This window comes from Carcharodon carcharias, chromosome 4 (assembly GCF_017639515.1).
Source record: "Carcharodon carcharias isolate sCarCar2 chromosome 4, sCarCar2.pri, whole genome shotgun sequence".
NCBI classification, from domain to species: Eukaryota; Metazoa; Chordata; class Chondrichthyes; order Lamniformes; family Lamnidae; genus Carcharodon; species Carcharodon carcharias.
In genome coordinates this window covers 194,759,197-194,831,115 of record NC_054470.1, presented here as the reverse complement: position 1 = coordinate 194,831,115, position 71,919 = coordinate 194,759,197, and the positions used below count along the sequence as shown (strand labels likewise).

Sequence of the window (71,919 nt, the reverse complement as noted above, 5' to 3'; positions counted from 1 at the left end):
TCATGAACTCTCTCCTCCATCCCCACCCCCTTTCCGTTTCTTCCTCCTCCTTTTTGATTTTTCCAATAATTAATATAGATTTTTCTTTTCCCACCTATTTCCATTATTTTAAAATGTATTTCCACCCAGTGTTTATCTCTACATTTAAGTATTCCTTCACCCCACCCCCACTAGAGCTATCTGTACCTTGCTTGTCCTGCTTTCTACCCTTAATTAGCACATTCCTTTAGATAATATCACCACCTTCAACACCTCTTTGTCCTTTTGTCTGTGACATCTTTTGGTTATCTCCACCTATCACTGGCTTCTTGTCCCAACAACACCCACCCCCCCACCTTTAACCAGCTTATATTTCACCCCTTTCCTATTTTTACTTAGTTCTGTTGAAGGGTCATGAGGACTCGAAACATTAACTGTGTTCTTCTCTGCCGATGCTGCCAGACCTGCTGAGTTTTTCCAGGTATTTCTGCTTTTGTTTTGGATTTCCAGCATCCGCAGTTTTTTTCCTTTTATAATTAGGAAAGGATTGTTTTTGTATATTTACAGCTGACTAACACACAAAGAAATCAAGATAAAAATCAAATACTGTGAATGCTGGAAATCTGAAACAAAAACAGAAAATGCTGGAAAAACCCCAGCAGGTCTGACAGTATCTGTGGAGAGAGAAACAGAGTTAACATTTCGATTCCGTATGAAAGGGTCATATGAATTCGAAACATTAACTCTGTTTCGCTCTCCACAGATAATATCAGACCAGTTGAGTTTTTCCAGCATTTTCTGTTTTTGTTAAAGAAATCAAGACTTGCGTTCCTCCAGCCCCTTTTATGTCTTCAGCACAGCCCAAAGTGCTTTACAGCCAATAAAATGCTTTCAAAGTGTAGTCACTGTTGTAAGGTAACAAACGAGGCAGCTGATTTGTGCACAGCAAGATCTCAAAAACAGCTTTGTGATAATGGTCATATAATCTGTTTGTTGGTTGAGGAATACATACATATCAGTCAGAAACCCCCCGCTCTTCCATGAAATATAGTGACAGTGAGATTCTTTATGCATCCGCCTGTGAGAGCAGATGGGGCCGCATTCAAACGGTGCCATTTCCAACAGTGCAGCAGTCCCTCAGTGCTGACCCTCTGACAGTGCAGCACTCACTCAGTACTGACCCTCTGACAGTGCAGCACTCCCTCAGTACTGACCCACTGACAGTGCAGCACTCCCTCAGTAAAGACCCTCCGACAGTGCAGCACTCCCTCAGTGCTGACCCTCTGACAGTGCAGCACTCCCTCAGTACTGATCCTCCGACAGTGCAGCACTCCCTCAGTACTGACCCCCCGACAGTGCAGCACTCCCTCAGTACTGACCCTCTGACAGTGCAGCTCTCCCTCAGTACTGACCCTTTGACAGTGCAGCCTCCCTCAGTACTGATCCTCCGACAGTGCAGCACTCCCTCAGTACTGACCCTCCAACAGTGCAACACTCCCTCAGTGCTGACCCTCTGACAGTGCAGCACTCCCTCAGTACTGACCCTCCAACAGTGCAGCACTCCCTCAGTACTGACCCTCCAACAGTGCAACACTCCCTCAGTGCTGACCCTCTGACAGTGCAGCTCTCCCTCAGTACTAACCCTCCGACAGTGCAGCACTCCCTCAGTACTGACCCTCTGACAGTGCAGCACTCAGTACTGACACTCTGACAGTGCAGCATTCCCTCAGTACTGACCTTCCGACAGTGCAGCACTCCCTCAGTACTGACCCTCCGACAGTGCAGCACTCCCTCAGTACTGACCCTCCGACAGTGCAGCACTCCCTCAGTACTGACCCTCCGACAGTGCAGCTCTCCCTCAGTACTAACCCTCCGACAGTGCGGCACTCCCTCAGTACTGACCCTCCGACAGTGCGACACTCCCTCAGTACTGACCCTCCGACAGTGCGGCATTCCCTCAGTACTGACCCTCCGACAGTGCAGCACTCCCTCAGTGCTGACCCTCCAACAGTGCAGCACTCCCTCAGTACTGACCCTCCAACAGTGCAGCACTCCCTCAGTACTGACCCTCCAACAGTGCAACACTCACTCAGTAATGACCCTCTGACAGTGCAGCACTCCCTCAGTACTGACTCTCCAACAGTGCAGCACTCCCTCAGTACCGACTCTCCAAGAGTGCAACACCCCCTCAGTGCTGACCCTCCAACAGTGCAGCACTCCCTCAGTACTGACCCTCCGACAGTGCAGCTCTCCCTCAGTACTAACCCTCCGACAGTGCGGCACTCCCTCAGTACTGACCCTCCGACAGTGCGACACTCCCTTAGTACTGACCCTCCGACAGTGCGGCATTCCCTCAGTACTGAAGCTCTGACAGTGTAGCACTCTCTCAGTGCTGACCCTCCAACAGTGCAGCACTTCCTCAGTACTGACCCTCTGACAGTGCAGCACTTCCTCAGTACTGATCCTCCGACAGTGCAGCACTCCCTCAGAACTGACCCCCCGACAGTGCAGCACTCCCTCAGTGCTGACCCTCCAACAGAGCAGCACTCCCTCAGTGCTGACCCTCTGACAGTGCAGCACTTCTTCAGTACTGACCCTCTGACAGTGCAGCACTCCCTCAGTACTGACTCTCCAACAGTGCAGCACTCCCTCAGTACCGACTCTCCAAGAGTGCAACACCCCCTCAGTGCTGACCCTCCAACAGTGCAGCACTCCCTCAGTACCGACTCTCCAAGAGTGCAACACCCCCTCAGTGCTGACCCTCCAACAGTGCAGCACTCCCTCAGTACCGACTCTCCAAGAGTGCAACACCCCCTCAGTGCTGACCCTCCAACAGTGCAGCACTCCCTCAGTGCTGACCCTCCAGCAGTGCAGCACTCCCTCAGTACTGACTCTCCAACAGTGCAACACTCCCTCAGTACTGACCCTCTGACAGTGCAGTACCACCTCAGTACTGACTCTCCAACAGTGCAACATTCCCTCAGTACTGACCCTCTAACAGTGCAGCACTCCCTCAGTGCTGACCCTCTGACAGTGCAGCACTTCTTCAGTACTGACCCTCTGACAGTGCAGCACTCACTCAGTACTGACCCTCTGACAGTGCAGCACTCCCTCAGTACTGACCCTCTGACAGTGCAGCACTTCTTCAGTACTGACTCTCTGACAGTGCAGCACTCACTCAGTACTGACCCTCTGACAGTGCAGCACTCCCTCAGTACTGACCCTCTGACAGTGCAGCACTCCCTCAGTACTGACCCTCTGACAGTGCAGCACTCCCTCAGTACTGACCCTCTGACAGTGCAGCACTTCTTCAGTACTGACCCTCCGACAGTGCAGCACTCACTCAGTACTGACCCTCCGACAGTGCAGCACTCCCTCAGTACTGACCCTCCGACAGTGCAGCACTCCCTCAGTACTGACCCTCCGACAGTGCAGCACTCCCTCAGTACTGACCCTTTGACAGTGCAGCACTCCCTCAGTACTGACCCTCTGACAGTGCAGCACTCCCTCAGTACTGACCCGCCGACAGTGCAGCAATCCCTCAGTACTGATCCTCCGACAGTGCAGCACTCCCTCAGTACTGATCCTCCGACAGTGCAGCACTCCCTCATTACTGACCCTCTGACAGTGCAGCATTCCCTCAGTACTGACCCTTTGACAGTGCAGCACTCCCTCAGTACTGCACTGGGAATTTCAACCTTGATTTTGTTCTCAAGTCTCTGGAGTGGGACTTGTACAAATGACCTTCTGACTCAAAGGCAGAAATGCCACTCGCTAAGCCATGGCTTTTTTGGTGCCACTGTCTCTGAGTCAGTGTGCAGCACTGTCAGAGGTGCTGTCTTTTGGAGATGTTAAATTGAGGCCCTGCCTGCTTTCTCTGGACAAAAAAAAAATTCCAAGACACTACTTTGAAAAGAGTAGAGAAGTTCTCCCTGCTGTCCTGGCCAATATCTATCCTTCAATCCACATTACAAAACCCGCGTATCTGGTCATTATCACTTGCTGTTTGTGAGGCCTCGCTTCATGAAAATTGGCCGCTGTGTTCATTGTGTCGCAACAGTGAGTGGACTTTAAAAATACTTCATTGTCAGTAAAGCACTTTGGAATGTCTAATTAATCAGCTGAACACTCAACAATCCCAGTATGCCAGAGTCCAGTCTTTCCACCTCCGAGGGCCCATCCCAGAGTCTATTCCATGGATCGCTCTTTGTGTGAAGAATATCTGATTCTAAATTTGTCTTCCTCATCTGAACGTCATTCGGTTTAATTAGGATTTCAAATCAACGATTGAATGAGGCAGCACAACTGGAGCCTATTCAGCCCGTCGGGCATGTGCCCGCTCTTTGAAAGAGCTATCCAACAAGAGTCCCAATGCCCCTGCTCTTTCCCCATAGCCCTGGAAATTGTTTCTTTTTCCAGTATCTATCCAATTCCTCTTTGGAGGCTGCAGTTAAATTTGTAATGACCAGCCAATTAGGTAGCACATTCCAAATCCTAACTAATTGGGTAAGACCTTTTCCTCACGTTGCTTTTGCCAATCACCTTAAATCTATGTCTTCTGGTTATCAATGCTTCAGCTAATGGCAACAGTTTCACTTTTTTTCCACTTCCTAAATCCTTCAAGATTTTGAACACCTCAATCAAACCTCTTCTTAACTGTCTAAGAAGGGGGAAATCTAGAGCCAGGGGTCACCGTTGAAAATTAAGGGGCCTCCCATTTAAGACTTAGATGAGGGGAATTTTTTTTTCTCTCAGAGGGTTGTTAGTCTTTGGAATTCTCTTTCCCAGAGTGCAAGGAACAGGTTCCTCTGGATGAATGTATGATGCTTCTAGCAAGCGTAAAGAAGTCATATTATGAGCTTGACTGATTATTGTAAATCAGTTGTTAGTGTAGCTATTAGCACACTCAGGATTGTTCAGCAAGTGCTGCCCAATTGTAGAATCACAACTAACAGTAGACCTTTTTTTGGATGTTGTGTGTGTGTGGGCTGCTTGAGCACAGTCTGTACTCTGTCTATTATGAACAGCCAAAAAGGAGCATACTGTTTGATTCGATCAACCCGTTGGGACCTTTGTACCTGACATTACACCGGCACTGAGATTTATACACGATGCTTCTCACTTGTGTATTGGTAGAACATCTTTTTGGACTAATGGCAGCATCCTGTTGGTGGCAACTACCATTGGCATCACCACTGCATAGTGGCAGCGTGAACCGGGTAGCATAAGGTCTCGTTCAAATTTTTTAGGTATTTTGCCTTCCCAGGGTAATTCGATGCTGACTGTGCACTTTTCAGGTCTGAACATAGGCAGCCTTTGACCCATTTAAGATTTTTCACGATACACAGCGAACAAGCTAGCCATTGTCCCACAGGATAGCTGATATAACTTACCAACCAATCAGTACCCTTCTCTCCTGTAGCATAAAATGTGGTGATTATTTGAAACTTGGCATTCCTGTTGAGTGCTCTGTAAAAAGCTTTGGCAACATTTTCAGCAATAATCAGCTCGGATCTTATTTAATGGCGGAGCTATCTTGATGGGCTGAATGGTCCACCCCCTGCTTCCAGTTCTTATGATCTTATGACCTCCTCAGCTTGAAGGAGAACAACCCCATCTTCTCCAGTCTATCCGTGCAACTGTCTAATCCCTCACTGCTGGGATCATTCCAGTAGGGAAAACAACATAAAAACGGATGAAGTAGCTCAGATCCCAGCGAATAGGGAAATACAAAGGACAGCAAAGGCCAGGAAAGCAGATGGCAGGGAGCTACAGAACTGGAGCACGCAACAAAAGCTGCAACCAATGTGGGAATCAATACAAGAAGGTTTACAACAATATTAGGAGCAGATGGTGGGCCCCCCCGAAGGTCAGCAGTGTGATACTTTAATAGAAATGGGAAAATAATAGACATGGTGTATAATTATTTTGGAATGTGCTGCCTGGCTTTAAGACAGGAAGCAGAGAGTGCAAATAAAGGGTGATTCAGGGTGAGGTGTTCCAATAGCTTCAGTGCTGGGACCTCTACTGCCCACAACTTATATTTTAATAATTTGGGCTTTGGAATAAAGAATACAGTTTCTAAATTTGCAGATGACACCAATCTGGAGGGAAATAGTCAATTAAATTACAGGAGAACATTAATAAACTTGCAGAAGGGGTAAATAATTGGCAAACGAAGATCAACACATAAATGTGAAGTAGTATTTTATTCATTCACGGGATGTGGGCTTCGTTGGCTGGGCCAGCATTTATTGCCCATCCCTAGTTGCCCTCGAGAAGGTGGTGGTGAGCTGCCTTCTTGAGCCGCTGCAGTCCATGTGGTGTAGGTACACCCACAGTGCTGTTAGGGAGGGAGTTCCAGGATTTTGACCCAGCGACAGTGAAGGAACGGTGATATGTTTCCAAGTCAGGATGGTGAGTGACTTGGAGGGGAACTTCCAGGCGGTGGTGTTCCCATCTATCTGCTGCCCTTGTCCTTCTAGATGGTAGTGGCTGTGGGTTTGAAATATGCTGTCTAAGGAGCCTTGGTGTGTTGCCGCAGTGCAGCTTGTAGATGGTACACACTGCTGCTACTGTAGAGGGTGCGAACAGTTAAGATTGTGGGTGGGATGCCAATCAAGTGGGCTGTTTTGTCCTGGATGGTGTCAAATTTCTTGAGTGTTGTGGGAGCTGCACTCATCCAGGCAAGTGGGGAATATTCCATCACACTCCTGACTTGTGCCTTGTAGATGGTGGACAGGCTTTGGGGAGTCAGAAGGTGAGTTACTTGCCACAGGATTCCCAGCCTCTGACCTGCTCTTGTAGCCACAGTATTTATATGGCTGGTCCAGTTCAGTTTCTGGCCAATGGTAACCCTCAGGATGTTGATAGTGGGGGATTCAGTGATGGTAATGTCACACATACACCCACACCCACAATCACACACATGCACTTGCACACACATGCACACACACGCACTCACACACACATGCACATGCACGCAACGCACTTGCGCGCACATGCACACACACACACATGCATGCACACGCACATACACGCACATACATGCACACACACACGCACATGCACTTGCACACACATGCACATGCATGCGCACGCACATACACGCACATGCATGCACACACACGCACATGCACGCGCACGCACACACATGCATACACATGCACATGCATGCACACACACTCACACGCACATGCACTTGCACACACATGCACACGCACGCGCACGCACACACATGCACACGCATGCACATGCATGCCCACACACTCACATGCACACACATGCACATGCATGCGCACACGCACACACACACACATGCACACACACACACGCACATGCACACACACACACACACACACGCATATGCACACACACGCACACACACGCACACACACGCACACACACACACACGCATATGCACACACACACACACACACGCATATGCACACACACGCACACACACGCACACACACGCTAGCAGTCAAGGGTTGGTCCCATTTCACATTACAATCTATTATTGGTGCATTGTGTGAAGCCAGGCATTAGGAGCTCACTGGGGGCAGAGTGGGAAGCAGATTTTCCAGAGGAAAGGCGGAATGTGGGTGCCCTTAATCCTGACAACGTCTGTGATGCCAATAAACATTGTGGGAAGAATTTTTTGCTTGTTGTGCGGACACCCCTAACCCGGTCCAGTGAGAACTAATGCATGATGATGTTGGGGGAGCGACACGATGTTGGGCGCGCTGCTTTGGTCAGTGGTCGTGTGCGAGAGTTGGCAGTGCGCCCGCCGACAGTGAAGAGGCCCATCAAGGCCCTTAACACTGCAGTTAGCGGGGGTTTATCATTGCCTGTCCAACCTTATGGTCGGCGGGTGGGCAAATCGGCCAGGCAGCCTTTGCCTTTTTGAAGAAACCTCATCCAGGGGTGGGGTGGGGTTTCCGACATTAATTTAAAAGAAAAGATAAAAATGTTTGGACAGAATTTTCAGCATCCGCATGTTTAGGTGACTCATTGTGATGCGTGGATATTTTTTTCCGGCATTTTTCGATCTTTATTTATGGTGATTGGAATCTTCAGCTCCCTGAGGCAGCTCTCTGCCTACGGAGAGCTCTCTGTCAGTGCTTCCCCCACCCCCCCCCACCCCACCCCACCAACACCCTACCCCACGCTCTCCTCCCACCCCCTGAGCGTTTCAAAACACCTTTTTTTTTGATTTGTTCATGGGATGTGGGCTTCGCTGGCTGAGCCAGCATTTATTGCCCATCCCTAGATACCCTTGTTCAGAGGGTATTTAAGAGCCGACCACATTGCTGCGGGTCTGGAGTTATGTGTAGGCCAGACCGGGTAAGGATGGCAGGTTTCCTTCCCCAAAGGAACCAGATGGGTTTTTTTGACGACAATCGGCAATAGTTTCATGGTCATCGTCAGACTTTTAATTCCAGGTTTTTATTGAATTCAAATTCCACCATCTGCTGGTGGTGGGATTCGAACCCAGGTCCCCCAGAGAATTACCCTGGGTCTCTGGATTACGAGCCCAGTGACAATACCACTGCGCTATTGCTTCTCTGTTAATTGGCCGGCCAGTGTGAACTCACGGTCAGGGCCTGTTTCCTGGCCGCTCACAGGCCAGCCCACCGCTCCCTCGCGCCAAACTCCAAACCCTGCCCCACACCTCGAGCAGTCATGAATGCTGGCGAGCAAACCCCTCCACTTGCTCTGAGGGTGTGGGTTAGGCCTATCTCCGTCAGACAATTCCTTGCTATCTCTCTGTAGTAATCATGGATTGACTGAGCGTGTGTTGTACCTTTAAGAATAATACTTGTTAAGAAAAATCACATGATCTGTAGTGACCTATAGGAGGGTAACGGCAGTGGGTAGCGATGTTTTGTTCGGCGGGCACACGCCAGAGTCGGCTGCGTGCCTGCCGATATGTAAATGGCCTATTAAGGCCGTTAAGAAAGTAATTGAAGTGATGATTAACGCTGCCCATCTAACCTTAAGGTAGGTGGGCAAGTGAAAAGGCCAAGCGGCTTTCGCATTTTTTAGGAAGCCTCATCCCATGAATGGATGGGTGAGGTTTCCTGAAGCTTTTATTAAAGAAATTTTTCAAATTTCATGAGTATAAAAACATGTCCCATTTCATGTGACACTGTGAGGACGCACATTTAAATAATTTTTTAAACCTTCTATTTAATAATTCCAAAAGACCTTCAATCTGCCTGAGGGGAATCTCCCTCCTGCACCCCTCCCCCCACCGCACAGGTAGCGCTGAGCTCTACTGCTCACGTCTTACACTGGGCGGACCTTAATTGGCCCGCCCAGGTTAAATGGCCACGTGGAGCTGACTGCCACCTACCCCCCCTCCCCGCTAAGCCTGCCTGCCGGCCGCCTGAAAAATTCAGGCCAATGTTTCCAGCCAAGAAGGGTCTGCAGATGAACTCCATCATCAATAGTAGCAACTCAACCACGCTTATAACAAACTGGTGATGAGGATGGGATAGGATTGAATAGACGATATCAAGCTAGAATGAAATTGGCACTGTGCCTCACCGAGTGTTTGCAAGTAGCAAGCTCCATAAGAATTGATGAAGTAATTCCCTCTCAAAATGCTGCAATTTGGGTGAATTGATCCTTTTCAACCGGTCACAGGTGAGTGGTCTCATTATATAGAACGCCTCACATTCTTTTTTCAAGCGTGCGAGATTAAGGGGGAAGAGAAGAGGCGAGCGATTCTCTTGAGTACCTTCGGAAGCAAAACCTATGGTTTTGTTCGAAGTTTGATGGCATCCAGTGCTTCAGATTTGAAGAATTTTGATGAATTGGTGGACCTCAGTCACCAATTCCAAAACCCTCAGTCACGATGCGAAGGTTCAGGTTTAATTTGCGAAATAGAGCCCCAGGTGAGACAATTGAATGCTATGTGGCAAATTTGAAGCAGCTAATGGAGCATTGTAAGTTCGGCATGACTCTAAACGACATCCTCAGAGATTGTTTAGTGTGCGGTCTGAATGAGGACTCTATTTAGAAAAGATTATTGTCCGAAGTGAATCTGGATTCCAAGAAGGTGCTGGAGATAGCGCTGACCATGGAAAGCACAGTAAGAGATTCAGAAGCCATACAGGGTGGGCAAAATGGGGCCGTCCTCCACATCGGGTGGGAAACCCAAGCAGAAAAGGGTGGGAAAATGCAAGACTCTGCCAAGAACCAGGAAACAGTCCCCGCTCGCTGAAGAATAAAGAAAAATAACTTAGCAGCGAAATCAAACAATAATTTTAATAGAGGTGGAAACAATCAGTCTTTCAGCGATTGACAGTTTAAAAAATTTGAATGCTACTGTTGTCACAGAATTGGACATATGATGAGGCCATGCAAGGAAAGATTCAAGCAGGCTTGTAAACAAAAGAAGAAACCCAATGAAATCTACAATGTAGAAGAGCCTGAAACAACAAATTCAGACATTTACTCGTTGTTTAATCTGAAAGTTGGAAAGGCAGAACCAATATTTGTCACAGTGAAAGTAAGTGACAAACCTGTTAGAGTGGAAGTGGACACGGGAACTTCCACTACAGTAATTGAGGAACAGACCTTCAGATATTTGAATAATGGTGAACATCAATTAAGTTTAGAAGGAACAGCTGCCAAACTCAAAACATACATGGGTGAGGACATTCAGGTAAAAGGCATCAGCAGAGTAGCTGTCTATTATGGAAGCCAATTGGCAAAGCTACCAGTGTTGATATTGAGAGGCAGAGGACCAAGCCTTCTAGGGTGAAATTGGCTAAGGGAAATCAGCCTTGATTGGCCACTGAGATTCCAAAAGGAAGCTGGAAGCATTCCTGTTTTGAAAAAGGAGTGTGTAAGGACTCAGCAACCTGAAGAAATTCAGGCAGTCTTAAGCCAAAACCTGGAAGAACAGCAGAAGGAACACTAAGAGACCCTGCTTGATGACAGAGTTTGAGACGAGATGAGCAACTTTCACAGGGAAAAAGAAAACCTGTTGAAAGACCTTCACACACTACAAGATTCCCTCAGGTCAGAGTTTGTACCTCTGGAAAAATATGAAGAGAAACAGAAAGAATTCAGCACCTCTCTGAACAAACAGAAGGATGAGTTGGCAGAGAAGATACAACAATGTTTAATTTTCCAGGAGGCAACAAACAAATACAAAAACGATACAGAAGAGCTGAAGAATCAGCTAAATGAAGCCAAAGAGACCTTGGAAACAAAAGTCGCAGAATTATCCGAGAAGCAGACAGCTAATGAAATTTTGGGAGTCTCAGTCACTGAGCTCAGACAAGTTAAACTTGCATCTGACAGAAATCTGGCCAATAGTGAAGTCAAAATAAGGCCAAGATTAACGTCTGTGCTAGAGAGAAGGAGGCACTAAGAAAGAAGACACAGAAATACTAATAGGGCTTTAATTCTGGCAGCGTACATATACACTTTCTTACATGGGCCTGGCAATCAAATCGCAAACGCCGATGCGCTCAGTCATTTGCCTTTACAAAAATGATGAGCTTGTCCCAGTTCCACAGGAGCTTGTTTTACTGTTAACTTTCTTAGATTCCTTGCTGGTATGTCACAGGTATGTGCTCGACAGATCAGGGACTGGACAAGTCAGGGCCCAGTCCTACCTCAAGTATGAGAACAAGTGCTACAGGTTTAGTTACAGGAGCCCGTATCTGATGAAATGAAACCATGCTTCAATAGAAGACATGAAATAACCAGCCAGGATGACATCTTATTGTGGGGGCACTAGTGACAGTTCCTCCAAAGGGAAGGGAGCCACTTCTAATTGAGCTACTGAGTGTGCATCCAGGTGGTTACCAAGTAAAATAAGTGCGGTGTCTGGACCTCTATCTTACCACATGGAGGTGGAAGACTGGAGACATGTGGACCATTTAAAGAAGAGAGAGACAAATCGCCCCTCAGGTGGATTTGGAAAGATCCCCCAGCACCATTTGAAGGAGAGTTCTCCCCGGTGTCTTGGAACAATTTTTAATCCTTCAACCAACTTCATTAAAACGGATTCATCTGGGGCAGAGTTTTCTGGTTAGAATGTAGGGGTCGATGATCTCCGATGTGCACCTGTCATTAATTAACGGGCCAGTTAAGGCCCTTGAGCCACTAACAGATGGCGATTTTTCAGCGCCCGTGTGATCTTCAGATCGTCACACAGGCAGGTGGGTAGGCCACATTTTTAAAAACATCATCCACAGGTGGGATAAGAGGGGTGAGTGGGGTCGCGAGTGGTCTTTTGGCAGGCATTTAAACTTTAAAGTTACTGCTACTTGCCTGTGTGAGCAGGATAACTTAAAATCCCTTCCCAGCTGCTAGGACAGGAGTGATAGGCTTCAGGTCAGGACTCTGGAGTAAACATCATTTTTGGGGCCTTGCAGCCTTCAGGAAGCCTTCCCTTAGCCTGGGAATGGGAGTTCTGCTCTACACTGGAGGCACCTCCTTTGAGGAGTGAGGAGGGTCTAGAAAGGGGAGGAGATCATGAGTCCATATTCAGCCTCCAGGGGAGCCACCTTTGGGAGGCCAGGCGCAGACACAAGGGGTGCAGGGCCAAGAGCTAGTCCAAGGTGGAAAGGGTCACAGAAGTTGCCACTATCCTGCTGCCAGGGTTTACAGGCAGCAAAGCAGCTACCTCAATATGTCTGAGGTACAATGCCAAAGGAGGCTCCATCTCTCAAGGGAGCACAGCACAGCCCCGCCGCACCCCCCGCCTCCCGCCCCCCCCACTTTTCCCACATTCTGCCTCCATCACGTTGGCCACCCACATGATTTAACCTTGCAAAGCAAGGAGTCACAGGCACGTGGAACGCCAAGGGCAGCAGATGGATGGGTGCCCTACCACCTGGGACCCCCCACCCCAGCACGTCAGCAGCCTGACTTTGACATGTTTCGGAGTTCCAGCCCTGTGCCTAGGGGCAGGTCCTCGAGGTACTGCAGGGTGTCAGTCTACCACATGCAGCGGGTGCAGAACCCAGCTCAGCGCAAGCCCTGTCAGGGTGACCTCGGCACGGGCAATAAATGCTGGCCCACCCAGCGAAGGTCACAGGTCGTGAATGATTCAACGCAGTCGCTACATTCAGAGTTGGGGATGGTGGGTGGCCAGGGAGGTGAAGCTGGGTAAAGTGATCAGTGCCAACACGGTACTCGCCCTTCCTGAGCTCTCAAGGGGGCGTTGAAACGATTGGGGCACTGAAACCCAGGAGCGTCACACCACATCGTCCGAACTCTCCATCTCTGCCACCTCCTCCCAGGCAACTTTAGTCATGAGGGAGGGGGAGGGGGGTGGGGGGTGGGTCCTTGCCCTCCCATCCCTGAGAACGAGGATCTCACGCTGTGCTGCCAACTACCTCGAGGAGCGCAGCAAGGCACTGGTCTGGGAAGCGAGGGGCACAGTGCCCTGCTGACCTGCACCCCCCCCGTCCCGGCTTGGCCTGCTCACCAGCAGCACTCTGGGGAGCTCTTGTGCTGGCCATGGTTGACAGCCTTTGCAAGGCTCTTTGAACATGCCGCCCTGTCGCCACTGGACCCGGCGGTCATTGTAGTCCCACGTCAATTGGCCTGCCCATGTAAAATGGCGGCGTGGAGCAGGTCGCGGGAAGCGGTCATCTCCTTGCCTGCCCAATCCCGTTCCCCAACTGCCCGCCCGACAGGGAGAAAATTCTTCCCCCTGGTTGTTATCGCGTTATGGCTTTTGGGATCTTGCTGTGTGCAAAGTGGCTGCTGTGCTCCCTACCTCACAGCAGGGATGAATCTTCAAAAGCATTTCATTGGCTGCAAAGCACTTCAGGGCGCCTTGATGTTGCGAAAGGCGCTATATAAATGCAAGTCTATGCGCAGAAATCTTGTGGTTCCATTCTGATTACTCCCTTGCTTTTCGAAGTAATCTTACTTTGGCCGGCAGGGTCTAGACTCTGCCCCTTACCTGGGGCAAGGAGACCTTGCCAGACAGGGTGGTGTGATTTATTCAGTGTGCCAGCTGTTATGAGAGGGTGCCCGCTGGGTTATATATCCCGTTAGATTTGTCAATCCTGTGTCTCCGCCGCACTGTTTAAACCTCTCTCTCATCTGATTCTTCCGGCACTTTGTACAATTGTTTGAGGTGATTGTGAGGTTGTTTTATGTTTGGCTTTTACATGGGTGATGTATCTTTGTGATCAGCCAGTATTGGCAGCATGCCAAACTGCTGGCGGGCAGAATATTGTGCACCTGATTAGAGTAGGTGTTTAGAATGTTGATCCCCTGGAACATACAGTCATTGAACTCAATCCTCTGTTCTGCTATTCAAAACAAAACAAGGCAGACCCACAGATAGAGAGAGAAAAATGTCAATTTGCTTCTTATTGGCCGCTTTTCCGAACACCAGGACTTCTTTTATTCATTCACGGAATGTGGGTGTCGCTGGCTGGGCCAGCATTTATTGCCCATCCCTAACTGCCCTTGAGAAGGTGGTGGTGAGCTGCCTTCTTGAACCGCTGCAGTCCATGTGGTGTAGGTACACCCACAGTGCTGTTAGGGAGGGAGTTCCAGGATTTTGACCCAGTGACAGTGAAGGAACGGCGATATATTTCTAAGTCAGGATGGTGAGTGACTTGGAGGGGAACTTCCAGGTGGTGGTGTTCACATCTATCTGCTGTCCTTGTCCTCTAGATGGTAGTGGTCGTGGGTTTGGAAGGTGCTGCCTAAGGAGCCTTGGTGAATTCCTGCAGTGCATCTTGTAGATGCACTGCTGCTACTGTGCGTCGGTGGTGGAGGGAGTGAATGTTTGTGGATGTGATTCCAATCAAGCGGGGCTGCTTTGTCCTGGACGGTGTCAAACTTCTTGAGTGATGTGGGAGCTGCACTCATCCAGGCAAGTGGGGAGTATTCCATCACACCCCTGACTTGTGCCTTGTAGATGGTGGACATGCTTTGGGGAGTCAGGAGGTGAGTTACTCATCGCACGATTCCCAGCCTCTGACCTGCGCTTGCAGCCATAGTATTTATATGGCTGGTCCAGTTTGGTTTCAGGTGAATGGTAACCCCCAGGATGTTGATGGTGGGGGATTCACTGATGGTAATGCCATTGAACGTCAAGGAGCGATGGTTGGATATCCTCTTGTTGGAGATGGTCATTGCCTGACACTTCTGTAGCGTGAATGTTACTTGCCACTTGTCAGCCCAAGCCCGGATATTGTCCAGGTCTTGCTGCATTTGGACATGGACTGCTTCAGTATCTGAGGAGTAGCAAATGGTGCTGAACATTGTGCAAACATCAGCGAACATCCCCACTTCTGACCTTATGATGGAAGGAAGGTCATTGATGAAGCAGCTGAAGATGGTTGGGCCGAGGACACTACCCTGAAGAACTCCTGCAGTGATGTCCTGGAGCTGAGATGAATGACCTCAAACAACCACAACCATCTTCCTTTGTGCTCAATATGACTCTAACTGGTGGAGAGTTTTCCCCCTGATTCCCATTGACTCCAGTTTTGCTAGGGCTCCTTGATGCCACACTTGGTCAAATGCTGCCTTGATGTTAAGGGCAGTCACTCTCACCTCACCTCAGGAGCTCAGCTCTTTTGTCCATGTTTGAACCAAGGCTGTAATGAGGTCAGAAGCTGAGTGGCCCTGGCGGAACCTAAACCGGGCATCAGTGAGCACATTATTGCTAAGCAAGTGTCGTTTGATAGCACTGTTGATGACCTTTTCCATTACTTTACTGATGATGTAAAGTAGACTGATGGGGTGGTAATTGGCCGGGTTGGATTTGTCCTGCTTTTTGTGTACAGGACATACCTGGGCAATTTTCCACATAGCCGGGTAGATGCCAGTGTTGTTGCTGTACTGGAACAGCTTGACTAGGGGCGCGGCAAGTTCTGGAGCACAAGTCTTCAGTACTATTGCTGGAAAATTATCAGGGCCCATCCAGCGCCTTCAGCTGTTTCTTGATATCACGCGGAGTGAATCGAATTTGCAGGAGGCTGCATCTGTGAGGCTGGGGAGCTCCAGAGGAGGCTGAGATGAATCATCCACGTGGCACTATGAGCTGAAGATTGTTGTGAATGCTTCAGCCTTATCTCTTGCACAGGTGCACTAGGCTCTCCCATCATTGAGGATGGGGATATTTGTGGAGCGTCCTCCTCCAGTGAGTTGTTTAATTGTCCAACACCATTCATGACTGGATGTGGCAGGACTGCAGAGCTTAGATCTGATCCATTCGTTGTGGGATTGCTTAGCTGTTTCTATCGCTTGCTGATTTTGCTGTTTGGCATGCAAGTAGTCCTGTGTTATAGCTTCACCAGGTTGACCCCTCATTTTTAGGTATGCCTGGTGCTGCTCCTGGCATGCCCTCCTGCACTCTTCATTGAACCTGGCTCTGTGGTAATGGTAGAGTGGGGGATATGCCGGGCCATGAGGTTACAGATTGTGTTTGAGTACAATTCTGCTGCTGCTGATGGCCCACAGCGCCTCATGGATGCCCAGTCTTGAGTTGTGAGATCTGTTTGATATCTATCCCATTGAATGTGGTGGTAGTGCCACACAACATGATGGAGGGTATCCTCAATGTGAAGGAAGGACTTCGTCTCCACAAGGACTGTGCAGTGGTCACTCCTACTGATACTGTCATGGACAGATGTATCTGCAGCAGGCAGGTTGGTGGGGATGAAGTCAAGTATGTTTCTCCCTCTTGTTGGTTCCCTCACCACCTGCCGCAGACCCAGTCCAGCAGCTATGTCCTTTAGGACTCAGCCAGCTCGGTCAATAGCGGTGCTACTGAGTCACTCTTGGTGATGGACATTGAAGTCCCCCACACAGAGTACATTCTGTGCCCTTGTCACTGTCAGTGCTTCCTCCAAGTGGTGTTCAACATGGAGGAGCACTGATTCATCAGCTGAGGGAGGGCGGTATGTGGTAATCAGCAGGAGGTTTCCTTATCTATGTTTGACCTGATGCCATGAGGCCTCATGGGGCCCAGAGTCGATGTTGAGGACTCCCAGAGCAGCTCCCTCCTGACTGTATACCACTGTGCCCCCACCTCTGCTGGGTTTGTCCTGCCGGTGGGACAGGACATACCCAGGGATGGTGATGGTGGTGTCTGGGACATTATCTGTAAGGTATGATTCCTCGAGGATGACCATGTCAGGCTGTTGCTTGACTAGTCTGTGAGACAGCTCTCCCAATTTTGCACTAGCCCCCAGATATTAGTAAGGAGGACTTTGCAGGGTTGACAGGGCTGAGGTTGCCATTGCCTAGGTGTCATTTGCGGTGCCACAGAACGCTCCTTGATTGTATGTTTGTATGGGGGTGATAGGCTATCGGGGGGAGCTGGGAAGCAGATTTCAGGTTACTATCAGATCAGCTATAATCTTGTTAAATGGTGGAGCAGGCTCGAGGGGCTGAATGGCCTTCCCCTGCTCCTTCTTCGTACCTTTGTATGTTCATATGGAATGAAATAATTTTTTGAAGTGTAATGTATGATATCAGCGCAGCCAAATTGTGCACAGCAAGTTCCCATAAACAGCAGTGTAATAATGACTGGATAATCTCTTTTTGTGATGTTGATCGAGGGATAAATATTGGTCAGGACGCCGGGGAGAGCTTTCCTGCTCTTCTTAGAAGTAGTGCTTTTATATTGAACTAAAACTAATTTCTGATCTGAGAGATGGAACCCGTGCAGCAATCCACTCATCACTGCACCAGGGGTTTTAATTTATATTATGGGCTCAAGTCTCTGGGATGGGACTTGTACCCACGACTCAGAACATGTGTTCATATAAATGTATTTAGGACATCTCTCAGAGACACTCCAAACTGACTATGTGATGGACTGCTCCCGGAAGGCAGTCTCCATTGTCATGCAGCTAAGCGCAGCAGCCATTTTGTGCATGGAAAGATCCCACAAACAGCAGTGACTGCTTGCCACATGACTGAAGGGGGCACACAGTGTGGGAAGTGGGCTGATTTCAGCTTGGGTGTAGGGGACGGAGTAGGGGGAAGGAGGGAGGGGCACTAGAGTCTCCACATCCCTGGGGGGGGGGGAGGAGGGGGCAGAGGGTGGTGCAGAGGCTTTGAGATGAGCCTGGGGTTCCCGTGGCAATTTCTTAATCCTAAGCATCCTCCTCCCTGTTTTCTGGGAGAGTTTGGGGTGAGGGGGAATGATCAAACTCTGTTATGATGCCTCTCATGGTTGAATGACGCCCTTCCCCCCCTGCACCCCTCCCCCCCCCCCACCTCTCCCCACCACCCCGGAAGCTTGGCATAGGTTCCTCCCAAAGAAAAGATTTTTTATTGGACCTGAGCTTCAGGAGCGATGGAACTGATTCAGCTGCCAATCAGCCGAGATCCAGCCAAGAACAGCAGAGCAGGCTCGAGGGGCTGAATGGCCTCTGCTTGGTCCCATGAGTCAGGTGGCCAGTGTGGATTCAGGAGACTGTGTCCCAGGAAGGAACCAGATTACACTGGCTGTCCCAGAAATAAAATGCTGCGGGGAGACCTGATTTATATATCAAACAACCTTTATTAATTTTCACGATATTATAAAATGTCACAAAAGTATAGGTCTAAAATGAAAAAAGAGTTCAGCTTTATCGAAAGACACGGGTCAATAAGACGGCTTATCATGGCACGGAATTGAATATTTACAAAGGCAGATGTCGTTATACAGAGAAAGATCCCACATCCAACCTCCAAGAGACTAAAGTAAGAGGGGGGTGGGGGGGGGCGGTGGGGTGGGGGGTGGAGCAGGTTCACCAGGGAAGAATAGAGAAGCCATGGTCTTTGATTGAACATTTGTCATCAGTATTCACATTATTTTGGGATCGGGTTTTCTCTTGGTCTCTCTCTCTCTTTCAATCACATTCTGGATTGTTTTATTTCACTTGGCTCAGCCTTAGTAAACCATGCCGATTGAGGGTAGGGTTGCTGCTGCCAGGGAAATGGAACTGCGCCCATTGCAACCACTGGCGTTACCACCCTTGCCGGCAGGCACAGATAAAGATGTGGCTCATTTAGCTTCTTTGGGATGCGTTGAAATGTGGGATTCATCCCACAGTTCTTGTCAATCACTGTGCATCAGAGTGGGATGAACTCAAGCAGGCGTTACTAAACCCCCCAGGTTTATATGCTGTAAGTATCGGGCCATGTGCAGCATAGGCTTAGCTACAGGGTAAAGTTCCCTCTTACACTGTCTAATCTCAGAAGGATGTACCCACTGCAGCTGTGGAATTTTTCTTCTGTTCCCCACAGTAGCTTTGCTGAGTCTCTGAGTGCGATTACTAAAGTACTAAATTAGTGCCATTTAAGTGCCAATTTAGTGTTGGCTTTATGCTAAATTGAACAAATTTGTGTCCTCACTTGGGACTGCATTGGGGCTGTTCATTCTTAGTTCACATTCCACCCGTGAGGGAGGAGAGAGGAGACTTTAAAGGCGGCAGGTCAGGATCGGACATTTCCAACAAATACATCCTTCACTCTGACCTCAAGTACGGTTCTCAACTTTGGTATTTACTTATTGTAGTTGGAAATAGCCGGAAAGTTTGCTGACCCTCAATCTCTCCTCATGCCTGTCGCCTCCTGCAAACAGAAGAATTAATATTCATTACGAGAGTCGGAAACGAGACCCTTTGATAATTGAGAGTGGGAGGGGATTAAATGAGTGGGTAGAGTCAGTGGTAGGGGGAGAGTGTACATGGGGCTGTGGGAGGGGAGTAAATGGGTGGGTAGAGTCAGTGATAGGGGAGAGTGTACATGGGGCTGTGGGAGGGGAGTAAATGGGTGGGTAGAGTCAGTGATAGGGGAGAGTGTACATGGGGATGTGGGAGGGGATTAAATGGGTGAGTAGAGTCAGTGATATGGGAGAGCGTACATGGGGCTGTGGGAGGGGATTAAGTGGGTGGGTAGAGTCAGTGGAAGGGGGAGAGTGTACATGGGGCTGTGGGAGGGGAGTAAATGGGTGGGTAGAGTCAGTGATAGGGGAGAGTGTACATGGGGATGTGGGAGGGGATTAAATGGGTGGGTAGAGTCAGTGATAGGGGAGAGTGTACATGGGGATGTGGGAGGGGATTAAATGGGTGGGTAGAGTCAGTGATAGGGGAGAGTGTACATGGGGATGTGGGAGGGGATTAAATGGGTGGGTAGAGTCAGTGATAGGGGAGAGTGTACATGGGGATGTGGGAGGGGATTAAATGGGTGGGTAGAGTCAGTGATAGGGGAGAGTGTACATGGGGATGTGGGAGGGGAGTGAATGGGTGGGTAGAGTCAGTGACGGGAGAGTGTACATGGGGCTGTGGAAGGGGATTAAATGGGTGGGTAGAGTCAGTGATAGGGGAGAGTGTACATGGGGCTGTGGGAGGGGCTTAAATGGGTGGGTAGAGTCAGTGATAGGGGAGAGTGTACATGGGGATGTGGGAGGGGATTAAATGGGTGGGTAGAGTCAGTGATAGGGGAGAGTGTACATGGGGATGTGGGAGGGGAGTGAATGGGTGGGTAGAGTCAGTGACGGGAGAGTGTACATGGGGCTGTGGGAGGGGATTAAATGGGTGGGTAGAGTCAGTGATAGGGGAGAGTGTACATGGGGATGTGGGAGGGGATTAAATGGCTGGGTAGAGTCAGTGATAGGGGAGAGTGTACATGGGGATGTGGGAGGGGATTAAATGGGTGGGTAGAGTCAGTGATAGGGGGAGAGTGTACATGGGGCTGTGGGAGGGGATTAAATGGGTGGGTAGAGTCAGTGATAGGGGAGAGTGTACATGGGGATGTGGGAGGGGATTAAATGAGTGTGTAGAGTCAGTGATAGGGGAGAGTGTACATGGGGCTGTGGGAGGGGATTAAATGGGTGGGTAGAGTCAGTGATAGGGGAGAGTGTACATGGGGCTGTGGGAGGGGATTAAATGGGTGGGTAGAGTCAGTGATAGGGGAGAGTGTACATGGGGCTGTGGGAGGGGATTAAATGGGTGGGTAGAGTCAGTGATAGGGGAGAGTGTACATGGGGCTGTGGGAGGGGATTAAATGGGTGGGTAGAGTCAGTGATAGGGGAGAGTGTACATGGGGATGTGGGAGGGGATTAAATGGCTGGGTAGAGTCAGTGATAGGGGAGAGTGTACATGGGGATGTGGGAGGGGATTAAATGGCTGGGTAGAGTCAGTGATAGGGGAGAGGGTACATGGGGATGTGGGAGGGGATTAAATGGGTGGGTAGAGTCAGTGATAGGGGGAGAGTGTACATGGGGCTGTGGGAGGGGATTAAATGGGTGGGTAGAGTCAGTGATAGGGGAGAGTGTACATGGGGATGTGGGAGGGGATTAAATGAGTGTGTACAGTCAGTGATAGGGGAGAGTGTACATGGGGCTGTGGGAGGGGATTAAATGGGTGGGTAGAGTCAGTGATAGGGGAGAGTGTACATGGGGATGTGGGAGGGGATTAAATGGGTGGGTAGAGTCAGTGACGGGAGAGTGTACATGGGGCTGTGGGAGGGGATTAAATGGGTGGGTAGAGTCAGTGATAGGGGAGAGTGTACATGGGGCTGTGGGAGGGGATTAAATGGGTGGGTAGAGTCAGTGATAGGGGAGAGTGTACATGGGGCTGTGGGAGGGGATTAAATGGGTGGGTAGAGTCAGTGATAGGGGAGAGTGTACATGGGGCTGTGGGAGGGGATTAAATGGGTGGGTAGAGTCAGTGATAGGGGAGAGTGTACATGGGGATGTGGGAGGGGATTAAATGGGTGGGTAGAGTCAGTGATAGGGGAGAGTGTACATGGGGCTGTGGGAGGGGATTAAATGGGTGGGTAGAGTCAGTGATAGGGGTGAGTTGGGAAGGACATTGGGGGGAGGGGTTTTGGAGAGGGGAGTGGGGGGAGGGGTTTTGGAAAGGGCAGTGGGGAGGGGTGTTGGGAAGGGGAGTGGGGGGAGGGGAAAGGGCAGTGGGGGGAGGGGTTTTGGGGAGGGAAGTGGGGGGAGGGGTTTTGCGGAGAGCAGTGGGGGGAGGGGTTTTGGGAAGGGGAGTGGGGGGAGGGGTTTTGGGGAGGGAAGTGGGGGGAGGGGTTTTGGGGAGGGAAGTGGGGGGAGGGGTGTTGGGAAGGGGAGTGGGGGGAGGGGAAAGGGCAGTGGGGGGAGGGGTTTTGGGGAGGGAAGTGGGGGGAGGGGTTTTGCGGAGAGCAGTGGGGGGAGGGGTTTTGGGAAGGGGAGTGGGGGGAGGGGTTTTGGGGAGGGAAGTGGGGGGAGGGGTGTTGGGAAGGGGAGTGAGGGAGGGTTTTGGGAAGGGGAGGAGGGAGGATGAGAGTGTTTGGGAAGAGTTGGTGTGGTGTTGGGAAGTGAAGAGGGATGAAGAGGGCAGTGGAACAAAGCTGTGACCAAATTAAATAGAACAAAACTCTCACTTTTTTTTCTGGGCTTTCTGTTGCCTCTTCTTTGAAGATTTCTTCTTTCTGTTAATCTTGCGAATCAGATCCTTCACCCATTTTGCCTCTGGAGGGCTGCACAGATGTTTCCGTTGCTTAGTCAGGAAGCTGTTGGACAGGTGAAGGTTGAGGTTAGTCACATATTCTAAACCCCAGATGAAGAAAGATTAGGAAGACATGAACAGCCTCTCCATAGTCTCCTCCCCCCCTCCACGCTGCACACAAGCGCTCTTGGCTCTCCTGATACGGACCAATACTACTGACGTCTTTCAGTAGATTTGCTTCCGTGTTAAAGTAAGGCTCCATACTCAAGCTCTTAACCCACCTCTTGATCCCATCCCCTGTTCCTTTGCCCCTCATTTCTCTCATGTCTACTTTTGGCTTTAACTAAATGGTGGCATATTGACGTGGCAGAGGACCGACATTCTCCTTGGGCCATATCATACGGCACAGAAAGAGACCACTCAACCCTCCATGCCTGTGCTGGCTCTTTGAAAGATTTGTCCAATTGGTCTCACTGTCCCTGCTCTTTACTCATAACCCTGTACATCTCTTCTTTCCAAGTTTTTATCCAATCCTCCTTTTGAAAGTTATCATTGAATCTCTCCCCACAGCGCATTGTGGATCAGAACAATCATCTGTTTCGTTTGGGCCATTTGGTTACAGTTACCCTGAGATAGGGAAGGGTAAAATTAACACGTCTTAAGGCATGTGTATGTATGTGTGTATGGCTGTGTGTATGCGTGTGTGTGCGTGTGTGTTGCACATGTGTGCTTGCACAATCGTGTATGCGTGTAAGTCTGGTAAGCTCAGGATTGGCTGTGATGTCCTCTACGGTCCCCCACGACTCTTATCTGGCCTAAACCCTGGCCCCTCATGTGGGAACCAATCCCAGTAAGGAGCAGAGAGCAGAACAAAAGGAAAGAGTAGATAGACCAGCAGGATGGACAGGCAAGTGGCAGAGGGAATTTAATATAGAGAAGCGTGAGGTCATGACTTTTGGCAGAAGGGGTAGGGAGAGGCAATATAGAGTTAATAGCACAGTTCTAAAGAGTGTGCAGGGACAGAGGGAACTGGAGGCGCATCAACCTTTGTAATTGGTAGGACAGATTGAGAGGGTGGTTAACAAAGTGTAACGGATCTTGGGTTTCATACCAGAGGTATGGAGTAGAAGAGCAGGGGAGTTATGCTGAACTTTTTAATAAAGCTCTGGTTAGGCCACAGCTAGATTATTGCGTCCATTTCTAGTCACCACACTTTCGGAAGGATGTGAGGTTCCTTGAGAGGGTGTGGAGGAGATTTACCAGAATGGTTCCAGGGATGGGGGATTTTAGCTGGGTTGGAGAAACTGGGATTGTTCTCCTTGGAGCAAAGGAGATTGAGGGGGGAGATTTGATGGAGGTGGACAAGATGATGACAGGTTTGGATAAGGTAGGGACTGAAAAGCTGTTCCTATTGGCTGATGGGACAAGGACTGGGAGACACAGATTGATTCTTTTGGACAAGAGATGCAGGGGGGCGAGGTGAAGAGGAATTTTTTTACACAGTGAGTGGTGATGAGCTGGAACTCACTGTCCATGTGGGCGGTGGAAGTGGAAAAAAATCAATGATTTCAAAGGGAAATTGGGGTGGACACTGGAAGGAGATAAACTTGCAGGGCTATGGGGATTGAGCGGGGGAGGAATGGGGCTGACGGGATTGTTCCATAGGAGCTGCCATAGACTCGATGGGCTGAATGACCTCCTTCTGTGCCCTGTATGCACCCAAAGGTGGGAGAAGGTGTGATAGGAGACCCCCCCACAACTCAGTACTCACACCACAGCTTCGATTTTGCAGCCATTGCCAGGTAATTGCATTTTGTAATCCTTCACGATCTTCACTGGGACCTCAGCATCGCTTGTGGAGAGGCAGCAATCCTCCAAAGCGTTGCTGTTTTCATTGGCTGGAAGGAAGAGCAAACAGGGAGTTAACACCCAACTCAATAATCAGCAGAGAGTGTCTCGTGGCACATGGAGGCACCTGCCCTGGCTTCATCTTCACCGATCGTACTGCAGAGTGTAGCTGTGCCGTGATTCTCGTCCAGGGATACGTACCCTGGGCCTGTTGGAGGAATGGCAGGAGTTGCAAATGGAGGGAGGAAAAAGATGGGTTAGTTGGAGTTGAAGAATCCGTGCAGCATCTCTAACAGGAATTCTCCCGAGGAGCCCCAAGTTGCTAACTGCCTCCCTGTGAATTGCTGAGCACTTTTTCCAAAATCAGATTTGCAATGCCCAGCTAAGGCTTTACGCCGTTACCAATAAACGTTTGCACACTTTGAAATCCTATAAAGAAATTAACTCGACGGAGAAACGATAAAGTCGAAATAAAAGCGTGGAACGATACAGAACAGGAGACCATTCAACCCGTCATGCCTCTACCAGCCCTTTGAAAGACCTATCCAATCAGTCCCGGTTTGCTTGCTCTCGCCCCATAGTCCCGCAAGGATCTCTCCTTCAAGTTGTTATCCAACTCCCTTGGAAAGTTACCATTGAAATTGATTCCACTGCCCTTTCAGGTAACGCATTGCCGATCATAACATGAAAAATAAAAACAATTCCCCTCTTCTCCCCCCACCACCACCACCCCCCACCCCCACCGGCTTTCTTAAATTATCTAAAGTCGGAGTCCTCAGCTTTCATGACCTTGCTGCCAGTGAAAACAGATATTTTCCTAATTATCCCACCAAGGAACACCTTGGCACTAAGTTGCTCTCACCGCAGAGGGTGTTACTGACCTTGTGAAATGCTCCACAGGACGGTGGAGATGATGAAGAGGAGAGCAGCAGTGGAGAAAATTGTCCCCCTCATCATAAGGTGCGGGTAGAGACTCTTTGAGCAGCTTCAGCTTTCTCTCTCTCTCTCTCTCTCTCTCTTTCTCTCTCTCCCTCCCTTGAGCAGCTTGTAGCTCTGTGCTTCTCTCCTCTCCACGGCTCCAGCTACTTATACTCTCAAGTGGCTGAAGTTTCATTCTGACTCACCATTTTTTACTAACCACAGAATTATTGGCCAACCCCTGAGAGGTTCTCCATTATTTATCTTGGCACCGGTTTAATACCTGAAGCAAATTGTTGTCAGCCAGCCATCTATGCTTTCCTTGTTCAATCCTGGAACCTGTCCCAACTATCCTCCGACCCTCCTCACAAAAACCTCTATCACATCCAAACCCTTTCAGGATTGGATTATTAACTCCCTCAGAATTTGCTGAGTGAGAGTTAAAAGCTGAGAGCATGCTAGCTTGGTCAGTGTCAGGGCAGTGTGTGAAGGCGTTCCAATTTTGCATTATTTTGGCATCGATTTCTCAATAAATGATAGGATTTCAGACTTTCCCAGCCTCCGGATGACACACTCCTAAACCTTCTCTTTATCACAGAACCTTTATAGCGGAGGATGAGGCCATTTGGCCTATCAAAACTGCACTGGCTCTCTGAAAGAGCTTTCTGTCTAGTCCCACTCCCCTGCCTTAACCCTGTAACCTTGCATATTCTCTCTTTTCAGGTAACAATCCAATTCCCTTTTGAATACCTCGATTGAACCTGCCTCCACCACCCTTTCAGGAAGTTTGTTCCAGACTCCAACCACCCTCTGGGTGAAAAAATGTTTCCTCAGACCACATTTACTCCTTTTGCTAATTATTTTGAATCTGTGCCCTCCACTTCTTGATGCTCTCTTGAGTAGGAACAGTTTCTCACTATTCACCCTGTCCATACCCCTCAGGATCTTGAATACCCCTATCAAGTCTCCTCTCAGCCTTCTTTTCTCCAAGGAAAAGAGTCCCAACCTCTCCATTCTATCCTCATAGCTACAGTTCTTCATCCCGGGAATCATTCTAGTGAACCTCTCTGTACTCTCTCCAAAGCCTTCACATCCTTCCTCAAGTATGGCGTCCAGAACTGGGTGCAGTACTCCAGATGAGGCCTAACTAGTGTCTTATACAAGTTCAACATGACCTCCTTACTCTTGTTCCCAACGCCCCTATAAATAAAGCCTAAGATACTATATACTTTATTAACAGCTCTCTCAACATGCCCTGCCACCTTCAATGACCTATATACGTATACATCGAGGTCCCTCTGTTCCTGCACCTCCTTTAGGGTTTCGCCCTTTATTTTAAACAGTTTCACCATATTTTTCCTGCCAAAATGAATCACCTCACACTTCTTTGCATTGAACTTCATCTGCCACTTGTCTCCCCAATCCACCAACATGTCTACGTCCTTTTGTAGTTCAAGACTATCCCCGTGACAGTTGACAATGTTTCCAATCTTTGTATCACCTGCAAATTTTGAATTCATACTCTGAACACCACAGTCTAGGTTAGTAATATATTTCAGGAAGAGCAATGGTCCCAACACTGACCCCTGGGATATCCACTACAAACATTCCCCATCCGAAAAACATCCATTAACCATGGCTCATTGTTTCCTGTCACTCAGCCAATTTCTTATCCAAGTGCTTACATTCCCTTTTAATCCATGAGCTAGGATTTTGCTCACAAGTCTGTTGTGTGGCACTGTATCAAATGCCTTTTGAAAATCTATATACACCACGTCAATAATGTTACCCTTATCAACCTTCTCTGTTACCTCCTCAAAAAAGGTTGAGAGGGGACCTGATGGAGGTGTATAAGATTATGAGGGTCATAGATAGGGTATATAGGAAGACACTTTTTCCATTAGTAGAGGGGTCAATAACCGGGACATAGATTTAAGGTAAGAGGTAGAAGGCTAAGAGAAGAGTTGAGGAGAAATTTTTTCACCCAGAGGGTGGTGGGTGTCTGGAACTCACTGCCTGAAAGGGTGGTTGATTCAGAAACTCTTGTAACATTTAAGAAGTATTTAGATATTCATTTGCATTGCCATAGCCTGCAGGGCTATGGGCCAAGCGCTGGGAAATGGGATTAGTGTAGGCAGATGTTTGTTGACCAGCATGGACACAATGGGCTGAATGGCCTCCTTCTTTGCTGTAAATGTCTATGACTCTATGTATCTATAACTCCAGCAAGTTAGTTAAACATGATGTTCCATTAATGAATCCGATCTGGCTTTCCTTAATTATCACACACTTGTCTAAATGGCTATTGATGTTGCCCCAAACTATAGTTTCTGGAAGTTTCCCTACTGCGGAAGTCAAACTGACTGGTCTGTAGTTGCTGGCTTTATCTTTGCACCCCTTTTTGAACAAGGGTGTAACACTCACAATTCTCCAGTCCTTTATACCACCCCTTTATCTAAGGAAGACTGGAAGATAATCACCAATGCCTCTGCAATTTCTCACTTCCCTCAGTACCCTTGGATGTATCTCCTTCTTATCAATTTGAAGTAAAGATAGCCTTTCTAACTCTTCCTCCTTCCCAATTGTAAATCCTCCTAGTGTACCAGTTACCTCCTCTCTCACCTCAGCCTGGGTAGCATCTTCCTTTGTAAAGACAGATGCAAAGTACTCATTTAATACCCCTGTTATTTCTCCCGCCTTCATGTGCAAGTCTCCTTTTTTTATCCCTAATTGGTACAAGGCTTCCTTTGACCACCCTTTTATTATATATATGATTATAGAAGACCTTGGGATTGCCTGTTATATTAGTTGCCGGTCTCTTTTCATGCTCTCTCCTTGCTTTTCTTATTAGTTTTTTCACTTACTCCCTGGCCCATCTATATTCGGTCTGATTCTCCATTGTATTTTCTACCTGACACATGTGGTACATGCACTTCTTCCTCTTTACCTTCAGCTCCATCTTATCCTGCCCGCAGGCACAATGCCAGCCTCTGTCACAGAGGCAAGGAGAGTAGAACCCTGCTGGTTAATTTCTTACTGCCGATTCTGTATTGTCCTTTAGTTTTGCCAAACGTTCAGACCTGTGATGACTCCACCAGGGAGAGGGGTGTGTGCCAGTACAGCCTGCACCCCCACCATCCCTCCGCGTAACGCAACTGCCAATGCAAAAAAGAGTTCTTTTCATGTAGTGGGTCGATAGTGTCTCTCACCAGCCTGTTCAAGCGGTCTGCAACGGGTGACTTAGATGGGCAGTGATGCTTACAGGCAAATGCAGCAGGCACTTTGAGCAGAATAGCGAAAATGTGCAGCAAGACCACTGCCTCTGCTGTGGGGCTGAGGGGCGGACGTGTGAGAAAGGAAAGAAACTTGCATTTATATGGCGCCTTTCACGACCTCACTGTGTCTCAAAGCCCTTTACGGCCAATATAGTGCTTTTGAAGCGGCCACGGTTGTAGTGCAGGAACCGCGGCAGCCATTTGTGCACAGCAAGATCCCACAAACAGCAATGTGACTGCGAGGGCAAACAGGGCCTTGGTTTAATGTCTCACCCCAGAAGTCACACCTCCGACAGTGCAGCTCTTCCTGGGAGCGTCAGCCTGGATCTGGGCTTGTAATAAGTGGCTGGGAAAGGTGAGGAAGAGAGCAATCCCAGTGCGAATGTGGAGGTGCCTGATGTTGAGTCACATCAGGCAAAAGCCATCCAGTTGGAATGGATGCCGAGACCTGGGCTGTAAGTAGACATCATCAGGGCAAAGCTTCAAGTTCCGAAGAAGAGTCATTTTGGACTCGAAAGGCTAGCTCTGTTTATCTCCCCACATTCGCTGCTGTGTGGACACGTTTATCAAAATCCATCTGGTTTAAATATTGCAATGAATGCTGACCTCTTCCAGCAGTTTCTGTTTTTATCTCCAATCTTCAAGCCTATGGCCTTGATAAATGCTTGAAGGGGAAAATATAGCAGTGTTTCGGGGATAAGTGGAGGAAATAGGACTAATTGAATAGCTTTTTCCAAGCGCTAGATGGGCTGAGTGGCCTCTTTCTGTGCTGTAAGATTCCATGATTAAACAGTCATATCTCTTTGTACCCAACTATGGAGCTTGATTATAAATAACTGTTGGAAATAACTGAACAGGCTGCAGGAGACTGAAACTCCGGCCCATAGTTACTAGTAAATCCAATAAAGGATTCAGGAGCAATTTCTCAACCCAGAGAGTGGTGGGAATGTGGAGCTTGTTAACCTAAGGAGTGGCTGAGGCGAATAGATTCATGTCAGAGGAAGCTGGATAAACACAAAAGAAGGAAGGGATAGAAGAACATGGGTGACAGGGTTAGGAGAAACCTTTGGAATTCTCTACCCCAGAGGGTTGTGGATGCTACACTGTTGAATACATCTGAGGCTGCGTTAGATCAAATGATATGGGGAGTGGGCAGGAAAGTGGAGGTGAAGCTTAAAATCCACTATTGAATGGCGGAGCAGTCTCAAGAGGCTAAATGGTCTACTCCTGCCCCTCTCTTCTGCGTTCTTATAATTTTATGAAATAGAGTGGGGAGGCTCCTATGAAGCATGAAAACCAGCATAGAACAGTTGGGCTGAATGGCCAGTTTTTGTGCTGTACATTCCATGTAACACACTCAATTCAGGAATTGTCCCTTTAGAGGGACAAATTGCTAACTTCACTCCTTAAGAAAGGTAACAGGTAAGTTAGGAAACAAGTGAAGAGGGCACTCAGTAGAGCTCATACCTCAGCCATGCTGTGTTAACCCAACATTAAACTACGTTATACCATTTATGCACTTCTAGCAGGCTATAGGCCAATCCACATCCAGCAATCTGCTCTGAAAACTCTGTTCACATTTTGACAGCTGTGAAAAATCCCACCACAGGATTGGAGATAATCAACAACATTGTAAAGCAATTAGTGACATCCTAAATCAAACAGCTCACAAAACTCTGAAAGATGAAGTCACTTCGCCCTATCACCTGATGTTAATGGATCCTTTAAAAAAAAAATTCCCGGGTCTGGATCCGGATCCGCATTGCTCCAAACGCTAATCAATTCTTCCTTTGTACCAAGTTTCATTGAAGTTCGCCCATTAGATGTTGAGATATAGGCCACAATTTTTACCTTGATGGGCGGGTGGGCCCCACCGGCTCGGCAGCGGGCAGGCTGCCAAACTCCGCTGCCGAAACGGAGCCTGTCGCCATTTTGAGTGGGTGGGCCAATTAAGGCCCCGCCCAGTGGTCTACTCAACAGGAAGCGCTATGTGCTTCCAGTGCTGGGGTGGGGGGTGGGGGGGGGCGGGGGAGAGAATCCCCAGCTGTCAAAGTGCGCTCTGTCACACATTCACACGAAAGAGCGCACTGCTCCCTGAGGCAAAGTCCTGCCTCAGGGAGATTACTGACAGCATAAAAATCTTTAAAAATAGAGACATTTTAAAATTATTAACATATTCCCCTCATGTGACAATGTCACACGAGATGGGACATGTTAATAAGAAGCACGTGAACTTTACTGAAGTTTTTAAAAACGGACATGAAGCCTCACCCCGCCACTGGATGAGGTTTCATGTATTAACAGAAGCCCGCCGGAGATCCTGGTCTGCCCGCCGGCCTTAAGGTCGGCCGGGCAGGGCCTTGAACAAGCTTAATGATCCTGTCAACGGCCTCAATTGGCCACTGACAGGTCGGTGGGTGAACAGCTGATTTCACTGTCCACCCGCCTTCCTCAATATTTAAAGGGACCGGGATGACGTTGGGGGTTCCTCCCGACCTTATCCCCCTGTCAGTTTCCCCTCGGCGAGCGGGCCCCGCCCCCCAAAATCGCCAATGGGAAAATTCTGCCCATATTGCTTACAGACAAAGAGACTAACAGACAAACAAACCTACTCATCTAACGTCAGATGTCTAACTGGGATCTATTATTAATCTGACTGGGAATTTTTTTTATTTGTTCATGGCGTCACTGGCTGGGCCAGCATTTATTGCCCATCCCTAACTGCCCTTGAGAAGGTGGCGGTGAGCTGCCTTCTTGAAACACTGCAGTCCTTCTAGATGGTAGCGGTTGTGGGTTTGGAAGGTGCTAAGGAGCCTTGATGAATTCCTGCAGTGCACCTTCTGATCTGGTGCCACTGAGCCTCAGTGGTGGAGGGAATGAATGTTTGTGGTTGGGTGCTAACCAAGTGGCTGCTTTATCCTGGATGGTGTCCAGCTTCTTAAGTGTTGTTGGAGCTGTACTCACCCAGATAAATGGAGCGTATTCCATCACCCTCCTGGATAAATGTGAACTGAACAGGAAGAGCAGGTATAGGTTTTAAAGTTACATCTAAGAAACGGTTTGAATTTTGAATGTTTGGAGGAGGTGGTTAGGGTTAGATGTTGTTTAAATGGACTTCTGGAAGGCACTGGAAAAGGTTCCATATTAGAGTCGGACAACACACAGTCTTGGCAAGGGGATAGTTTAGGAGGTAGGATGACAGAAATTAGGGTAATGGACATGTACTCCAATTAGCAAAATGTGACTGGTGCTGCCCCCAGGGATCTGGACTGGCTCCACAGTTTTTCATTATAATTACAAATGCCTTGGATGAAGAGGCAGAGGGGAGTTTATCTAAGTTTGCTGATGACAAACAGCAGATTGTGTAGGTGGGAGCAGAAATTTGCAAAGCGATATTGAGAAATGGGGGTAGTTGGGAAAAGTACAGCAGATGAAGTCCAATGTGGGGAAAATGTCCCCTACTTATGACCCACAATAGAATACTCCCTAATATCCATAAAAAACAGGAATGGTGGAGGAGCAAAGAGACTTAAGGATCCAAGTTGTTATAATTATGTGTTTTATAAGTTTATTATCTTTTGGAACTGTAGCTTTAAATCTAGGTTAAATGAAGGGGATCATGTGACCTGTTCTGCTGTCTGCCTGACAGTAAGCCTGGGTTTAATTGTTAGAGATCAAAGAAGGACTTTGATTATTTTACTGGGACGAAGGTGCAAGGTATTTACACTTGGAGACAATGGCAGCAGTCTCTGAGTTTAACAATAAGTAGACTCGGTATCTCCCAAAGCCCCAGAAAGGTGTTGTTGGTATTGGGTTGTAAACAGTTGTGCTGTAAACTGTCCATTTACTTCTAAGAAGAAAGGAATTGGGGATTAAAGAAAACTAATTAGCATTTCTACCTGGAAGCAGTGTTAATGTCTTTTATGTTGCTATGGGGAACAGGGCAGAGGAAGCTATTTTTGAGATCAGACTTCCCTACAAAATCCATGAATGTCACAAACAGACAACAGGTATGGTCAGCAGCCATCTGAAAGCAGGAGACATAGACAACCTGTGTACCTGAAGTAGAGAAAATGGTGAATCACGTAGGATGTGGGTGGGAGCTAGTGCTCAAATTGAAAAGAGCGAGTTCATGAGGATTTAAAGGAGATTGGAAGAGTTGCCTAGCTTGGGCTTGAGGGAAGTAATGTCACAGTGAAAGTCATCTGTTGGATTAGAAGTTACCGGCTGGGAAAGTAAAACGGAAGTGATGAGTTGGAAGCCTGGAGTAACTGTGGACTGTTTGCTATAAGGAATGTAATTCCACGGGGAGGGTGATGTGTGATAAATATACAAAGGGAACAACACTTTCTGTAGTATAAAGCCTAAATTGTCTACAAAAAGAAAATAGTGCTTACTCAATCACGTTTTTTTAAGTGATTTGTTACTGTAAAAATTCTACATTGTGAAATCTTGATGTGCCATTCTTTTAGTCATTAACTGGAAGTTCAATTTCTTTTTAAACTTTATCGGTCTCTCCATAACAAAGCACAGGAATCACGGGAAGCTAATGGACAGATACAGATATTCATATAAAATACAAATGGAATATTGGCCATGATCTCAAGAGGATTGGATTACAGAAGGGTGCATATTATGTTATTGATGTACTAGACTCTGTTCAGACCCTACCTGGGGTACTGTGTTCAGTCTGGGAACTTCACCTCTGAAAGGATATATTGGCCTTGGAGATGATGTTGCGCAGATTCATCAGAATGGTACTGAGGCTGAAAGGGTTAAATGATGAGCACCAGCAAAAACTCAAGAGGCTCAACACCATCGAGGACAAAGCAGCCTGCACCATCATCTTAAACTTTCACCCCCTCCACCACCAACGCACATTGGCAGCAGTGTGTACCATCTCATAGCAAATGGCAGAACAGGATCAAGGGGCCGAATGGCCCACTCCTTCTCCTGATTCATGTGTTCGTATTCACAAGATGATACAAAACTTTTAGGGTTGAAATTAGGAAAAATAGCTACACACAAATGACAATTGATGCTGTTTTAAGTTTTGAATTAAATGTGAGATTGATAGTTTTCTGTTAACCAACAACATTAGCAGCAAAGGTAGGAATTAGGAGATAGGTCACAGATCAGCCATGTTCTCATTGAATGGTAGAGCAGGCTCGAGGGGCTGAATGGCCTCCTGTTGCTGTGTAACAGGCTGTAGTGGGCTGAATGGCCTCCTTCTGTATCTGTGTAACAGGCTCGAGGGGCTGAATGACCTCCTGTTCTTTAATAACAGGCTCGAGGGGCTGAATGGGCCTCCTTCTGCTCTTATGTTCAGGTGATTCGATGTAACAGAGATTGTAACCCTGGAGGTTCTGTAACAACTGAAGTCCGACAAAAGGTTATCGACCTGAAATTTTAACTCTGTTTCTGTCTCCATTGATGCTGCCTGACCTGCTGAGTGTTTCCAGCATTCTCTGCATTTATATAGCACCTTGAAGTCGCAAACTGTCTCTCACAGGCACCTCACAGGAGTGTTGTCAAACCAAGTGTGACACCAGGCCATAATTTTTATTGAACGAGTTGCAGTGATGTGGAATATGCTGCCTGAAAGGGCAGTGGAAGCAGATTTAACAATAAGTTTCAAAAGTGAATTGGATAAATAGCTAAAAGAGCTATGGGGTAAATAGCCGGGGAGTGAGACTAATTGGATAGCTCTTTCACAGACACAAACATGATGGCTGAATGGCCTCCCCTGTGTTGCATCAAAGAGAATCATAAAACACTTAAAATGTTAACCTAGCTGGCTGACCGCAAATCCCAGGGAATTGGGTAGAACGCTTGATCTGTATTCTACTCAAAATAAATCTTCACAGACTTCAACAGGACTTAAAAATTGGGCCTGGTGGAGAAGCAGTATTACCGCTGATTTCCCAATGTGCGACTGGGGTTTAGATTAACAATCACTTCATTGTTTTAGCATTGGTCACAGAAAACCAGTGAAAAGTGTATATGAGAGTGAGACTATTGTACTGCTATTGTATTGGTCTCCTCACTTAAGGATGCAGCAAGTGATTAGGAAGGCAAATAGGATGTTGTTTATTGCAAGGGGAATGGAATATAAAGGTGGGGATGTTCAGCTACAGTTGTACAGAGCATTGGTGAGATCAAATCTGCAGCACTGTGTACAGTTTTGGTCTCTTTATTTAAGAAAGGATATAATTGCATTTGAAGCAGTTCAGAAAAGGCTCACTGGACTGATTCCTGGGATGAAGGGGTTGTCTTATGAGAGAGTTTGAACAGGTTGGACCTGTATCCGTTGGAGTTTAGAAGGATGAGAGATGATCTTATTGAAACATATAAGATCCTGAGGAGGCTTGACAGGGTAGATGCTGAGGGTATGTGGGAGAGATTAGAACAAAGGGAGAGAGTTTAAAGATAAGGAGCCTTCATTTAAGACAGGGATGAGGAGAATATTTTTCTCTCAGAGAGTCCCACGCCTGTGGAATTCCCTTTCCCAGAGATCAGTGGAGGCTGAGTCATTGAATATACTCCAGGCTGAGTTGGAGAGATTCCTGGGATGAATAGTCCCAGATTTGCATAAAGTGTGGCAGTGGGTGGGACAAATATTTTACCTGCCGGCCGGTGGGTTTTTGCACCGGAAGGTCCCATTCCCACCTCATTAGTTATGCAGCTACAGGAAACATGCCGTCACGCTGGTGGGCAGACTCCAATTTGCCTGGCACACTGTTACCTCACCGCTTCCTCACGCCGGGCACCATATTTAACCAGCAGCCATGGGCACACTTCTCAATGCTCGGAGCCCAGAGTTGCTCTGGTGAAGACATGGCCCCTAAAGCCAGGAAGGGTGCAGCACCACCACCCCCCCCACCTACCTCCGCCGATTCAGTGAAACATCCCTGGGACACCTTCTGGACACTCTACCCCACTCTGGTTGCAGGAGGCCCATCAATCTCACCATCCTGGCTTGGGAGGCGGTGACAGAGGTGGTCAGTGCCAATGCTGCACACAAGAAGCCCACCATCTGCAGAAAACAGACGAATGATCACATACATGCTGTCAGGGCAAGGCATCTCTCGAAACTCACACACTCACAAGCCCATCACACACTCACTGGCATCTCACTCACTGCCAGCTCCAGGGACATCACCACTCACTCTCTCACACACACCCTCACATCTCCATCTGGCCTCATCTCCTCTGGAGGCTGCCTCCTCAGCCCTCACCCTCTAGAGGCCAGCTGCACAGATCAACATGTGCCCCCCCCACACACACACCCTGGGATACCCTCCTACCCCAGTACAGCCCTCATCCTGCAGCCCCTTCCCTTGCCTGAGGCCACTTCTCCTCCCTTCCCCAAGCAAGCCCTAGCCCTGCAGCCATTGAAAAGCCAACCACGCCTTACGGCTGGTCTGGTGGGTAGAGACCTGCCCATGAACCCCCCTAAAAGTGATGTGGTGCTGCCTGTGGAGTCTGGAGCTGGTGACTGTGAGTTCTGCCTGAAGCAAGGTCGGCAAACAAACCTCGAAGTCCCAAGTGAAGTGCAGCTCGCCAGGCGCACGTCACGTATGTACAGTTATGAAACACATCAGTGTTGGACCTGACAGATACCCTGGCGTTACTTCAAAGAAGAACAGGGGAGTTATCCCCGGTGTCCTGGCCAATATCTCTCACCAAAGCAGACTATCTGGTCATGAACACGTTTCTGTTGAAAGAATTGCTCTACCTGGAGTTCAGTGGAGGCAGGCAGCTCCCAGGAGGGCAGTGGGAACGCTTTAGGAATGTCGTTAAAGCATCCCCGGAGAGGTCAAACATCCCCTCCCGACTCATGGGAGCTCCTGGCTGGTGACCGACCAAAAACGGAGGAGGTTCATTCAGGAAGGCACTGACCACATCGAGAGACTTCTTCGGGAATGTGCAGAAGTGGAGTCGAGGTGTCGGACGCAGGGCACAAACCTCTGGACAACCAATCAGCCGAATCCTTCAATCACCACCTACCTGCCCCATGTTGGGGCAGAGTCTGCAGATCCGGCATCGGACATCTCAGCCCTCTCAGAACCCATCAGATCGCGGAGGCAAGTCACCCTCCATCCCCAGGGACTGCTAGGAGAAAAAGAAGAAGATGATGGTAGGATCTTGCTGTGTGCAAATTGACTACTGCATTTCCCAATATTACAACAGTGCCTACATTTCGAAAAGCACTTTACTGGTGGTAAGGGGCTTTGAGACATCCAGGGGTCTTGGAAAGCACAACACGAGTTGTGTCTTTGCGGATCTGGACCTGCTGGTGAAGCTGCCTATTCCTGGGACCCTGAATAAAGGATTCTCAGCAATGGCTTAAGCTAAAAAGCACCACTTGAATCCACAGCCACTGACACAGCGATGGAACCTGAGAGGGGATTGGAGGTGGGGGTGTTGGGAAAAGAGGTGGGAGCCGCTCTGGGATAGGTCCCTGATGCGCTCTCACCCTGTGGGGGAATATTCCAGAGGCTGACTGGGAATCAGATAAGAAACCTACCCCACAGAGACAATTCACCAAATCATAGAATTGTTGCAGCACAGAAGGAGGCCATTCAGCCCATCGTATCTGCACCAGTTCTCTGAATGAGCAATTCGCCTAATGCCATTCTTCCACTGTACAGGAGGGAAGGAAGAAGAAAGGAAGAGCTATAGTGACAGGGGATTCATTGGTTAGGGGAACAGGCAGGTGTTTCTGCAGCCGGAGATGTGACTCCAGGATGGTATGTTGCCTTCCTGATGCCAGGGTCAAGGAGGTCACTTGGGAAGATGGCACCTGTACAAGCCAGACGGGTTGCACCTGAACAGAGCTGGGACTGAGTTTCTTGTGGGGTGTTTTGTTAGTGCTATTGAGAGGGTGTTCAGCTAACTCGTCAGGATTGTCGGAACCAAGAGGCAATAATAGAGGAATACCAGGGTGCGCAAAATGCTGGGAGGGACAGATAGCACTAGTACAAAGGATAGTATGTTAATAGGTGAAGTTGGGGTGAGGGAGAAAGTAACAAAATCTAAATCAGGGTTACTATGCACGTTAGTGAATGCACGGAGTACAGTAAATAAGATTGGGGAGTACAGGTGCAGATTGCCATGTGGAAATATGATGTTGTGGTGATAACAGAGACCTGGTGGTATTAGTTATGGAGAGCATTGCAGTGCTGGAGAAAGAGGATATTCCAGAGGGTTCAAGGATAGAATCAATTTAGCTAGAGCTAAGGAACAAAAAGGGTGCAATTATAGACCACCAACTAGTGAGTAAGACGTTGAGGGACAAATCTGCAGGGAAATTACAGACAGGTGCAGGCATTGTAGAGTAGTTATAATGGGTGAGTTTAATTACCTGAATGTAGACTGGGGCAGTGGTAGTGTAAAGCGTGGAGAGGGGCAAAAGTTCCTAGATTGTGTTCAGGAAAATTTCCTACAGCTGTGTGTTTCCAATCCAGCAAGAAAAGACACACTGCTGGACCTGGTTCTTGGCAGTGAGCTGGTCCAAGTAAATCAAGTGTCAGTGGGGGAACATTCAGAAAACAGTGATCATTGAATTGTACATTTTGGGATGATGATAGAAAAGGACGATAGGCAACCCAAAGTAAGAATAATTAACTGGACAAGAGCAATCAGTTTGAGAGCGAGAAACTTGAGACAGAAACAACTATGCTAAAATTAAATAAGGGTAATTACAAAGGAATGAAGGCAGAGTGGACTGGGAAAGCAGTTTAGGAGAAAAGATGGTTGATGAACAATGGCAGATTTTAAGAAAATAGTTCATGACTCACAACAAAGATATATCCCAGTGAGGAAGAAGGATTGTAGGAGGGGGATAAACCAGCCATGGTTAACCAAGGAAGTTAAGGATAATTTCAAATTTGAAGAAAAAACATAAAATCTGGCAAAGATTAGCGGTGAGCCAAGGGATTGGGAAAGTTTTAAAAAACCACCAAAAGATGGCTAAAAAATTAATAAAGTGGGAGAAAATAAACTTTGAGGGTAAACTAGCAAGTAATTTAAAAATGGGCAGTAATATCTTCTTTAAATATATAAAAAGGAAGAGAGAGGCCCAAGTGAACATCGGCTTCTTAGAGAATAAGGGCTGGGGAAATAATAATACCACCATCTGCTGGGTGGGATTTAAACCCAGGTCCCTGGATAATTAGTCCAGTGACAATACCAATACACCATTGCCTCCCCAAGGAAAGCATGCTGGCATTGGAGGCAGAGAAGGCTCACTCAGTTGATCCCAGGTATGAAGGGATTTTCTTATGAGGAGAGGTTGAGTAGGTTGGGCCTGTACTCATTGGAGTTTAGAACAATGAGAAGTGACCTTATTGAAACATATAAGATTCTTAGGGGGCTTTACAGGGTAGATAATGAGAGGTTGTTTCCCCTTGTGGGAAAGTCTAGAACCAGAGGGCATAATCTCAGTGTAAGGGGGTCGCCCATTTATGACAGAGATGAGGAGGAATTTCTTCTCTCATAGGGTAGTGAACCTGTGGAATTCTTTACCCCAGAGGGCTAGAGAGACTGGATCATTAAGTATATAGAGGAGAGTGTGAGAGGAAGATCCTGGGACAGTCAGCAGCACCTAGAGGAGAGTGCGAGAGGAGGGCCCTGGGACAGTCAGCAGCACCTAGAGGAGAGAGTGAGAGGAGGACCCTGGGACAGACAGTCAGCAGCACATAGAGGAGAGTGTGAGAGGGGGGCCCTGGGACAGTCAGCAGCACCTAGAGGAGAGTGTGAGAGGAGGACCCTGGGACAGTCAGCAGCACCTAGAGGAGAGTGTGAGAGGAGGACCCTGGGACAGTCAGCAGCACCTAGAGGAGAGTGTGAGAGGAGGACCCTGGGACAGTCAGCAGCACCTAGAGGAGAGTGTGAGAGGAGGACCCTGGGACAGGCAGTCAGCAGCACCTAGAGGAGAGTGTGAGAGGAGGACCCTGGGACAGTCAGCAGCACCTAGAGGAGAGTGTGAGAGGAGGACCCTGTGACAGGCAGTCAGCAGCACCTAGAGGAGAGTGTGAGAGGAGGACCCTGGGACAGTCAGCAGCACCTAGAGGAGAGTGTGAGAGGAGGACCCTGGGACAGGCAGTCAGCAGCACCTAGAGGAGAGTGTGAGAGGAGGACCCTGGGACAGTCAGCAGCACCTAGAGGAGAGTGTGAGAGGAGGACCCTGTGACAGGCAGTCAGCAGCACCTAGAGGAGAGTGTGAGAGGAGGACCCTGGGACAGTCAGCAGCACCTAGAGGAGAGTGTGAGAGGAGGACCCTGGGACAGTCAGCAGCACCTAGAGGAGAGTGTGAGAGGAGGACCCTGGGATAGACAGTCAGCAGCACCTAGAGGAGAGTGTGAGAGGAGGACCCTGGGACAGTCAGCAGCACCTAGAGGAGAGTGTGAGAGGAGGACCCTGGGACAGACAGTCAGCAGCACCTAGAGGAGAGTGTGAGAGGAGGATCCTGGGACAGACAGTCAGCAGCACCTAGAGGAGAGTGTGAGAGGAGGACCCTGGGACAGTCAGCAGCACCTAGAGGAGAGTGTGAGAGGAGGACCCTGGGACAGTCAGCAGCACCTAGAGGAGAGTGTGAGAGGAGGGCCCTGGGACAGTCAGCAGCACCTAGAGGAGAGTGTGAGAGGAGGACCCTGGGACAGTCAACAGCACCTAGAGGAGAGTGTGAGAGGAGGGCCCTGGGACAGTCAGCAGCACCTAGAGGAGAGTGTGAGAGGAGGGCCCTGGGACAGTCAGCAGCACCTGGAGGAGAGAGCGAGAGGAGGGCCCTGGGACAGACAGTCAGCAGCACCTAGAGGAGAGTGTGAGAGGAGGGCCCTGGGACAGTCAGCAGCACCTAGAGGAGAGTGTGAGAGGAGGACCCTGGGACAGACAGTCAGCAGCACCTAGAGGAGAGTGTGAGAGGAGGACCCTGGGACAGACAGTCAGCAGCACCTAGAGGAGAGTGTGTGTGAGAGGAGGGCCCTGGGACAGTCAGCAGCACCTAGAGGAGAGTGTGAGAGGGAGGCCCTGGGACAGGGCAGTCAGCAGCACCTAGAGGATCCAATCTATCTAGAGGATCTAGTCTATACTTAAGTAGGAGTAAGGGTAAAATAAAAGCAAGGGTCCATATTCTATTTAGTTAAGATATACCTGGGGAGCTTAGTCCCGTGATTTGCACATCCTGCGCTATGTGGGAAATCTCAGGCATTCCTGGCAGTCTGGATGAACATGTGTGCTGGAGGTGCCTCCGGCTGGAGCAACTCGGGTTCTAGGCTTTGGTGCTAGAGCGGCAGCTGGGGACACTATGGTGCATTCACAAGGCTGCGAGGCTTGTGGATAGCATGGTTCAGGACAACCCGCAGCTTAAGGGAGTGCGAGCAGAGAGGGAAAGGGTGACCGCCAGACAGAAGGGGACCAGGCAAGTAGTGAGGGAATCCCCCGAGTGTATGTCACTCGCAAAGCGTTTTTCAGCCTTGGAAAATGGTGAGAGTGACAGTTCCTCTGCGGAGACCAACCAGAGACAAAGCCAATGCACTGTGGGTGGTCCAGCTGCTCGGGGGGTGGGGGCAGAGGGGGAAGAAGTGTGGAAGGGCAATAGTGGTAGGGGATTCGTTAGTGAGGGGAGTAGACAGGTGCTTCTGCAGCCGTAGACGTGACTCCAGGATGTTATGTTGCCTCCCAGGTGCCAGCGTCAAGATGTCATAGAATGGCTGCAGTGTGTTCTGAAGGGAGATGGTGAACAGCCAGAAGACGTGGTCCATGTTGGGGCCAATGACATAAGAAGAAAAATGAGGTTCAGCAAGCAGACTTTAGAGAGTTAGGAAATTGAAAAGCAGGACTTTAAAGGTAGTAATCGCTGGATTAATTCGCTGGTGCCATGCAGTAGTGAGTATAGGAACAGAAAGATAGAACAGATGAATGTGTGGCTGTAGAGATTGTTCAAGAGGGAGAGCTTTGGATTCCTGGGGCATTGGGACCGTTTCTGGTGAAGGCAGGACCTGTAGCAGTTGGACGGGTTGTATCTGAACAGAAACGGGGTCAACATTCTCATGAAGAGGCTTGCTAATGCTGTTGGGGTGGATTTAAACTAAATTAGCAAGGGATGGGATCCTGAAAAGTAGTTCAGAGGGGAGAGAAGCTGAGTTGGAATTAGAAGTTAAAATGCTGGTGAGTCTGGAAGGCAGGGAAAACATAGACTAGATAAGAAAGAAGTGAGTTTAGCAAAGCTAAATGAAATATATTTTAATGCAAGGAGCTTGAGGAATAAGACAGACGAGTTGAGGGCACAGATAGGCATATGGGAGTATGATATCATAGCTATGACCGAGACTTGGCTAAATGGGCATGACTGGCAGCTCAATATTCCTGGGTATTCAGGCGAGATAGACAGGGGGATAGAAGAGGAGGGGAGATGGTGGCATAGTTGTATTGTCACTGGACTAGTATTCCAGAGACACGAAGGTAATGCTCTATGGACCTGCATTTGAATCCTGTGATGACCACAAAACCATTGTCGATTGTTGTAAAAATCCACCTGGTTCGCTAACGTGCTTTAGGGAAGGAAATCTGCCGTCCTTACCTGGTCTGGCCTATGTGTGACTCCAGACCCACAGCAATGTGGTTGACTCTTAAGTGCCCTCTGAACGAGGGTCAATTAGGGATGGGCAATAAATGCTGGCAGAGCCAGTGATGCCCACATCCCATGAATGAATAAATAAATAAATAAATAAATTCTAGCAGTGAGGAGGGGTGATATCTTGGAAGGATCAGCATTTGGGTAGAATTAAAAAACACAAAACACACGCTGTTGGGTGTGTACTATAGGCCCCCAAACAATCAGGGAGAGATGGAGGATCAAAAATGTAATCAAATTTCAGAGTAGTGTAATAGTAGGGGATTTTAACTACACAAACATTAACTGGGGTAGTTTTAGTGTGCAAGGTAGGGAGGGAGAACTTTTTTAGCCAGTACAAAGAAAGCCCAAGGGAGGGTACAATTCTGGACCAAATGAGCCTGGGCAGGTAGAAGGCGGATCAGTGGGGGGGCATGTTGGAGATAGTGACCATAACTCGGTTAGATTTAGGATAGTTATGGAAAAGGATAAGGTTGGGCCAGGAATAAAAGTTCTAAACTGGGGAAAGGCTAATTTTACTAAGATGAGATACGATTTAGCTCAAGTGGACTGGGAGCAGCTACATGTAGATAAAACGGTGTCAGAGCAGTGAGAGGCATTCAAGAGGGAAATAGCAAGAGTACAGTGTGAATATGTTCCTGTTAAGACAAGGAGGGGGTCCAGAGGACGCTGGATGTCAAGGGACATAAAGATTAGGATTAAGAAAAAAGGTGAAGCTTATGGCAGATACTGAGGGCTCTATATGGCAGAGTCCCTAGAGGAGAATTAAAAGTGCGGGGTGGGGGGGGGACTTAAAAAAGGAAATTAGGAAAGCTAAGAGTGCACGAGAAAGCATTGTTGAGTAGAATAAAGGAAAACCCAAAGGAGTTTTTAAAATATATAAAGAGCAAGAGAATGAGGGTAAGAGTAGGGCCAATTAGGGACCATAGAGGTAATGTGTGGGAGAACCCGGAAGACGTGTGTGCAGTCCTCAATGACTGCTTTGCATTGGTCTTCACAATGAAAAAGGATGATACAGGTATAGGCATCAGGATGGAGGACTGAGAAGTATTAGAGGAATTTAACATAGAGAGGAGATACTAGCGGGTTTAGCAGCCTAAAAGTGGATAAATCTTCAGGCCCGGATAAAACGCACCCCAGGCTGTTAAGGGAGGCAAGGGAAGAGATATCAGGGGCACTGACAGTAATTTTCAAATCCTCTCTGGCCACAGGTGAGATGCCAGAGGACTGGAGGACTGCTAACATTGTCCCATTATTAAAAAAGGGAGGAAGGGATAGATCAGGAAATTACAGGCCAGTCAGTCTAACCTCTGTGGTGGGGAAGTTACCAGAAAGAATTCTAAGGGACAGAATATATCTGCACTTGGAGAGACACTGACTAATCAGGGATAGTCAGCATGGATTTGTTAATGGGGGGTGGGGAGGGGGGGGTGGGGGGTCATGTTTGACAAAATTGATCGAATTGTTTGAGGTGGTAACCAGGAGTGTTGATGAGGGTAATGCGTTTGATGTGGTCTACATGGACTTTAGCAAGGGTTTTGATAAGGTCCCTCATGGCAGACTGATCAAGAAAGTAAGAGCCCATGGGATCCAAAGCAAAGTGACACATTGGATCCAAAATTGGCTGAGAGGCAGGAAGCAGAGGATGATGGTAGAGGGATGTTTCTGTGACTGGGAGTCTGTTCCCAGTGAGGTTCCACAGGGCTTGGTGCTCGGGCCCTTGCTGTTTGTGGTGTATGGTCAAGAAGTTCGCAAATGACACGAAAATTGGTCGGGTGGTAAACGATGTTGAGGAGAGCCATAAACTGCAGGAGGATATCAATGGACTGGTCAGGTGGGCAGAGCAGTGGCAAATGGAATTAAACCCGGAAAAGTGTGAGGTAATGCACTTGGGGAGGGCTAACAAGGCAAGGGATTACACTATGAATGGTAGGACCCTGGAAAGTACTGAAGATCAGAGGGACCTGGGTGTGCATATCCACAGACCCCTGAAGTTAGCAGGGCAGGTAGATAAGGTGGATACTTACCTTTACTAGCCAAGGCATAGATTATAAAAGCAGGGAGGTTATGCTGGAACTGTATAAAACGCTGGTTAGACCACAACTGGAGTACTGTGTGCAGTTCTGGTCACCACATTATAGGAAGGATGTGATTGCACTGGAGAGGGTGCAGAGGAGATTTACCAGGATGCTGCCTGGGCTAGAGGGTCTGAGCTATGAGGAAAGATTGGATAGGCTGGGGCTGTTTTCCTTGGAGAAGCGAGGTCGAGAGGGGACCTGATAAAGGTGTGTAAGATTATGAGGAGAATAGATAGGGTGGATAGGAAGATACTTTTTCCATTAGTAAAGGGGTCAATAACCGGGGGCATAGATTTAAGGTAAGAGGCAGGAGGTTAAGAGGGGAGTTGAGGAGAATATTTTTCACCCAGAGGGTGGTGGGAGTCTGGAACTCACTGCCTGAAAGTGTGGTTGAGTCAGAAACTCTGGTCACATTTAAGAAGTATTTAGATATTCACTTGTGTTGCCATAGCCTCCAGGGCTATGGGCCAAGTGCAGGAAAATCGGATTAGTGGTCAGATCTTTGCTGACCAGCATGGACACGATGGGCCAAGTGGCCTCCTTCTGTGCTGTAGGCGTCTACGAGTCTATGGGGAGAATTTTCCCCCTGTCGTGTGGGCTGGATGGGAGCGGGCAAAGGCTGGCGCGCAGACTGATCGCCGCCTAACGATTGGCTGTGAGCCGCCGTTTTATGTGGGCGGGACCAATTAAGGCCTGCCCAGCGTGATGCGCACCCGGAAACGCTCAGCGCTCCCTGTGTGGGCGGGGGAGGTGGGGGGTGGGAGGAGGGAGAGTCGGGGCCTGCGGTCTTTTGCGCACGCGCACGAAAGAGCTCAGAACTCTCCTGGAGGCGCGGAGCTGCCTGAGGGAGATTCGTTTCACTATGAAAGCTTGAAAAAAAAAAAAGAATTAAAAAGATTATTCAGACATGTCCTCTCGTGTGACAGTGTCGCATGAGCTGGGGCATGTCAGTGAACTTTAAGAAAAAAAAATGCATTTAATTTACAAACCCTTCGTGAAACCTCATCCCACCCGCGGATGAGGTTTCATGAGAAATGTAAAGGTCACCTGGACTCTTGGCCGGCCCTGTCAACCTTAAGGTTGGTCAGGCTTCCCGGACAATCAGTTTAATTAAATTAATCAACTAATCAGTTTAATTAGGTGTTAAGTGGCATTAATAGGCCTCTGACAGTTCGGAGGGTGCGCAGCTGATTCCAGTGTGCGCCTGCCGAACTGAAGACCAGAGTGATCCGCGGTGACATCGAGACGCACACCCAATGTCATCAGGCGTCGTTTTACGCGTCAGTGAGCAGGGACGCCGCCCACCGCCCCCCCCCCACCACCTCACCACCATGACCAGAAGATTCAGGCCTATGAGTCCGAGTCTGAACAATGGGCTGCCTTCAAAAAAGAATTGGTTCGGACACAGTCACGGTACAGTCCATCGAAAGGGCGAGGCAGGACAAACAAACCCAGAGCGCCCTGGATGAGAAAAGGGGCGGGGGTGGGGGTGGGGGTGGGGGAGGGGGGGGGCAGAGTCGGGGTGGGGGTGGGGGAGGGGCAGAGTCGGGGAGGGGGGGGGGCAGAGTCGGGGTGGGGGTGGGGGAGGGGCAGGATCGGGGGTGGGGATGGTGGTTGGGGGTGGGGGAGGGGGTGGGGGTGGGGGAGGGGGAGGGGCAGGATCAGGGGTGGGGGTAGGGGTGGGGGAGGGGGAGGGGCAGAGTCGGGGTGGGGGAGGGGGAGGGGCAGAGTCGGGGTGGGGGTGGGGGAGGGGGAGGGGGAGGGGCAGAGTCGGGGTGGGGGTGGGGGACGGGGAGGGGGAGGGGCAGAGTCGGGGTGGGGGAGGGGGAGGGGCAGAGTCGGGGTGGTGGTGGGGGAGGGGGAGGGGCAGAGTCGGGGTGGGGGGTGGGGGAGGGGGAGGGGCAGAGTCGGGGTGGGGGAGGGGGAGGGGGAGGGGCAGAGTCGGGGTGGTGGTGGGGGAGGGGGAGGGGCAGAGTCGGGGTGGGGGAGGGGGAGGGGGAGGGGCAGAGTCGGGGTGGTGGTGGGGGAGGGGGAGGGGCAGAGTCGGGGTGGGGGTGGGGGAGGGGGAGGGGCAGAGTCGGGGTGGGGGTGGGGGAGGGGGAGGGGCAGAGTCGGGGTGGGGGTGGGGCAGAGTCGGGGTGGGGGAGGGGGAGGGGCAGAGTCGGGGTGGGGGTGGGGCAGAGTCGGGGTGGGGGAGGGGGAGGGGGAGGGGCAGAGTCGGGGTGGGGGTGGGGGAGGGGGAGGGGGAGGGGCAGAGTCGGGGTGGGGGTGGGGGAGGGGGAGGGGCAGAGTCGGGGTGGGGGTGGGGGAGGGGGAGGGGCAGAGTTGGCGTGGGGGTGGGGGAGGGGGAGGGGCAGGTCAGTGGTGGGGGTGGGGCAGAGTCGGGGTGGGGGAGGGGCAGAGTCGGGGTGGGGGAGGGGGAGGGGCAGAGTCGGGGTGGGGGTGGGGCAGAGTCGGGGTGGGGGAGGGGGAGGGGCAGAGTCGGGGTGGGGGTGGGGGAGGGGGAGGGGGAGGGGCAGAGTCGGGGTGGGGGTGGGGGAGGGGGAGGGGCAGAGTCGGGGTGGGGGTGGGGGAGGGGGAGGGGCAGAGTCGGGGTGGGGGTGGGGGAGGGGGAGGGGCAGAGTCGGGGTGGGGGTGGGGCAGAGTCGGGGTGGGGGAGGGGGAGGGGCAGAGTCGGGGTGGGGGTGGGGCAGAGTCGGGGTGGGGGTGGGGGAGGGGGAGGGGCAGAGTCGGGGTGGGGGTGGGGGAGGGGGAGGGGGAGGGGCAGAGTCGGGGTGGGGGTGGGGGAGGGGGAGGGGCAGAGTCGGGGTGGGGGTGGGGGAGGGGGCAGGTGAGGAGCCCGGGCAGCCTTCTCAATTATCTTGAAGCCTAATAAAAATGTATACTAGTGTCACATGAGGGGACATGTTGTAAAAGTGTTAAAAACCTTTACTTAAAAATTTAGCGCTGAAACAAACCTCCCTGAGGCAGCGGCGTGCCTCGGGGACATCTCTGTGCTCTGATCGCAGGGAACCTCTCAGGGAATCTCCCCACCCCTCGCCTGCACAGGGAGCGCTCAGCGCTTCCGGGCGAGCGTCACGCTGGGCGGGCCTTAATTGTCCCGCCCATATTACATGGTGGCGCCCAGCCAATCGGGGGCACCAACTGGGTTCAAGCCTGCCCCCCCACCCCCACACAATCCCCCTGACGGGGGTAAATTCCTGGCCCATGTATATTTTATTTAGATCCGATTTCAGTGAGCCTGGCTTTGCTGAAACTATAATGGTGTGTGAACAATGCTCACCCACATTAAGGAGCAAATGCCCCAGCAACTTTGTAATGAGTAAAAGCTATCCCCTGATAGCAAGTTGCCTCAAGTTGCTGGGTGATTGGCACTATGCGACTATCAGCTTCACAAAAACATCATTTCACCCTCAACTGCCCCTTGGGAAGGGGCTCGATTGGTGTATTAATTATCCATTAAACACACCACAGAAAATCAAGTCTAGTATCATGAGTGCTGCATTTTACAAGATGGCTATGTTTTAAAATGTCCCCTTTAACTTAAGGTAAAATTGAAAATTCCGGAAGAATGCCAGCTTGGAGACATGCCCATGTGATCTGATTGGCATGAAGACAGAAACTCAAGCTATTGAAATACCAAGAGACAGTTGCACACCTTTCTGCGGTAGCTTACAGAAAAAAGGGGCAGTTTCTTTCGAGAGAGATAGAGAGACAAAGCTGCTACTGCTGTGGGGAAGCAGAGAATGACTGTTCTGTGTTAGTGACCAAGCAGGAAATTTGTAAGAGGACGTTTTCTGTTTGGAAAGAAGGGGACAGAGCTGATGGGAGCTTTGAAGATTTAAACAACATGGAGTCATTGAGGTGGACCTTATTGGTAAAAGTCAGATCTGGAAAACTCGGACTGAGAGAGAGGTTTCTGAAAGACCTTGGAAGCTTACACGTAGTGTAGCAGGGAGAAGTGAGCCTGATGGAGAGCTGAGAGTTACTTTGGATTTATTTCTGTAAATCTACCAGTGAAAGGGGTGGTAAGATGTATCTCAATTGCATCAGTTAATGTGAAAGTCCATTTTCTTTAGTCCGGTGTATTCGTTGCCTGCTAAATAATACTTTATCAATGTTGATTCTAGTTTGTTTGTAACAGTAAAGATCTTAAAACCTGAAATCCTGTTCTTTAGTTTTTTTCAGTCAGTCACTGGGAAACTCAACTCTTCTTAAAAGTTATTGGTCACTAAAGGGATTGTGAGACTAGTAATTAATGTTTGTAATGGTGTGATAATTGTTAATGGCAGTCAATAAATCTTTTTAGCCCGGGAATGGAACAATTAAGAACATAGGAATATAGGAGCAGGAGTAGGCCATTTGGCCCTTCCAGCCTGCTTTGCTATTCAATAAGATCACGGCTGAGATGATTGTGGTCTCAACTCCACTTTCCCGTCGACCCCCATCACCGTTGACTCCCTGGCCTATCAAAAACCTGTCCATTTCAACCTTGAATAAATTCAAAGACCCAGCCTCCAGTACTCTCTGGGGAAGAGAATTCCACAGCCTAACAACCTTCTGTGAGAAAAAAAAATCTCCCCATCTCAGTCTTAAAAGGGAGACCTCTTATTTTCAAACTGTGTCACCTAGCTCTTGTCTCCCCCACAAAGTGGAAACATCCTCCCCTCAGGATCTTATACATTTCAGTAAGATACAAAAATTAGGTCTGTGGAGTCTCATTCCTTCAGGTTGTGAATTGTTGCTGGAGATTTTAAAATGTCAAAATTTAAAATTAATTTTTTTCCTTATTTCTCCTTTCAGCCACATCTCTATCCCTGAAACTAATCAGCTATTCTTTCTCTTGAATTTGTTTTCTGGTATGATTTGACTCTAACTCACCCTCCATCCATCTCCAGTTTCTTTCCCAATCTGTGAAGCTCCTGGGTTAATGAGAGACTGTTTGTCCTGTTTTTTTTACCATGGTCACAAATGCTCTCAATGCCCTCCCTGCACCGTTAACAGTTCACACTTCCAGCAACAAGTATTAAAATCGAGACCTGCAATTCCAGATCTGGCCTCAGTGCTCTGCTCCTGCAAAATCTGGCCCATTATTCTTCAGGCAACTGCATCAAAAGGCCACTCAGTCAGGGAGTGAGTGGCTGGCTGGAGGGTGAACATGCAGGTTGGCAAAGAAACAAGAATTCAAAAATTTCCCAAAGTATTTACCGGAGAGGGGTGGGGAGGGGCTGTGCTTTTACAGTAAAAGGTAAAGCTTCAGGTGGAGACTTGCTAAGCTCTGGGGCTATGGGAAGAGAAGGAGAGGCATGTAAATAAGCTCAATTAACTTTATCACTTGGATGCATTTTTTTCAGCAAGATTATGCAAAAGAATTAATCATGCTTGTTACACACTGACTTGGGAATATGGGCATCACTGGCAAGGCCAGCATTTGTTCCCCATCGTCCTCAAACTCAGTGGCCCTACTAGGTTACTGCAGAGGGCAGTTATAGCTGTGGGTCTGGAGTCACACGTCGGCCTAAAGGGCACTGGTGAATGAGGTAGTTTTTTTAACCACAGTCAACGGTGGTTTTATAGTCACCATTACTGAGGTGAGCTTTATATCTTTATTCATTAAATTTCCACAGTGGGATTTGAACCTATGACCCTAGAGCTGAGTATTGGCCTGGGCCTCACTTAACACCACCCCCCACCCCCCACTACACCACCATCCTCCCATTGCTAACCCTGAGGTTAAGGAGAATGCTGTCTGAATACAAATTGTTCCCTTTTCAGTCATTGCTTCCCCATTTTCATTCTTGATGTCTTTACCCCACAAGTGATTAAAGGGAGCTCAGAGTATAACTCTGACAGCCAAAGGAGTAAAGTAGCAGTGACTTTGATCTCTTTCCTCACTTCCTCACAAACCCGGATATAATTGGTGCCTCTTCCCCCGCTTGCAAGGCGCTTGCAACAAGGGGAGACTGGGCTGGGGAGGTAGGGCACAAAGGAGAAGACAGTGATGTAATCATAATGTTGCTGGGCTTGTAACCCAGAAGCTCTGGTTAATGCCATGGGAGAGTGGGGCCAAATCCCATCGAAGCAGCTGGCAGAATTTAAATCGAATTAATCAATAAACTCATTCAATTAATAAATCCAGGATATAAAGCCCATCTCAGCCTCATGGTTACCAATACTATCATCGATTGTTGTAAAAACCCATCTGGCTCACTAATGTGGTTGACTCTGAAATAGCCTAAAAAGCCTTTCAGTTCAAGGGCAATGAGCAACATATGCTGGCTTTGCCACCCACACCCACATTCAACAGCAGTATTAAAAAAATAAGTAGCTGTTTTGTAGCACAGAACTTGAGTACTGCCGAAAAAAAGAGACCTTTTTTTGGTCAAAGCTTTTTGTCTTACACTCAACAGGACAGTTTGCAGGAAAATGCCAAATCCTGTCCGTGGCATATACCCCTCATGTTGCTCCTACTTAGTGACAGCAAATTCATGCAAGCTCATGAACGGGCCCAAGGTTGTCACTTTCAAACCTGAAAGGTGCCCAGTCCACCTCAGATTACCCTGGAAGGGCAAGGTGTCTCAAACATCTGAGCAACAAGTGACGCTAGCTGTTTCACGCTGCTACTTTGCAGCAGCAACATGAGTGGTATTGGCCACTAACAGGATGCTGGCGTCAAGCCAAAAAAACATTCTGCCTATCACACAAATGAGTAATATGGTATATGGGTTTCAGTGCCGGGGTGATGCTAGGTATGTCCTGGAGACTGGTGGATCATATCAAACAGCATGTCCCAGCCGCTGTTCGCAATGGGCAGGGTACAGGCTGTACCAATCAGCCCGTGCTTGCAAAACTCAAACCACTGTGCCCAACATTGGATGTGATTCCGCAATTGGACAACATTTGCTAAATAATCCTCAAATGCTAAAAATTAAGCTGACAACCAATTTAAGATTGTCAGTTGGGCTCGCAGTGTGGCGCATTTGCGTGTACTGGAAGCTACATATGTTAATACACAGGGCCCTGTTCTTTGCAGACAGAAAGAACATGTACACACATTGTGCCTGTTTCAGCGAAACAGAATAAGTGACAGTCATTGACAATGCCTTGACCAGTCAGCATTAAGCAGTCTGGCTTAAATTTCAAACAATGCTTGGCAGTGAACTTGAATCATTGCAGTCTGTGTGGTGTAGGTACTTGCTCTGGTAGCCACCGTATTTATATGGCTGGTTCAGTTCAGTTTCTGGTCAATGGTAACCCCCAGGATGTTGATAGTGGGGAATTCAGCAAGGGTAATGCCATTGAACATCCAGGGGTGACGATTAGATTTTCTCTTGTTGGAGATGGTCATTGCCTGACGCTTGTGTGGCACAAATGTTACTTGCCACTTGTCAGCCCAAGCCTGGATATTGTCCAGGTCTTGTTGCATTTGGACACGGACTGCTTCAGTATCTGAGGAGTTGCAAATGGTGCTGAACATTGTGCAATCATCAGTGAACATCCCTACTCCTGACTTTTTGTTGCTTTAAATTGAGTTTAGCACTTGATGAGCTGGGCTCTTAGTCGGTCATTGTGCTGTTAGTATTCTACAGGGGTATCTTATTATTATTGAGAATGGGCAGTTTTAAATCTGGAACTTTTTCAAAAGGAAGCTGCATAGATCCCTGATTGAGAACAGGATCTCCTGGTTTTGCACAGGGAGAGTGAGCCTGAAATCAAGACCACCAAGGAAAAAACACTAAAATATAATAAGGACATTGGTCCAAGCTGGTCTCATATATCATACAATGGAGCACCAGCAAAACTGGGAAAATAGGCTACTGGTCCAAACTGTTAGCTCATTCTGGGAATGTCTTGAGGCTGGATTTAAATTTAGAACCTTCTGCCTCAGGAGTGAGAATGTTATCCGGTGAGCAACAGGTGCCATTGAATCTCAATCTTATTGGTGTTTGGGGTTGGCCATACGGATTGTCAATAAATGGCTGTTCTTCCTCAATCCCCAGAATAGAGGAAGTACAATGACACTCCTGTTAAGTAGTCACAATCTCCCAGAGCAGCACATGATTCTACAGCTCCGAATCACACCATAGTAACTCTCACCAGCCAAAACCACCTGAGAGTTTCTGCTTGTTGCATGCCATGTAGCAAAGTTGGAATCACTTGAACACCTTCCTCAAACAACAGAGGTTAGATACAGAGTGAAGCCCCCACTACACTGTCCCCATCAAACACTCCCAGGACAGGTACAGCACGGGGTTAGATACAGAGTAAAGCTCCCTCTACACTGTCCCCATCAAACACTCCCAGGCCAGGTACAGCACGGGGTTAGATACAGAGTAAATCTCCCTGTACACTGTCCCCATCAAACACTCCCAGGACAGGTACAGCATAGGGTTATATACAGATAAAGCTCCCTCTACACTGTCGCCATCAAACACTCCGAGGACATGTATAGCATGAGGTTAGATACAGGGTAAATCTCCCTCTACACTGTCCCCAACAAATATTCCCAGGGCAGGAACAGCTCTGGTTGCACACAACAAGATCATACAAACAGCCATGTGATAATAACCAGATAATCTGCTTTCATGTTGTTGATTGCAGGATATTGTCCAGAAGAGTGAACAGAATCCCTTGGGTTTCTTCAAATGTGCTATGGAATATTTTACATCTCCTGAGAGAATTAACGGGGCCAAATGTTTAACATCTCCTCCAAAAGACAAACCTCCCAATAATGTTTCCCCCTCTGTGGAACACCGGACTGTCAACCTAGATATTGTGCTCAAATCTCGAGTGGGGATCCCATCTCAAATATCCTGAATCACTTCATGTGTATGAATTGCTGCAACGTACAGATACTCTTGGTGATAGGTTAGATAGATATTGTGCATTTATCAAATTCCACTAAGAAGGATGTGAATGACCAGTTAATTTTTGGTGTCTGATGGGACAATGCTGCTTGGACCCTTCCTTACTCTTGAATAGTGCTACAAGAACCTGAACAATCGCCACTTCACCTGACAAGCTGTCAGTTTAATCTCTCTTCTGAAGGGCAGCACTTCATTAGCATTGCAGGGAATGGCAGCCTGGATTCTGTATTCACACCCTAGGGTGGGATCTTCAGTGTGTGAGGGGTTGACTATGTGAGGAATCTGGAACAGGATGTCCACAAGGGTTGGTTGAGGCGAATAGCATAGATTTAAGGGACAGCAATAAACAAATGAAGGAGAAAGGAATCGGTGGACATGTTGATGGGGTTACATAGAGAAGGTTGGGAGGAGGCTCATATGGAGCATGAACACCAGCAGAGAGAGGGAGATGGTGGCTGAAGGGTCGTGATAATGTCAAGGGGCTAATAATTCAGGTGCCCACACAAATGCTCTGGGGACATGGGTTCAAATCTCACCTGGGCAGCTAGTGGAATTTAAATTCAATTAGTTAATAAACCTGAAGAATTGTGAATGTTACACTCTTGTTCAAAAAGGGGTGCAAGGATAAAGCCAGGAACTACAGACCAGTCAGTTTGACCTCAGTGGTAGGGAAACTTCTGGGAACTCTAGTTTGGGACAAAATCATTAATCACTTAAAAAAGTGCAGGATAATTAAGGAAAGCCAGCATGGATTCATTAAGGGAAATTCATGTTTAACTAACTTGCTGGGGATTTTTGAGGCAGTAACAGAGAAGGTTGATAAAGGAAATACTGGTGATTTGGTGTATATGGATTTTCAAAAGGCATTTAATACAACACCACACAACAGAGGTGAGCAAAATTCAAGGTCATGGGATAAAAGGGAGAGTAGGCAATTGGATAAGAAATTAACTGGTTGACAGGAAACAGAGCGGTGATAAAGGGTTGTTTATCAGATTGGGGGAAGGTTTGTAGTCGAGTTCCTCAGGGGTCAGTGTTAGGACCCTTGCTCTTCCTGATGTATATTAATGACCGAGACTGTGGTGTGCAGGGCATGACTTCAAAATGTGCAGATGGTAATGGGAAATGTCAGATGTGGTGGGGATAGTCCTGAACTTCAAAAGGACATAGACACATTAGTTGATTGGTTAGGCAAGTGGCAGATGAAGTTCAATGCGGAGAAGTGTGAGGTGATCATTTTGGCAGGAAATATATGGTGAGACAGAATGAGATAAAGGGAGAGCTTCTAAAGGAGGTGCAGGAACAGAGGGACCTCAGTGTATACGTACATAGGTCATTCAAGGTGGCAGGGCATGTTGAGAGAGCTGTTAATAAAGCATATAGTATCTTAGGCTTTATTAATAGGAGCATTGACTACAAGCGTAAGGAGGTCATGTTAAACTTGTATAAGGCAATGGTTAGGCCTCAGGAGTACTGCATCCAGTTCTGGGCTTGAGGAAGGATGTGAAGGCACTAGAGAGAGTGCAGAGGAGATTCACAAGAATGATTCCAGGGATAAAGAACTGTAGCTATGAGGATCGGTTGGAGAGGTTGGGACAGTTTTCCCTTGGAGAAAAGGCAGCTGAGAGGAGACTTGATAGAGCTATTCAAGATCCTGAGGGGTATGGACAGGGTAAATAGTGAGAAACTGTTCTCACTCAAGAGAGCACCAAGAACTAGAGGGCACAGATTCAAAATAATTGGCAAAAGGAGTAAATAGAAAAATAGAAACATAGAAACTAGGAGCAGGAGTAGGCCATTCGGCCCTTCGAGGCTGCTCCGCTATTCATTATGATCATGGCTGATCATCGAACTCAATAGACTGCTCCAGCTTTCTCCCCATACCCTTTGACCCCTTTTGCCCCAAGAGCTATATCTAACTCCTTCTTGAAAACATACAATGTTTTGACCTCAACTACTTTCTGTGGTAGCGAATTCTACAGGCTTACCATTCTCTGGGTGAAGAAATTTCTCCTCATCTCAGTCCTAAATGGTCTACCCCGTATCGTCAGACTGTAACCCCTGGTTCTGGACTCCCCCACCATCGGGAACATCCTTCCTGCATCTACCCTGTCTAGTCCTGTTAGAATTTTATAGGTTTCTATGAGAACCCCTCATTCTTCTGAACTCCAGCGAATATAATCCTAATCGACTCAATCTCTCCTCATATGTCAGTCCCGCCATCCCAGGAATCAGTCGGGTAAACCTTCGCTGCACTCCCTCTATAACAAGTACATCCTTCCCTCAGATAAGGAGACCAAAACTGCACACAATATTCCAGATGTGGTCTCACCAAGGCCCTGTACAATTGCAGCAAGACATCCCTGTTCCTGTACTCGAATCCTCTGGCTATGAAGGCCAACATACTATTTGCCTTCTTTACCGCCTGCTGCACCTGCATACTTACCTTCAGCGACTAGTGTACACCCAGGTCTTGTTGCACATTCCCCCTCTCTCAATTTACAGCCATTCAGATAATAATCTGCCTTCCTGTTTCTGCTACCAAAATGTATAACCTCACATTTATCCACATTATACTGCATCTGCCATGCATTTGCCCACTCACTCAGCTTGTCCAAATCACACTGAAGCATCTCTGCATCCTTCTCACAGCTCACCCTCCCACCCAGCTTTGTGTCATCTGCAAATTTGGAGATATTACACTTAGTTCCCTCATCTAAATCATTAATATATATTGTGAATAGCTAGGTAGAATTGTAAATGTGATGTGACATTCACTTCCTGAAAGGGTGATGGAGGTAGGTTCAATCAAGGTATTCAAAAGGGAATTGCATTGATACCTGAAAAAAGGAGAATGTGAAAGGTTACGGGGATAAGGCAGGAGAGTGGGACTAGTTGGGATGCTCTTTCAGAGAGCGAGTGCAGACTCGATGGGCTGAATGTCCTTCTTCTGCACTGTAAAGACACTGTGATATTGTGAATATAAAGCTGGTTTCAATAACGGTGACCAAGAAACTGTTGTAAAAACCCATCTGGGTCACTAATGCCCTTTAGAGAAGGAAATCTGCCATCCTTACCTGGTCTGGCCTACATGTGACCCACAGCAATGTGGTTGACTCTTAACTGCCCCCTGAAATGGCCCTAGCAAGACACTCAGTTCAAGGGAAATTGGAGATGGGCAACAAATGCTGGCCTTGTCAGTGACACTCACCTCCCATGAAAGTATAAAGAAAAAAACCAGCTGGTCTAAATGGCCTGTTTCTGTAAATAAAAATTCTGCACTCTCTGAAAATTCCGAAAATCGCTGGATCCATGCAATAGTTTTTCATTTCCCTGGATTCTTTGCCCCTGTTGAAAATGCAGGTTTACCCGCAGCCTTCCAGGCCAAGCAGTATTCCTGGATTTTATGAGGCTCTCGTGTACGCGTTGGTAATCAGCTCCTGGCATAAGTTAAGATGAATGCGTCCTGCAAACAGAGGATCTGCATGACTTGTTTCCAGTATTTTCCCAAATTGCAGCCTGATATTTGACACATTCTGCAAGAAACTGCAGAGACAGCAGTAAAGAGGATGTGGATCTGGGTCTATCATTCTCCCCACAATGAAGGTTCTATGTTAAGTTAGGGGCCTATTTTCAAAGTTAGAGAGGCTTGCATTTATATAGCACCTTTCATGACATCTAGACATCCCAAAGTGCTTCACATTGAATTAAGTACTTTTGAAATGTAGTTGGTGTAGGAAACGCAGCAGCCAATTTGTGCACAGCAAGCTCCCACAAACAGCAATGTGATAAATGACTAGATCATCTGTAGTTGCAGCTTTGGTTGAGGGATAAATGTTCCCAAGATATCGAGGAGAACTCGCGAATTTTCTTTGAAATGGGTTCACAGAATTCATTATGCCCATCGGAATGACCATGGCAAACACTTTGCATGTCGGCTGTGGTTCAGGTGTTTGTACTGGTGCTTCTAGGTCAGGAGGTTGTGGGTTCAGAGCCCACTCTAGCACTTGGGTGCAAAAGCCTAGGGTGGCACTGTATTGTTGGAGGTGTGGTCTTCTGGGTGGGATGTTAAATTGTGACCCTGCCTGCTCTCTCAGGGCACTGCTTTGAAAATCCCAGAGCATTATTTCAAAGAAAAGTATGGGAGTTATCCCTGTGTCCTGGGCCAATGCTTCCCATAACCAACAGTACAAAAAGCTACGGTGTAGAAAGACGCCATTCAGCCCATTGTGTCTCCACCGGCCAAATAAAAAGAAACTCACTGCCCCATTTTAACCCCACTTTCCAGCACCTGGGCCGTAGCCTCGCAGGTTACAGCGCTACCCGTGCAGATCCAGGTACCCTTCAGCCTCAAACACCAACTTTGGCAGTGAATTCCAGGTGCCCATCACCCTCTGGGTGAGAAAGTTTCCCCTCATGTTCAAAGGTTATGGGGAGAAGGCGGGAGAATGGGGTTGAGAAACTTATCAGCCATGATTGAATGGCGGAGCAGACTCGATGGGCCGAATGGCCTAATTTCTGCTCCTGTGTCTTATGGTCCTTTGGTCTTATGGTTCCCTTTAATCCTTCTACCAGTCACTTTAAATCTGTGAGCCCTGGTAACTGACCCCTCAGCTCGGAGAAACGAGTCTTTCCTGTTTACCCTATCTAGGCCCCTCATCGTTTTGTACACTATGGTCTGGTCTGGCCATTACCACATTGATGTTTGTAAGAGTTTGCTGTTTCTAATTTGGCTCTGCATTTCTTACGTTACAAGAATGACGATACTTCAGAAAGGAAAGTGCTTTGTTGGTTGTAAAGAGCTTTGGGACACCAGGTTAAAGGAAATGCAAGCCTTTCCTCTTTCTCCTTTATCGAAAGCTCATGTCATTGATTCATTCCCGATGATCTGTGAGGACATTTCCCAGCTCTGTGTGCCCACTGGCACGTGGCTCATGATCAGGATTGACCAAGGAATCCACACACCAGACAGGTACAATGTTCCGCACACAGTGATTCATGACACAATGAGCTTTCAGCCCTTTTATCTTAACAGCAACAAAAACGTGTACTTGCTTGGCACCTTTAATGTAGTAAAATGTTCCAAAGAGCGTTACAAACCAAAAATCTGACACTGAGCCACACAAGGTGATGTTGGGGCAGGTGAACAAAGAGGTTTGGCCAAAGAGGTCGATTTTCAGGACCTCTTAAATAGTCGTTTGGTATTACAGAACCTGAGTATCACTGATATCTTGCGCTCATCTGGACAGATCGCACGAGTACCAGTTGTAAAGGGAGCAGCGCTATAGGCTGCATGAGAAAGAAGGTGCTGATTCGCTGGCGAGTGGGCTCTGAGTGGTAGAGGTGTCGCCATGGAGAATGCACCTGGGAACAGCTTCGACAGTCTGTCCCTTTTTTCAGCAATACTCAAGTGTCTTACAGGAGGAGAGAGAGAGGCGGAGAGGTTTAGGGAGGGAATTCCAGAGCTTGGAGCTCAGGCAGCTGAAGGCACGTCCACCAATGGTGGAGCGATTTAAATTGGGATGCTGGAAGGGCACTTGGAGGAGCACTGATATTTTCGGTGGTGAATCCACTGGAAACTGGTAATTCTGGCATAGAGGTCTCCTGGTAGTTTCTGAGCGATCTTGGTCTCCTGCTGCCAGACTAGACATAATATTTCCAGAGAGCAACTACAGTAACCAACTGTTGATCTGAAATTTTTGCTGGACTCAGGGTTTACCCACTTAAGTGCGTATATACGATTTGCATTTCTGGTGACGATGAAACTATTGAGATGATTTTCGAGGACCCATTCCCATACATGCTTCTCAAGATCAGGCCGGTGCCTGGTCCCTGATCTCATAGCGCATTTGGTCCTGGACACCTACTTCAGACCATAAGACCATAAGACATAAGAGCAGAAATTAGGCTATTCGGCCCATCGAGTCTGCTTCGCCATTCAATCATGGCTGATAAGTTTCTCAACCCTATTCTCCCGCCTTCTCCCCGTAACCTTTGAACCCCTTACCAATCAAGAACCTATCTATCTCGGTCTTAAATACACTCAATGACCTGGCCTCCACAGCCTTCTGTGGCAATGAATTCCATAGATTCACCACTCTCTGGCTAAAGAAGTTTCTCCTCATCTCTGTTCTAAAAGGTCTTCCCTTTACTCTGAGGCTGTGCCCTCGGGTCCTAGTCTCTCCTACTAATGGAAATATCTTCCCCACGTCCACTCTATCCAGGCCTTTCAGTATTCTGTACTGTACTCAGTACTTATGTACTGAGATCAAAGGCAACTTGCGTTTTTAGTAATTTTCTCAGGTCAGAAGATCATAGTCCTTAGGGCGCATAAGGAGGCCATTTGGCCCATAAAGTCTGTGCTGCTCTCTGTACAGCAATTCAAGCAGCTGTTTCCTCCCATAGCCCTGCGAGTTTATTTCCCTCAGCTGCCCATCCAATTTCCTTTTGAACACTTTCATTGTCTCCACTTCCACTACCCTCGTGGGTAGCGAGTTCCAGGTCATCGTCACTGTGCAAAAAGTTCCTCCTTACATTCCCCCCCACTGCATCTCATGCCCAAAGTCTGAAATCAGTGTTGCCTAGTCCTTGTACCATCAGTTAATGGGAACAGCTTTCCTTTGTCCGGATAGTGGCACATGGTCATAATCCAGATAACCCTGCCCAATGCTCTGGAGGTATGGATTCAAATGGCAAATGGTGGAATTTGATTTTAATTAATAATGGAAAATAAGGCGATGAATTGAAGAGGTATTTTGCATCGGTCTTCACTATAGAGGATGCAAGTAACATCCCAGAAATGGATGTAACTCAGGAAATGGAAGGAAGGGAGGAACTCTGGAAAATTATGATTACCAGGGAAGTGGCACTGATCAAATTGTTGGGGCTGTGGGCTGACAAACCCCCAGGTCCGGATAAACTTCACCTTGGGGTCTTAAAAGAAGTGGCTGGTGAGATAGTTGATGGGCTGGTTTTAATTTTCCAAAATTCCCTGGATCTGGGAAAGGTTCTATTAGATTGGAAAATAGTGAATGTAACTTCCTTTTTCAAAAAAGGAGGGAGATAGTAAACGGGGGACCAAAGGCTATTTAGATTAACATTTGTCACAGGGAAAATGTTCAAAACTATTATTAAAGATGTTATAGCAGGGCACTTAGACAAAATTCAAGGCAACCAGGCAGAGAGAACATGGCTTTGCACAAGGGAAATCATGTTTAACCAATTTATTGGCATTCTTTGAAGAAGTAACATGTGCTGTGGATAAAGGGGAACTAGTGGATGTGCTGTGATTGACAGGGGGACAGGGACCTGAAGGCAGATTCAGATGGGACCATTCAGAGCAGGGAATGGGAGACAGAAAATTAGTGAGCGACTGAAAGAGAGAACAAGCGAAGGTTAAGAAGTGTACCGCAAAGGAATTTGGCAGTGTTAGAAGGTGTACGTGTAAATGCAATGAGTATAGCAAATACAGCCGTGAACCGAGTGCACATGTAGACACATGGCTGCATGGTATCACTGCTAAAATGGAAACTTGGCTTAAAGAGGGGCAAAAATGGCAGCTCAACACCCCTGGATATAGAGTTTTCAGGCAGGATAGAGAGGGGGCTAAAAAGGTGAGGGTGTAACATGATTTGGTAAAGAATCAATTACAGCTGTGAGAAGGGATGACATACTAAATGTGGCATCAAATGAGACCATATGGGTTGAGATCAGAAATAAGAAGGGAGCAGCCACAATGCTGGGCGTGTACTATAGACCCCCAGACAGTGAGAGGGAGATAGAAGAGCAAATATACAGGCAAATTTCTGAGTGAAAAAACAACAGGGCAGTATTAATTCGGGATTTGAGTTACCCTGATATCAATTGGAATGCGAACAGTGTGCAGTGCACAGAGGGAGAAAAATTCTTGCACTGCATTCAAGAGAACTCTTTTAGCCAGCACGTAACAAGCCCAATGAGAGGGGGCACAATTCTAGATTTAATCCTGGGAAATGAAGCTGGGTAAGTGGATGAAGTAGCTGTGGGGGGCCATTTTGGAGATAGTGACCGTAATAGTGTTAGATTTAGCATCATTATGGAAAAGGACAAAGATAGGACAGGAGTAAAAGTTCCGAATTGGGGAAGACAAATTTTACACAGCTGAGAGGTGAGCTGGTGAGAGTGGACTGGATACAGCTACCAGAAGGGAAATCAATGACAGACCAGTGGGAGGCATTCAAAAGCGAGATTCTACAGGCACAGTGTAGACATGTACCCACAAAGAAAAAGGGCGATACTGCCAAATCTAGAGCCCCCTGGTTATTCAAAATACAGGTCAAGAGAAAGCAGAAAAAATGCTTTTGACAGTCACATAAAACTTAATACCGTAGAAAGCCTAGAGGAGTATAGAAAGTACAGGGGTGAAGTAAAAAAGGAAATTAGGAAAGCAAAGAGAGGACTGAAAAAACATTGGCAGGTAAAATCAAAGAAAACTCAAAGATGTTTTACCAGTACGTTAAGTGCAAGAGGATAACTAAGGAAAGGGTAGGGCCTGTCAGAGATGTACATGTAAGTTATGAGTTGGCCTAATAGATGTGGGCAGGGTTCTCAATGAGTACTTTGTCTCTTTTCAAAAAGGGAAGGGATGATGCAGGCATTCTAGTTAAAGAGGAGGATTGTGAAATATTAGACACAATAAGCATAGTGAGAGAGGAAGTACTGGAGCGACTGACATCCTTGAAGGTGGATAATTCACCAGGGCTGATGGATTGTATCCTAGGCTGTTAAAGGAAGCCAGGGAGAAAATAACGGATGCTCTGAGGGTCATTCTCAATCCTCACTAGATACAGGTGAGAGAGCAGAAGATCAGGTGTCTGCGAACATTGTATCATTATCGAAAAAAAGGGTTGAGAGATAGGTTAAATAATTACAGGCCAGTCAGTCTGACTTGGGTTGTGGACAAATTATTAGAATCAATTCTGAGCAACAGGATAAACTGTCACTGAGTACGGCACAGATTGATCAGAGACAGTCAGCGTGGTTTTGTTAGGGGAAGGTCGCATCTTACTAACTTAGTAGAATTTTTTGAGGAAGTAACAAGGAGGATTGATGAGGGAAGTGTGCAGTGGATGCTGTCTACATGGATTTTAGTAAGGCCCCACCTGGCAGACTGGTCAGAAAAGTAAAAACCCATGGGATACATGGGAAGGTGGCGAGTTGGATCCAAATGTGTCTCAGCAACAGGAAACAAAGGCTTTCCAGCATCTGCAGTTTTTGGCTTTTATCTTAGTGTTTAATTGACTGCCATTTCTCTTCAAGGAATGCCTACCTTGAAGAAGTATTGCTCTTCTCTCCGACAGGATTTCCGTCTCTCTCTTTTGCCTTGTTCACCTTCATTGCTTTCCATTTCCCTCCTGGTGTTTGACAAGGTGTTTACTAAAACTCACTTTCACAGCCATATCTCCTTTCTCAGTGACTGTCTCCGTCTCCGAATTACCCCACGTGGATTTCAACTGAAGTTCCATCCCTCATGTTTCGAACCCACCCAGGATTACAGGTATCTCCGGGACATACAACGTTCCTCGGATTGCTGTTCCCATCACATTCTGAAATCCACCCTCAGTGCCATGCGGCACCATATGAACACACTCGACCTCTCCCTTCAGCAGCACCGCCGTACCCTTTTTCAAAGCTGCGCGTGCCCCCAGTTTCATTTTATTCTTCGGCTCATCCGGCGCCTCAACAAGAAACTTTTTCTCTTTCTCTCAAGTGCTAAGGAACGCAAGCTGCAACAACTCATCGACACCAACACCCACCTAGGACCCTCCACCCCGGCCTGTCCCTCCGTCCCCACCCTTTCTTCCAATCCCAACCCCAGCCGTGTATTCAATATACCCCCTGACCTTCCCCTCTCCGATGCTGAACGTTCAGTGCTCAGCAAAGGACTTAGTTTCATACCCTTACGCCCTCACCTCAATGAATTTCGGGCTCAGCATGATGCTGAATTCTTCTTCCATCGCCTTCGTCTCCGTGCTCACTTCTTTGGGCAGGAGTCCTATCCCCGTTCAACGGATCCTTTTACCCACCTCCAATATTCTCCCTCCACCTGGACCCCTCCCTCTGGATTCTTACCTTCTCTTGATCTTTTCATTGAGAACTGTCGGCATGACATTAGTCGTCTTAATTTCTCTGCTCCTCTCACCCATTCTAATCTGTCTCTCTCTGAACTTACTGCACTCCATTCTCTCAGGTCCAACCCTGACATTGTCATCAAACCCGCTGACAAGGGTGGTGCTGTTGTTGTCTGGTGCACTGACCTCTACCTCGCAGAGGCTGAGCGTCAACTTGCAGACACTTCCTCCTACCTCTCCCTGGACCATGAACCCACCACTGAACATCAAGCCATTGTTTCCAGGACTGTCACTGACCTCATCTCCTCTGAAGATCTTCCTTCCACAGCTTCCAACCTCATAGTCTCCCAACCTCGGACAGCCCGCTTCTACCTCCTACCCAAAATCCACAAACAGGACTGTCCCGGCACACCGATCGTGTCAGCCTGTTCCTGCGTCATGGAACTCATTTCTTGCTATCTTGACTCCCTTCTCTCTCCCCTTGTCCAGTTCCTTCCCACCTACATCCGTGATTCCTCTGACACCCTGCATCATATCAACAATTTCCAGTTCCCTGGCCCCAACCGCTTCCTCTTCACCATGGACGTCCAATCCCTCTACACCTCCATCTCCCACCGGGATGGTCTGAGGGCTCTCAGCTTCTTCCTCAAACAGAGGCCTGAACAATTTCCATCCACCGCTACTCTCCCCCGTCTGGCTTATTCTCACTCTGAACAATTTCTCCTTCAACTCCTCTCACTTCCTCCAAATAAAAGGTGTGGCTATGGGTACCCACATGGGCCCCAGCTATGCCTGTCTCTTTATGGGGTATGTGGAACATTCCTTGTTCCAGTCCTACTCCCGCCCCCTCCCACAACTCTTTCTCCAGTACATCGATGATTACTTCGGTGCTGCTTCACGCTCTCGTCGAGACCTGGAAAAATTGATTAATTTTGCTTCCAATTTCCACCCCTCCATCATTTTCACATGGTCCATCACTGACACTTCCCTTCCCTTCCTTGACCTCTCTGTCTCAATTTCTGGTGATAGACTGTCCACCAATATCCATTACAAGCCTACCGACTCCCACAGCTACCTCGACTACAGCTCCTCACACCCCGCTTCCTGTAAGGACTCCATCCCATTCTCTCAGTTCCTTTGCCTCCGTCGCATCTGTTCTGATGATGCTACCTTCAAAAACAGTTCCTCTGACATGTCCTCCTTCTTCCTTAACCGAGGTTTACCACCCACAGTGGTTGACAGCGCCCTCAACCGTGTCCAGCCCATCTCCCGCGCATCCGCCCTCACACCTTCCCCTCCCTCCCAGAAACTTGATAGGGTCCCCCTTATCCTCACTTATCACCCCACCAGCCTCCGCATTCAAAGGATCATCCTCCGCCATTTCTGCCAACTCCAGCATGATGCCACCACCAAAAACATCTTCCCTTCACCTCCCCTGGTGGCATTCCGCAGGGATCGTTCCCTCCAGGACACCCTGGTCCACTCCTCCATCACCCCCAAACCTCAACCCCCTCCCATGGCACCTTCCCATGCAACTGCAGAAGGTGCAACACCTGCCCCTTTACTTCCCCTCTCCTCATCATCCAAGGGCCCAAACACTCCTTTCAAGTGAAGCAGCATTTCACTTGCACTTCCTTCAATTTAGTCTACTGCATTCACTGCTCCCAATGTGGTTTCCTCTACATTGGAGAGACCAAACGCAGACTGGGTGACCGCTTTGTGGAACACATTTGGTCTGTCCGCAAGCATTACCCAGACCTCCCTGTCGCTTGCCATTTCAACACCCCACCCTGCTCTCATGCCCACATGTCCGACCTTGGCCTGCTGCAATGTTCCAGTGAAGCTCAACGAAAACTGGAGGAACAGCACCTCATCTTCCGACTAGGCACTTTACAGCCTTCCGGACTGAATATTGAGTTCAACAATTTTAAATCATCCCCACACCCTTTCCGATCCCTCTTTTCCCAATAATTTATATAGATTTTTCTTTTCCCACCTATTTCCATTATTTTTAAATGTATTTCCATCCATTGTTTTATCTCTACCTTTTAGCCTATTTCGATCCCTTCACCCCACCCCCACTAGAGCTATCTGTCCCTTGCTGGTCCTGCTTTCTACCCTTAATTAGCACATTCCTTAGATAATATCACCACCTTCAACACCTCTTTGTCCTTTTGTCTGTGACATCTTTTGGTTATCTTCACCTATCACTGGCCCTCTATCCAGCTCTACTTGTCCCACCCCTCTCCTTAAACCAGCTTATATTTCACCTCTCTTCTATTTTTCCTTAGTTTTGTTGAAGAGTCATACGGACTCGAAACGTTAACTGTGTGCCTCTCTACAGATGCTGCCAGACCTGCTGAGTTTTTCCAGGTATTCTTGTTTTTGTTTAGGTAACAAAGGGTAATGGTTGATGGATGTTTTTGCGAATGGAAAGTGGTTCCCAGTGGTGTTCCACGGGGCTCTTGCTGTTTGTTGTATATATTAATGAGTTAGACTGAAATGTGGGAGGCATGATTGGGAAATTTGCAGATGACATAAAAAGTGGCTGTGTAGTTGAGAGTGAAGAGGATAGCTGTCGACTCCAGAATGATATCAATTGTTTGGTTGAGTGGGCGGAGAAGTGGCAAATGCAATTCAGTCCGGAAAAGTGTGAGGTAATGTATTTGGGGAGGGCAAACAAAGCCAGGGAATACTCAATAAATGGGAGGATATTGAGAGGGGCTGATGAAGTGAGCATGTCTGCAGGTCTCTGAAGGTGGTTGGACAGGTGGACAAGGTGGTAAATAAAGCTTATGGAATGGTTTCCTTCATTTCACCAGATACAGAATACAAAAACAGGGATGTAATGCTGGAACTGCGTAAAAAGCTGGAATTTTGTGTGCAGTTCTGGTCATCACATTACAGGAAGGACATAATTGCTCTGGAGAGAGTGCAGAAGAGACTTACAAGAATGTTGCCAGGGCTTGAAAATTGCAGCAATAAGGAAAGTTTGTATAGGCTGGGGTTGTTTTCCTTAGAACAGAGGTTTACAAAATTGAGATAGAGTAGACAGGAAAGACCTGTTTCCCCTAATGGAGAGATCAGTTACCAGGGGGCACAGATTTAAGATGATTGGTAGAAGATTAGAGGGGACATGAGGAATAACCTCTTACCCACAAGGTGGGAGTGTCTGGAGCAAAAACAGAAATACCTGGAAAAATTCAGCAGGTCTAGCAGCATCGGCGGAGAAGAGCACAGTTGACGTTTCGAGTCCACTCTTCTTCGCCAATGCTGCCGGACCTGCTGAGTTTTTCCAGATATTTCTGTTTTTGTTTTGGATTTCCAGCATCTGCAGATTTTTGTTTTTATTTTTGTTTTTATGGGAGTATCTGGAATTCACTGCCTGGTTTGGTGGTGGAGGCAGAGACCCTCAATTCAATGAAAAGGCACCTGGATCTGCACCTAAGATGCTGTAACCTGCCAGGTGTCATGAAAAGCCAATTACCATCACAAATTACTAATGGGCATGTTGAACTTTTTAAGGAAGACATGTGTGTTTTTAAAGAAACACGAGCAAGGACACTGATGGCTGATAATGTAAAGCAACCACTTTCTGGAAAATTCCCATGTGGATTATACTGAGAGACCTGTCCGGAGAGAACATGGAATGTCGCACCTGAAAAGGTGTTATGGCCTTCTTCAAGCAGAGACACATTAAAGGGAGATGGGAAAGATGCAAAACACTGAACTTTAGTCTCCTGTTATTGCGGAGACAAAAGGCTGATTTAAATGTCTCAGCAATCACCCACAAATCCATCTCCTGTTGCTTTATATCTCAGTGTGTAAACAGTTCTGAGATGGATGCAAGGTGACTATTTCCTCTCCTGAAATACACAGGGAAAAATGGGTTAAAAAGCTAATTGCAGAGTAGTGCAGTGTGTGCTAGTGCGCTGTGAGATTGACAGCACAAGGAGGCCAACTAGTCACCCCTGTAGTTGCAGGCAAAGTCAGTCTCTCTCTCTGTTACCGGGGGCAAGGCTCAGCAGAAGCCACAATCAAAAAGGAAATAGGATGGGCTTTCTGCTACCCTGCAGAAGCAAGAGTCTCCAAGCCCACTGCCAATCTGCCAAAGTCAGCTTACCCTGCAGAAGCAAGAGTCTGCAAGCCCACTGCCAATCTGCCAAAGTCAGCTTACCCTGCAGAAGCAAGAGTCTGCAAGCCCACTGCCAATCTGCCAAAGTCAGCTTACCCTGCAGAAGCAAGAGTCTCCAAGCCCACTGCCAATCTGCCAAAGTCAGCTTACCCTGCAGAAGCAAGAGTCTCCAAGCCCACTGCCAATCTGCCAAAGTCAGCTTACCCTGCAGAAGCAAGAGTCTCCAAGCCCACTGCCAATCTGCCAAAGTCAGCTCTACCGAAATCACCCAACTTAACGGCCGCAACGTACTGCCATCTATGACTCATGGACAAGCCAAAGACTGATTTGGATTTTTTTAACTTTTATTTGGACTCTTAATTTCTCATTTCTGATTTGTGCGTATGTGTGTTGCATTTTTATCACTTTTTCTCGGGTTTTAGTAACAAATAAACTTACTCTTTCTTTGAGACTCAAAGCCTGGTTAAATTGGCTCGTTCTAAAAAAAATATATTTGGCCTCAGTAAAGGTATCAATGGGGGGAAGGGATCCCTTTTAAATTAACCGTGTTGCGATCAGCCGTGGGGGTTGAATAAAGAAGGGGAGCCAGTTCATTCCTCCTCACCCAGGGAGCAAAACAAAATTGGGGCCCCAGTCGGGAAGTTAACAAACTTGGTTCCCCACCTGGGGATTGGTTGTAATAAAGGCTATGGACCCGGTGCTGGAAGGTGGGATTAGAATGGGTGGCTAGTGTTTTATTTATTTATTTTTTTGGCCAGCACAGACACAATGGGCTGAATGGCCTCTTTCTGTGCCACAACCTTTCTATGGTTCTATGGAATCCGCTGGAGTTTAGAAATGTAAGAGGCCATCTGATTGAAACATAATAGATCCTGAGGGGTTTTCACAGGGTGGATGTTGTTAGGAACTAGAGATAGTTTAAGTAAGTTATATTTGTATTTGTGGGTGTTAGGAATGAAGTTTAATATGTACTTCTGTATTTTGTGGGTTAAGAAAGGGAGAACCTGTGTTTTAGTTTCATTTTAAAAGATGCCTGCATTTTAATGAGACTTTATGACTCTTGAAGGGGAGTTAAAAACAAATGAGGTAGAAAAAAACTGTGCTGTTGCTGAGCAACAGTGGTCCAGAGAGGGAGGCTCCACATACACAGTGACAGAGAAACTGAAAGCAATTTGAGTTCTGTTGGTCAGTGTGCTCTAAAGTTGAAAGGAGTTGCCAGCAGAAGCAGTATAGGAGAGGGACAGATAACAAGTCCCAAACGAAAGTTGAAGCCATGATTCCAGAGAGGCTGGATACAGCAGAGGGAGCTGCAGAGAGAGCAGATTTCCCAAAGGAATAGAAAGTCCCAGAAACTAGGGAGAAGGTCCTAAAGGAAGAAAGAAAGTCCCAAGAAGACCTTCTAGTCAAAGGGAAAGAACAGGAATCTGGAAAAGGTCCTGTTAAGTGAAGTTAAGAGTGAGGGGAATAGAAAGGCTCCAAGCTTAAAGGGAGAAGTTGCAAGATGCAGATTTAAAGCAATAGAGGCTTGCTGAAGCCAGAAGATCCAAGAAGACAGCTGAATGCCTGAAACTCTTTACTATGGGCATGTGAAGCAGTGGTGTTCTACTGGCACGGTTGAGTCAGCGAGAGAGTGGGTGGAAGGAGTCTTGATTGCACGTGGTGATCCAGGAGAGATCAAAACCCTGGAGATGGACCCTTGCGGAAGGCATCTGAGAAAAAGCGTCAGTTTGAGAGAAGATTCCAAAGCAGGTTCTTCGAGAGTGGAGATTGGAAACCCTCATGTGAAAGACGGAGTCCAGGGAGACTGGTTGGCTCATGGTGTGACAAGCGTCTGGGGGACGTTGATGGGGGTTTCAGAGTGTAGTGTGTCTGACCACAGTTCGCCTATTGGTTTACATGGACTGTGTACTTACTGTGAACATTAGAGTATAAGATAGTTTTTGTAAGTTGTGTTATCCTTGTGAACCTACATATGAACATATGATTTAGGAGGAGGAACAGGCCAGTTGGCTCCTTGAGCCTGCTCTTCCATTCAATAAGATCATGGCTGATCTGAATGTAATCTCAGCCCCACATTCCTGCCCACCCCCGACAACCTTTCACCCCGTTGTTAATCAAGAATCTATTTAGCTCTGCCTTAAAAATTTTCCAAGTTCCGCTTCCATCACCTTTTGAGGAAGAGAGTTCCAAAGATTCACACCGTCTGAGAAAAAGACTGTCTGAAATGGGTGACCCCCTTATTTTTAAACAGTGACCCCTAGTTCTAGATTCTCCCACAAAAGGAAACATCCTTTCCACATCCAACCTATCAAGACCCCTCAGGACCTTAAAGGTTTCAATTAAGTCACCTCTTACTCTTCTAAACTCCAGTGGATACAAGCCTAACCTGTCCAACCCTTCCTCATAAGACAACCTGCCCATTCCTGGGGGTACTCTGGTAAATCTTCTCTGAACTGCTTCTAACACATTTACATCTTTCTTTAAATAAGGAGACCAGTTCTGTACACAATACTCCAGATGTCATCTCACCAATACCCTGTACAACTGAAGCATAACCTCCCTACTTTTATAATCAATTCCCCACACAATAAGTGATAACATTCTATTAGCTTTCCTAATTACCTGCTGTACCTGCATACTAACCTTCTGTGATTCATGCACCAGGACACCCAGATCCCTCTGAATCTCAGAGCTCTGCAAACTCACCATTTAGATAATAAGCTTCTTTTTTATTCTTCCTGACAAAAAGGACAATTTCACATTTGCCCACATTATACTCTGCCAGATTTTTGCCCATTCACCTAACCTATGTTACTTTGCAGCCTCCTCACATCCTCTTCACAATTTACTTTCCTAGCTATCTCTGTATCATCAGCAAATTTAGCCACCATTCCTTCTGTCCCTTCATCCAAGTCGTTTATATAAATTGTAAAAAGTTGAAGCCCCAGCGCTGATCCCTGTGACAGACCACTCATCACATCCTGCCAACCAGAAAAAGACCCATTTATACCAACTCTGTTTCCTGTTAACCAGCCAATCTTCTATCCATGTTAATATGTTACCCCCTACACCATGAGCTTTCATTTTCTGCAATAATCTTTGATGTGGCACCTTATCAAATGCCTTCTGGAAATCTAAGTACAGTACACTCACTGGTTCCCCTTTATCCACAGCACATGTGATCCCTTCAAAAAACTCCATGTCTCTGTAACAGTATCGGATCATACTTATTTATTTCTATTTACGCTATCAGTCCATCTGTTTTGTTTCGAATGCCATGTGCTCATATATACAGAACCGTTAATTTTGTCCTTTTAATATGGATCATTTGTTAGAGCTCAGCTGGGATATTGTGTACAGCTCTGGGCAGCACATTACAGGAAGGATGTGAACACACTGGAGAGAGTGCAGAAGAGGTTTGCAAGAGTGGTTCCAGGGATGAGAAACTTCAGCTATGACGATAGATTGGAGAAGTTGGGACTGTTCTCCTTGGAGAGGAGATCTGATAGAGATGCTTAAAATCATTGAGGGGGCTGGACAGAGTAGATAGGGAGAAGTTGTTCCCGCTCATAAAAGGATCAAGAATGAGAGGGCACAGATTTAAAGTGATTTGCAAAAGAAGCAAATGTGATGTGAGAAAAAGCTTGTTCTCACAGCGAGTCGTTCGTGTCTGGAATGCGCTGCCTGGAAGTGTGGTGGTGCCAGGTTCAACTGAGGCATTCAAGAGGGGATTAGATGATTATTTGAATAGAAACAAGGTACAGAGGTATTGGGAAAAGGCAGGGCAATGGCACTAGGTCATAATGCTCATTTGGAGAGCCAGTGCAGACATGATGGGCTGAATGGCCTCCTTCTGTGCCATTAACATTCTGTGGGCAGAATTTTCTGCCCCTCGGGCAGGTGGGCCCGACCCAATCTCCAGTGGGCAGGGAGCCGATCCCCACCGGAGAAGCGGGTTCCACCGCCATTTTAAGTGGCGGGCCCAGTGTGACATCCGGCGGGAAGCCATTGGCCAGTGACAGGTCGGCGGGCGGACGGCTGATTTTACTGTGCCCTCGCCTTCCTGAAGATTTAAATGGGGTGGCATGATGTCGGGTCATCCTCCCGATGTCAGCCCGCGTCATCTTACATGTCGGCAAGTGGGCCCCACCCCCCTGCTCACCAACCGCAAAATTCTGCCCTATGATTCTGTGATCTGTAAAGGTACAGGTGTGGCTGAAGAAGTATTGTAATATAGTTCATCTTTGCCTGTTTAACAAATGTCTTATACTTTTGTTAAAAATTCACAGCTGGCTCCTGTGACTCTGCTCAGTAGCCACTCTCCACGTATCTAAACAAAAGATAAAAGTTAGGATCTGTCAAGCTGGGTTCCAACCTGGGGATCTAACTTGTCCAGTAATAACATCAACTGGGATCATAACAATGTGGAGGGGATGTTTCCTCTTGTGGGAGAATCTAGAACTAGGGGTCACTGTTTAAATATTAGGGGTCACCCATTTAAGACAGAGATGAGGAGAATTTTTTCTCTGAAGATGGGAGCCTTTGGAACTCTCTTCCTCCAAAGGTGGTGGAAACAGAGCCTTTGAATATTTTTAAGGCAGAGGTGGATAGATTCTTGATAAGCAAGGGGGTGAA

The 71,919-nt window shown here is 47.9% G+C and overlaps 1 protein-coding gene across 1 annotated transcript; it reads right to left on the bottom strand.

Moving 5' to 3' along the window:
• Nucleotides 1-19,478: 19,478 nt before the first annotated feature.
• Nucleotides 19,479-25,334, bottom strand: LOC121277268 (C-C motif chemokine 19-like). The gene is made up of 4 exons (XM_041186529.1): nucleotides 25,145-25,334; nucleotides 24,187-24,313; nucleotides 22,351-22,479; nucleotides 19,479-19,551 (listed from the first exon to the last, which is right to left on the bottom strand). The coding sequence occupies exons 1-4, from the start codon at nucleotides 25,218-25,220 to the stop codon at nucleotides 19,536-19,538; spliced, it is 348 nt and encodes a 115-aa protein (XP_041042463.1). The 5' UTR covers nucleotides 25,221-25,334; the 3' UTR covers nucleotides 19,479-19,535.
• Nucleotides 25,335-71,919: the final 46,585 nt, after the last annotated feature.

Excerpts from the sequence above, each read along its gene's own strand:
- LOC121277268 (XM_041186529.1), bottom strand. The coding sequence starts at position 25,220 with ATGATGAGGGGGACAATTTTCTCCACTGCTGCTCTCCTCTTCATCATC. Across the intron at positions 24,314-25,144 it reads CCTGTGGAGCATTTCACAAG|CCAATGAAAACAGCAACGCT; the intron begins GTCAGTAACACC and ends TCTTCCTTCCAG. Across the intron at positions 22,480-24,186 it reads TGCAAAATCGAAGCTGTGGT|CTTCCTGACTAAGCAACGGA; the intron begins GTGAGTACTGAG and ends CCTGTCCAACAG.